General features: G+C 34.9%; 2 protein-coding genes across 3 annotated transcripts; one reads left to right on the top strand and one right to left on the bottom strand.

Annotated features, from left to right (window-relative positions):
• Positions 1–27251: 27251 nt before the first annotated feature.
• On the top strand, positions 27252–46519 carry LOC120090332 (dynamin-related protein 3A). Of its 2 annotated transcripts, none has more exons than XM_039047915.1 (20): positions 27252–27774; positions 28146–28428; positions 28527–28555; positions 28663–28764; positions 30935–31003; positions 31093–31152; positions 31271–31384; positions 31701–31749; positions 31887–31993; positions 32704–32796; positions 32910–33002; positions 33081–33218; positions 34837–34950; positions 35065–35163; positions 35354–35396; positions 44723–44874; positions 44958–45104; positions 45312–45364; positions 45476–45575; positions 45722–46519. In XM_039047915.1, the coding sequence occupies exons 1-20, from the start codon at positions 27418–27420 to the stop codon at positions 45983–45985; spliced, it is 2466 nt and encodes an 821-aa protein (XP_038903843.1). In that variant the 5' UTR covers positions 27252–27417; the 3' UTR covers positions 45986–46519. The 2 variants fall into 2 exon arrangements, with proteins under 2 accessions (XP_038903843.1, XP_038903842.1); XM_039047914.1 differs by having other exon boundaries at positions 27253–27774; positions 44711–44874.
• A 6709-nt stretch (positions 46520–53228) lies between these two features.
• LOC120091438 (costars family protein) lies at positions 53229–55923 on the bottom strand. The gene is made up of 2 exons (XM_039049464.1): positions 55732–55923; positions 53229–53566 (listed from the first exon to the last, which is right to left on the bottom strand). Exons 1-2 carry the CDS (start codon positions 55810–55812, stop codon positions 53360–53362), a joined length of 288 nt encoding a protein of 95 aa, XP_038905392.1. The 5' UTR covers positions 55813–55923; the 3' UTR covers positions 53229–53359.
• Between the last annotated feature and the right edge of the window lie 16166 nt (positions 55924–72089).

The following is a 72089-nucleotide window of genomic DNA, read 5'->3' as shown; positions in this document are numbered from 1 at the left end:
TTTTTAATTTTAAAAAAATAACATAGATTTTTTTTTTAAAAAAAAATCAAAACTGAATTTAAAATCAAACCTTTTGGTTCGGTTCCATATTAGAAAAATCAGTTCAGTTTTGTTTGGCCACCCAACCGAATCAAACCGAACTGTTTCCACCCATAGTCCGATTCGTCCCTTTTTGTTGTGCATATTTAAGGGTTTATATTATTGGTTTTAGGGTTACCACTTTTGAAGAAGATTTGTGCCTTTTTTTTTTTTGTCTTAAGTCGAAAAAGAGTAAGTGTGACAATCCGAACGATTGTGAAGTGAAAATTCTGTAGATCTTGAGTTGTTACTCTTGATCGTCTTGAAGCATTGTCTTATACATGATAAGAGATTCTCATACTTGGAGAGAGTTTAAGTTTTCTTGAGTGGAAAGGTCTTCGTTTGAAAACGAGATAAAGTGAAGCTATCATTAAGGGGGAGACACACACTTAAAGGGAGCCTAAATATTCTTTCACCAAGTAAGGTTGTTTGTGTATCGCTATAAAAGTCTTGTATGTACAAAGTAAAATATTGTAACTGCTTAACTATCTTTAGTAAAAATATATTTCCTTTGGCATATTGCCCCCAAACATAAGTGATATTGTACTGAACTAGATTACTAAACTTTGTGTTTCCTTCCTACTTTTTTCTATATGTGTTTTATTTTATGTTATTGAGATTATTATAAGACTATGTGTGACTTGTTGCATTATGTGTTAAGACTATGTGTGACTTGTTGCATTATGTGTTAGATAACCCTTCTTGTTGAGTTAAGTTACATTTTTTCCCTATTTTTATCGGGTTGCGATGAGTTTTAGGTTGAACAAAAAAATAAAAGTCGGGTTGACCCAACCCAAACCAAGTTACATATTTATTGATAATATATCTTATAAGTTTAAATTTTTAGGGTTTAACTTTAGGGTTTAACTTTAAGTTGAATTTTTAAGGGGTGTTTGGAGTGTAGGTTCAGAATCAAAAGTCGGGAATCAAATGCCCGTGGGCTTATTTGAGGCTCTGAAGTCTGAGAATCACAAATGTCTGGGTTTAGGGTACAAAGTCTGGAAGTTTCAATTCTTGAAGTCTATGTTTGAAGTGCGAGCATGAGTTTAGAGTAAATTTGTATGCCAATAATGTGGGAATGACAACAATTTAGCTATTTTTATTAAAAATAAATAAATAATAAAGTAACAAAGCTTCGAGATTAAGTTTTATAACAAACTCAGTTTGCCTTTAATTTTCTACTTTTCGTTTTAAATAACAAATTTACCGTTTGATAACAAAGTAGTAAACTTTAAAATTTAGTATACTAATACATTTATAACACAGATAGTATTGCTTTAAGTCCTTAAATTATCTCTTTTTCTTGTAGTTATGAAATGAATTTTACCTTTAAGGTTTACATTCTTAATCCATCAGTCAGTTTCTTTTTTCTTTTTTTTTTCCTTTTTTTTGTGGGAAAATGAATAATAAGAAGAATGGAATGAGAAATTGGAGGGAAAGATGAGAGAAAGAAGAAGGAGAGAAAAAATTGTTTATGATCGTCAGTGGGTGACCAAAGATGGTAGGTGTACAATGATCGATGAATAAAATTTGATTACTTTTAAGTGGGATCCTTGAAGGATCTCTTAATGAAGAGTTCTATGAGCACGTTCGGATTGCTCCAATTTCACAGTGACTGAAATACACCAGATACATTCAAATGCAAAGTTATGCAAACAAATAGTAATTAATGGCATGCTTTGAACAAGAAAAAACAAGGGAGAGAATTCTCATACCAGTTGAAAACAGTCTTCAAACTTTGGAACTCAACGCAGTGGATGACCTCTACCCAATCAACCAGCACCCAGAAGATGCGTCGACTAACGCGGTATGAATAACTACAAAAATACGAATGCAGTAGGGACGACACCACCAGAAAAGAGCCCCAGGTATTCTCGGAATGAGAACCCAAAGTGTGGTCTTTAGTGAGTTTGGTAAAGGTAGGATGAAGAAGTGATCGTGTAGGTGATAAGCAAGTGGGAGGGAATATAAAGCTATCGTATAGCAAGATGCTTATCGCTTAGAAGAAACTACACGATCATGTAGATTTTACCGAACGATCGTTTAGAAAACAGAAGGCGATCGTTTAGCAAACACGACACACTATACGATCATTTAGGAAAGTTAACCGATCGTTTAGAACTTAGTATGCGATTGTTTAAGCGCTGGGTAGGTGATCGTTTAGGCGCGAGGTATGTGATCGTTTACATGTTGAACGACTATTGTATAGGCTTTCGAGTTTAAGCGATCGATTACGTTTTCACACCAATGCCAACCTTTCGATCTTTTTTCGAACGATTCAAAATGAAAAAAAATTCATTTTTATTCATCAATTACAATAACCGACATTGTTCCCCACTAACGCACGTCCGAGAGAGATTTAAGGTTAATTATCATATAATTAACCAATTAATAAATATAATCATATTATATTTTTATCCTATAGTTTGATATCACATATCTGCTATAGTAATTTCTCTTCCATTTGATATAAATCATATTTATATCTAATTTCCTCCAAAATAATGTATCTCATACATTTAGTCAATTATATCATATATAATTAACTAGTCCAATTATATCATATATAATCAAACTTCCTCTTATCAATTTGAACATTTCAAATTAACCCAAACACTGATTCTCGACTTTATCCAAGCTACCCAGGGGACCTAATGGACCTGTGGCTCGAAGCTCCAACGGTTTATGAATAGCTGACTAAACTCTTTAGTCACAAGATCCACCATCCGTTAACTGTCGACATTCCACTAAAGACCAACAACTAAACTCTTCTTACCATAAATATATTTCAGTGTCCATCGGATATAACCAATTATGAGTAGGTGACCATTCACAGATGCTCGTAAGTATAGCTTGGCCAAATTACTGTTTTTTCCCTATAGTTACATCTCACTCCTTAAGTACCACTAGTTTCTCTAATGAACAATACAACATAGTCCAACTATGTGTGAACACCTCTCGGGCCAAGAGAAGGTGTGTGGCGCCACATCGTTTAAGCCCTAGAATCAACCTTCAGGAAACTATCTATCTACTTAGCCCTGCCTCAGGGAAAGAGTGAATTCCATCTTGTGTAGCTGAGTTCCCAGCTCCCAAATTAGACGAATCCCCAAAATGGTAGGTTTGAATCGGCGACCTAGCCACTCGCACCCATACAAATTAAAGGACCGCCCTCAATGGCAGGAGTTCCTGACTCACTCAGGATTGAGGTCATGTTACCTATGGTCATCCTAGTGAAGTGAAGTCTCTGTCATGAACGATGTTATATAAAGAGACGTTAACACTTCGTGGTCAGACCTTATACAAACTCTTTGTATAGGACACCCCCGCTCGCATGTTCCCAACACGAATGATCAGGATCATACCATATGTGATAAGTCACAACACTTATGATCATTCTACAAAGCGAGCCACATCCATAGTGTTACCAGGATAAGGTTTCCCTCATATATCCATATACTACAGACCATTTTGGTTATCACTCAAGACATGATCCACTTGTATGTCACCACATATATGCTTGAGTTACATACAAATAATCAGGGATTTTATGTTTATTGGTTTGTGGTAAAGCAAATAAAACATGCAATTGAGAAAAATACAAGATGTGAAGTAAAATATCATATATTATACAACATAAGCATTCGTACAAACTGTTTACAAACTACAGGACACGAGACTTTAGGGCATCAAATCCAACAATCCTAAAATAAGTGGGATTATTATTGTTGTTGTTGTTGTTGTTTATTTTTTTGAAAACAAGGAAAGGGGAAAGAATGAGATATCCAAGGGGAGAAGGAAGAATAAAGGGAAATGAACGGAAAAAAGAATGTTGACAATGGTCGATGATCACATAAAGCCTGTTGACAAGAATTACAGACTATTACCTGTCGGGTTTTATGCCCTAAAACTCGTAAATAGTAAGTGTTATTAATTTATCGTCATCAATAAAGAGTTATAGATGTTAATTCAATAAATGTTATTGTGTTGTTTTCTATAATGTCTTAATAACCCTAAATCCAATAAACTAACATCAAATGTTGTTTTATGAGTCTTGAACTGTATGTGGAGACATACAGGGATCAATGTTAAAAATACAACCTAAAGGGTCTATAGTATAGGGATAAGTCTAAGTAACTTATTCTGGTAACACTTTGGATACGACCCACTTTGTATTTGATACAAACGCAATGATCCAACGTGTTCGTGTAGGTGACATGCGAGTGATGAAGAAACTTTATTTACAGAGAACCTTTGAGCGAAAGTGGATCGTCCAAATCCCATTGTGAATGAACTCATACATTTACAGTCATACAGAGCAGATTATGCACAAAACTTAAATTACAACATGCTTCTGAAATAAAAACAAAGGATAAGAGATTATACCTTTGAAGAACCCTTCTTCAAGTAAATCCCTCGATCGTTCACGAACGCGTCGAACTACACGATCTCCCTCGAACAACAACAAGCAGTAACTCGATCCTCGAACTAACTGGACACTACCACTTGTATACCTTAGTATTCTCGGTGTGAGAATCCAGAAGTGGTGGGCTTTGGTTTATTTTGGTTAAAGGGAAGATTTGGTGTGGAGGAAGAAGACAATCGAGACGAGAACAACATTGTCGTGTAGACGATAAAGTCTATCGCATAGACAATACTACTCGATCGTTTAGTCTCTCAAGTGATCGTATAGTAAGACTTTCAAACTCGATTTCTAATCACGTTTGTATATCGAGATTTTGAAATCAAATTTCATTTTATCCCAAATTTTCCATAAAACTAAATAACTACCCACTAAGGGTGGTTATGGAGAAAAAAGTTAATTATCAAATAATTAATAAATATAAATAAATATGAAACTAACATATTATATTTATAATCTATAGTTTTAATATTGCATCATATACAATACATAAACCATAGTTCTTTTTCTTTATTTTATGGCATTTAATATAAATCATATTTATATTAAATTTAATAACTATGAATCTTATTCGTAGAAAATATATTTGAATCATATTCAATATTAGTTCCCCTAATCAAAGAATAATGTATCAAATACATTATATCAATTATATCATATATAATTGAATTAATTTAATTATATCATATATAATCAAATTCTCTCTTATTAATTTGAATATTTCAAATAAACCCAAAAGCTAATTCTCAACTTAAATCCATTAAACTACCAAGAGGACCTTATGGACCTATAGTTTGAAGCTCCAACGATACGTGAATAACTGATTAAACTCTTTAATCACAATATCCACCATCCGTTAACTGTCGGGCACTCCACTAAAGAACGACAGCTGCACTCTTCGCACTACAGATATATTTCCATATCCATTGGATATAACCAATCAACAATATGACGACCCTTCATAAATTATTTGTAAGTACAGCTAGGCCAAGTTATCATTTTGCCCCGTAGTTACATCTAACTTCTTAAGTACCACTAATCCCTGTAATGAACAATAGATTGTAGTCCCACTATGAATAAACCCCTCCCAGACCAAGAGAGGGTGTGGCGTCACATTGTTCAAGACTTGGAATTAGCCCTTAAGGGAGCAATTTGTCTACTTACCCCTGCTTCGAGAAGGGAGTGGATTCCATCTTGTGTAGATAAATTCCTAGCTCCCCAATCAGACGAATCCTCAAAATGGTAGGCTTGTTGAGTCAACAATCTGGCCACTCTCACCCATACAAATTAAAGGGTCAAGTTTACAATTCACTCAGGATTAAGGTCATATTACCTATGGTCATCCTGGTGAAATAAAAGTCTCAATTATGAACGGCATTATATAACGAGACTAAGCATTTCGTAGTCCGGTCTTATACAAACTTCTTTGTATAGAATATCCCCGCTTGCATGTCTAATACATGAATTGTAAGACCTGCATCTCATTTTACCCTTTTTCATGATGTCTATGGTTTAAGTAAGCAAAAGTTAGGTTAAAAGTTTTAAGTTAGATTGGATTTGAGTGTTTGAGGTAAAGGATAAGTTGAAAGGGGAAAAATGTTTAAGTATAGGAACTTAACTCCCGGTTACTTACTGATCTAGTCTTACAAAGATAAATTCTGGCTAAGTGTTGGTTGTGCTGAAGGGTGTTTGAGCATCGAGTTAACGCTAGGAAAGTATCGAGTAAATGCTACTGAGCGTCAAGTATAAGTAATCAAGAAGGGTCTAGCATTGCGTAAAGGTTGCCGAGCATCGATTAGAGGCTGTCGAGTGTTGAGTATTTGTGAGCGAGGAAGGAGGCAGGTGTCGAGGATGAGCGAAGAAGGCTCGCATGTCGAGTAAGAAGCGTGTGTCGAGCGAGCTCTTAGCATCGAGTTCCTTATCGAGTATCGAGTCTTCCCATTGAGTATTTAACATAGGGTCTTGGAAATGTCTGTCGAGTAAGGACCTCTCCCCAGCGAGTTTCCTCAGCGAGAAACAAGTTGCTGAAACACTTAGATTTAAATGCTCAGTTGCTCAGTTTCAAATTCCTCTTTTAGTTATCTAGACAGATGGCTTAATCTCGACCCTTGATCTCCACTGATGGGTGAAGTGGCTTAAGGAGATTTCAAGCAAAGAACTGGATGATAGTATAAAATGGAGGAGAACTTCTAGGGCCCGTTTGGGACGATTTGCTCAAGAAAATCAAACGAATTTGGTACCATTGGAAAGTCTATGAGTCTAGTTTCTGAAAACGAGCCTTTGGAAGGGAGATCTCACCATAATGAGGGCCGGAGAAAGGAGGAAGAGTTGAAGGTTCATTTTTCGGGCATTCCAGGCACTCGACGAAGAAACATAGATCTAGACCGAACCACATGAAATTTCAAGCTAAAAATTTAAGACAATCTTATACTTAGTAATGGTCATGAATGACACACCTCGACTAAGGTAATAATGGTAGTTGGGTTGAAGGGTCCCTCCCCCAACCAGGTTGAGGTTCAATAAGGTTATGTATAAGAGCAGACCATTGGAGTCGTTCTCTTGTAAAGATATTTAATGTGGAAGATGAGGCCTACGGGTCTCCCAAAGTTGAGGCTTTTGACACCTTGTTATGGTTAAACTCTAGTAGGAAGAGTGTTATGTAATTACTTGCTTGGCTAATTTCTCATTTTTAGCGACGCTTTTCATTTCATGATTTCCTTGTTAGACATGACTGATGTATATGCCTTTTATGTTCAATGGTTAGTCACTCACTGGGCTTCTAGCTCACCCTGTTTAAATGTTTTCTCCATAGGTAGCGGTCATTCCCTATAACACGACTCTGCTGTTGCTCTGCCACTCAAGACAAAAATGTTAGAAGTTTATGTGAGGGTTTTGTAATAAGTAATACACATGTATTATGTCTTGTAGGGACTAGTTGAGTTTGGTGGGCTTTCTGCTTATGTAAAGTGTATAAGTTGTATTATTGAAGAGTAGTGTATAATTCATTTAATGATTGTCATTTGTTCTCAAGTTTATGATTTAGCTTACATATATAGATGTGCATTTCAAGGTTCTAAGTCAGGTTAAGCAAGTCAGTAGGCAGTAAGTACCAGCAAGAGGGTTGGTAACTGCTGCGGTCACACCTCCTTGCAGGTTTAAAGGGTAATCTGGGAGGGGGTTGTCATGAATGATCAGGATCAGATCATTTGTAACACTTTACAACATTTGTAACACCTACAAAGTGGGTCATACTCGTAGTGTCATCAGGATAAGGTACTCAGCCTTATCCATATACTACAGACCATTTAAGTTATCATTTAAACATGATCCACTTGTATGTCTCCACATACATGTTTAAGTTACAACGACAACCATGGATCTTAGTTTATTGGTTTGTGGTTAATGCAACTAAAATATCATATATTTCATAGACAAAAGTGAATAAAATATCATATATTATAAATCACAAAATGTTTGTTCATTCAAGTGTTTACAAACTACAGGACCCTATGAGATTTAGGGCATCAACCCTAACAATCTCTCATTTGTCCTAAAGCTAGAGGGGTGTACAAGATAATCAAATTACAAGTACACAAAACAATAAACTAGGTGTTATATAAAACAATAAACTAGGTCATGTTTCTATTATCAACGGTGTTATGTAAGTCTATATTATCAACGGTAAGTCTATATTATCAACGGTGTTATATAAAGAGACTAATCATTTCGTGGTTCGGACCATTTAGGTTATTATTTAAACAAGATCCACCTATATGTCTCTACATACTTGTTTAAATTTACATAAAATAACCTCGGATCTTAGTTTATTGGATTGAGTAAATGCTTATAAAATAACACTTATTTTATTAATAACAATATGTTTATACAAGGTTTATAAACTACAAGATTACAATGGATGTAGGACACCATTCCCAACAATCTCTCACTCGTTCTAAAGCCTTGGGAGACTAATGTACAATACAAAGACAGTACAAAATACAATAAACTAGGGCATACACTATACCAGTAACATCTCCCACTTACCCTAGACAAGGTGCTGCATATCTCATAGACCCAGACTTGCTTTAGGAGAAACTCTTGGTCTTTTTACAGTTGTTGCTGTTTTGAACATTTTAGTATTAAGCATGACTTTTATGACTAACGGTCTTAGTACATACAAGTTATTTTCCATTGAACCAAAACTTATCTCCATACCATTCCTAAAAATAAACACTTTATTCTCAGAAAAGAAGATGGAACAATTTTGTTCAATCAGACAAGAAACTGAAACTAAGTTCCTCTTGATATGAGGAACTATATAAACATTATCCAATAACATATACCATTTCTTGTCCAAAAAATAACTTAAGCTTGCGTACAACAACAGCTGAAACGACCTCACTAGTACCAACTCTAAGAGTCAACTTTCCAGCTTCCAACTGTTTCCAGGAACTAAATCCTCGATGGGAAGAACACATGTGGTTAGTAGCCCCTAAATCAATTATCCAGGCATAATCATCATTCTCTACTAAGCACGTCTCCAAGACAAATAAATCACATTTATCGTCTTTGGAGTTCTTTCTTTTATAGAGAATAGTGGGATTAGTATCAGAACCTATATTATAAACTCCAAGTTCTATTTCAGATGATTTTCCTCGTCGATGAATTTTATCAGAGTCAGCAATAATTACTTTTCTTTTAGTCCCTTGACATTCAATAAGAACTGGAGATTATCTTTGGAACTGACACTACTGGTTTCATTATCATCAATCCCATTTTGCTTAAAAGGTGAGAACTTACATTCAAACAATTCTTGCAACGAGTCCATGATCTCATGTGCAATGACCATGTTCTCAAACCTTTTGGCCAATGCATTAGGTATGTTTGCCAAAATGTAAAGTCGGACCTTCAAATTAGCCCTCATCCATACCTCATATGTATTACGAACAATTCGTGGTGCATCAGGGGTTGGGAGTCGAGGACAGTCCTCAAACATGATAATTTCGAGGTCGTTTGCCACAAAAAATGTTTTAATAGACTCTTTTCACGTCATGTAATTAAAACCGGTAAAAGTAGAAAAGGAAACTTACGGAAAATCATACATTGACATTTTGCTGAAAAAAAACATATTGATCTACGTTAGATTTTAACATTACTCTTTTAAAATAATTCCAATCAGGTTTAGCAAAATCTAAATGAACCTCATATGACATCTAGTTTTGCAATGACACTTCAGTGATTTAGGATAAAAGTCACCGAAGGGTAGTCAATTTCTCCCTTCACTGAATTGAAACACTCTCAACTGAATATTACACCAGAATAACTCTTACTCCTATAATGATCAGCCATCATTGATTTGGTCAAGAAATCATTAACTTGCTTAAAAATTTCCCCTAAGTGTGACCCTTCATTTTAGATCATAGAGTTCCACCCCAAACAACCAATCGAAGGGAAAACCGATTGGAGTAAAAACTAAAGCGGCCCTATCCATTTATGGATTTTGCCTTGATATTGATCAACTGCACAAACCATCCGAAGGGGAACGCTCCTAGGGTGCCTCGAGGCCGTGCAATAATGTCTCATGGTGCAAACCAATGAAAGATACGCATGACATATTGACATACATCTTTCTCCCGCTTATTATAAATACTCTCTTCATTCACCTTGATATTGACCCATGCAAACACCATCCGAATGGGGACGCTCCTGGGGTGCCACTGGTTGGGGTTAATGCCCTAAATCTTGTTGGGTCCTGTAGTTTGTAAACATCTGTATGAACAAATAGTTTTGTGATATATAATATGAGATATTTTATTCACTTTAGTCTATGAAATATGAGATATTTTAGTTGCATTAACCACAGACTAATAAATTAAGATCCCTAGTTATCATTGTAACTTAAGCATGTATGTGGAGACATACAAGTGGATCGTACTTTAAGTGATAACCTAAATGGTCTGTAGTATATGGATAAGGTCGTGTACCTTATCCTGGTGACACTACAAGTATGACCTGCTTTATAGATGTTACAAATGTTGTAAAGTGCTACAAATGGTCTGATCTTGACCTTTCGTGTATTAGACATGCGAGCGAGGATGCTCTATACAACGGAGTTTGTATAAGACCATACCACGAAATATTTAGTCTCGTTATATAACGTCGTTCATGACAGAGACTTTAATTTCACTAGGATGGCCATAGGTAACATGACCTTAATCCTGAGTAAGTTCTGAACTCCTGTCTATGAGGGTGGTCCTTTAATTTGCATGGGTGCGAGTGGCCAGATCGCCAACTCAAACCTACCACTTTTGAGATTTGTCTGATTGGAGAGCTCGAAACTCAGCTACATAAGACGGAATTCACTCTTCCCTGAAGCAGGGGTAAGTAGATAAATTGTTCCCATAAGGGCTGATTCCGGGGCTTGAAAATTGTGGCACCACACCTTATTTTGGCTCGAAAAGGGTTTAGTCATAGTGGGACTATGATGTATTATTCATTAGAGGAATCAGTGGTACTTAAGAAGTTAGATGCAACCAAGGGCAAAACGGTACATTGGCACATCTATACTTACGAGCGATTTGTGAAGGGTCATTGTACTGTTGATTAGTTATATCCGATGGACACAGAAATATATCTGTAGTGTGAAGAGTGCAACTGTAAGTCTTTAGTGGAGTGTCTAGCAATTAACGAATGGTGGATATCGTGATTAAAAAGTTTAGTCAGTTATTCACCTACTGTTGAAGCTTCAAGCTACAAGTCCATAAGGTTCCCTTGATAGCTCAATGGATTCATGTTCAGAATCAGTTTTTGGGTTAGTTTGAAGTGTTCAAATTAACAAGAGGGTATTTGATTATATATGATATAATTCAATTAATTCAATTATAAATGACATAATTGATTTGATGTATTAGATATATTAATTGGATGGATTAATATAAATATGATTGATATTAAATACCATAAAGGAGAAAAAAGAACTATGATTTATATGTTGCATATGATGTGATATTAAAATTATAAGTTATAGATATAATATGATAAATTAGCTATTATATTTATTTTTAATAAATTAATTATAAGATAATTGATTTTGGTTTTCTCCAATAACCACCTTAGTTGGTGGTTTTAGTCAGTTTATGGCAACTGAATGGATAAAGAAGAAAAAGAGTTTTCAGTATTCATTCCACAACGCGCGAAGCAAGTTATAAGATAGTTTGTCGAGAGAGTAAACGATAAATCGAGTTTTCTATACGACAGAACTTGCTTACTACATGATCGAGGAATGAGTCTATGCGATAGACTGCTTTCTTCTACATGATTCCTCTGTTTGTTACTCGATTATCTGTTTGTTACTCGATTAGTCTTTCTCTTCCATTCCTCCTTCCCTTTACCCAATCCATACAGAGACCACACCTCCTGAATTCTCACACCGAGAATACCAAGGTAGTCTTGTGGTAATGTCGAGTTCCGTTCAAGGGTCAAGGATCGAGTTTTACTCGATTATGGTTGAGGTTCTACTAGTTCGTGCTGTTTGTTGATTTTCTCGTTGCATTCGTGTTGATCAACGCGTTCGAGTTTGATCGAGGAAAAACTAGAAGAAATGGTTCTTCAAGGGTATGTTTACTCGATCCCTTGTTTGTTCTTTCGAAGCATGTTGTAATTTACCTTTGTTGCATAACTATTGTTGTGTGATTGTAAATGTTCTTGTTCTTTCACAATGGGGTTTGGAACGATCTGCTTCCACTCATTTATTCTCTAAATTTAGAGATTCTTCACCACAAGGCCAAACATGAATCTCACGGTGTGAACATTAAGGGAGAAACATAAGTGGAATTGACATATCATATATATCTTTTCTTCCCACTGAGTATTTTAACAACCTAGGGTTTAATTTATTTAGAAAAATACGGCTAATTATTTTTACTAAGTGATTGTTTAAGTTTGCCCAAAAACAACACGTACTTTGGAAAGTTAAACAACTTTGATCAACATTCATTAAACATTTTAACAGATATTAATCAATAATTGCATGCTTGTAGCAAATCTATCTAATTTACCTTTCCAGATAGGTTTCCAAGTAAAGGTATTCCGTTTCCGTCAGCTTAAATACCTCAGCCTAGCCAGAACCTGCCTTATACAAAAGGTCCCTTATAGATAGATTTGTTACAAATTTAATCTTTTATTAAAATCAATTTAATCCTATTAAACGAATTTAAAAGATTAAACTTAGGTATCCAATCTCATTAGAATCGTGATCTTAGGTCTATCTCAATCAAATTTTAAAACTTTTTTTAAACATGAATAAAGCCTAAGTTTGCATGCAACTCTTTCTTATTGATTTTAATTATAATTTCATTAATTATAACTCTTATAAAGAATGAAACAATCAAAATCAACCACATTGCTAAGCTAGACATCCACAAGATATTTATAACTTTTATAAATAAACCTAAATGTCATGCTCCATGCAATGTTCATTCATTATTACTATATAACTTTTATATAACAAGTAATGAATCAAACATACATGCTAACATATACCCTTATACTATAACATTTATAATATAAAGATGATGCATGCATATATTATAACTCTTATATTATATGATGCATAACCATGCTTTAAGTAATTTAATCATGCAAACTACTACATTATAACACTTATAATATAAAGATGATGCATGAATAAAATGCATAACCTATTGTGGGTTTTAAATCTATATGTCATACATTATGGCATATAAACAAACATATATCTCATGACATTAAATAAAATTGATGGATCGAGATAATTAGCCTCAAAATTAGAAAGAAAAGCTAACTATTACAAAAAACATCGAGTCAACCAGTTCAAACAGATGAACCAGGTCTTGAACCGCCCGAGTGAAGCCTCGTCACTTGATCGTGCTCCTTCAGATCATCGAGTAACGTCTATCGAGTATAAACGATCGTGTAGCATGGATCGCGTGCCTTTGGATTATGCGATGAGCATGACGGCCCACGTGATCAAGAAGTGCCCATCGACCAACACATGCCAACGATCGAATAAACAACGACTATGCGATGAGCATGATTATCTAAATGATCGAGGAGCAAGCGTGAAGTATCGTATACCGAGTGATCGTGTAGCCAGTGACTATGCGATAAGCATGCTGGCCTACATGATCGTTTAGCGCACATGTCATGTGCGAGTATCATATACTTAATGATCGTTTACCCCAAACGTCTACGCGATCGAGTAGCCAACACAAAACGATCGATAAACTCTTTACTCGATCACGTAGCATTAGCTATGCAATCGTTTGGCAAATGCTACACGATCGAGTAGAACTTTTCTACACTATCGCATAGCCAAATCTAAACGATCGTTTAGCTTAAGCCACACGATGCAACCAATGATTGGTCTTCTTCCTCGAAGCAAACAACATCTTCATGCATCTGAAGGTTCATCAGAGTGACTCAGACAAAACAAAAAACTTAAAGACATACTCGATTGCTTGTTAACTATGCCAAAAAACGTAGGGGCCCTTACAAATTAACTTTGTAAAATGTAAAGAAAGCTTTAAACAGAGGCAATTATCCTGAAAACATCCATCAACTACATCCATAAGCACATTTAACACTTAAATGCATTGCAGAATACTTAAAACCCACAAAAACTGTAAATGAAATTCAATACAGCAATAGAATTTGGAATATTAGAACAACCTGTCTTTGATATCAATTGAAGGAACTCTAAAACTAGAGGACTAATGAACAGAAGTGGATCGATTCAAACTCCATTATGAAAGAACACATACATTTACAGTTAAACATAAACGATTATACATAAAAAATAAATTACAACATACTTCAAAGTAAATACAAGGGATCGAGTGACAATACCTTTGAATAATCCTTTCTTCATGTATTTTCCTCGATCGTTCTACAACACAACAAACAAGCACGAATACAACGAGCAACTGGAAAATCCTCGATCACCAGCGAGTAAAACTCGATCCTCGATCCTCGAACAGAACTCGACACCACCACAAGATTACCTTGGTATTCTCAGTGTGAGAATCCAGGAGTTGTGGGCTCTGTATGATTTTGGATAGAGGGATAAAGGAAGTAAATGATCGAGTAGACGATCGAGTATGCAATCAAACGATCGTGTAGAATAAGAAGTTTATCACATATACTTGATACTCGATCGTGTAGCAACGAATAATATCGTATAGTAAACTCAATAAGGATCGTTTCGTCTCTCAACAAGCAATCTGATTACTTCTTACGTGTAGCATGGAATGAATCTGAAAAACTAATTTTCTCCTTTATCCACTTTGCCATAATAATTGAGTAACCACCCACTAAATCAGTTATTGGAGAAAAAAATTATCAATTATCTCATAATTAATAAATTATAAATAAATACAATAACTAACTTATCATATTATATTTATAACCTATAGTTTTAATATTGCATCATATGCAACATATAAACCATAATTCTTTTTCTCTTTTTATGGCATTTAATATAAATCATATTTATATTAATTCCTCCAAACAAATAATGTATCAAATACATCATATCAATTATATCACATATAATTGAATTAATTGAATTAATTGAATTATATCATATATAATCAAATTCTCTCTTGTTAATTTGAACACTTCAAACTAACCCAAAATTTGATTCTCAACTTGAATCTATTGAGCTACTAAGGAAACCTTATGGACCTGTAGCTTGAAGCTCCAACGATACGTGAATAACTGGCTAAACTCTTTAATCACGATATCCACCATCCGTTAACGGTCGGACATTCCACTAAAGACCGACAGTTGCACTCTTCGCACTACATATATATCTATGTGTCCATTAGATATAACCAATCAACAGTGTGATGACCCTTCACAAATTGCTCGTAAGTACAGCTAGGCCAATTTACCATTTTGCCCATGTAGTTACATTTAACTCCTTAAGTACCACTGATTCCTCTAATGAACATTAAGTCATAGTCCCACTACAACTGAGTCTTCTCTTCCCAAGAAAGGGTGTGGCCACTATGTCCAATACTTAGAATCATCCCTTAAGAGAGCAATCTATCTACTTACCCGGGAAGGAGTGAATTCTGTTTTGTGAAGCTGAGTTCCCAGCTCCCCAATCAGACGAATCCCCAAAATGGTAGGCTTGTTGAGTTGGCAATCTGGCCACTTTCACCCATACAAATCAAAGGACCGTCTTCATGAGCAGGAGTCACAACTCACTCAGGATTCAGGTCATGTCACCTAAGGTCATCCTAGTAAAATGTAAGTCTCTATTATCGACAGTGTTATATAAAGAGACTGATCATTTCATGGTCCGGTCTTATACAAAATCTTTGTATAGGATTCTCCCCACTTGCATGTCTCCACATGAATGATCAGGATCAGATCATTTGTAGCACTTTACAACACTTGTAACACCTACAAAGTGGGTTGTATTCGTAGTGTCACCATGATAAGGTACCCAACCTTATTCATCTACTACATACCATTTAGGTTATTATTTATATAAGATCCACCTATATGTCTCTATACTTGTTTAAATTTACATACAATAATCTCGAATCTTATTTTATTGGATTGAGTAAATGCTTATAAAATAACACTTATTTTATTAATAACAATATGTTTATACGAAGTTTACAAACTACTAGATTACAAGGAGATTTAGGACACCATTCCCAACACCCACATTGTTCAAGACCCGAAATCAGCCTTTAAGGAAGCAATTTGTCTTCTTACCCCTGCTTCGAGAAAGAAATGAATTACATTTTGTGTAACTGAGTTCCCAGCTCCCCAGTCAGACGAATCCCCAAAATGGTAAGCTTGTTGAGTCAGTGATCTGGCCACTCTCGCCCATGCAANTCAGACGAATCCCCAAAATGGTAAGCTTGTTGAGTCAGTGATCTGGCCACTCTCGCCCATGCAAATCAAAAGACCACCCTCATAGACAGGAGTTCACAACTCACTCGGGATTAAGGTCATGTTACCTATGGTCATCTTGGTGAAGTGAAAGTCTTAATTATGAACGGCGTTATATAACGAGACTAAACATTTCGTGGTCCGGTCTTCTACAAACTCCTTTGTATAGAATATCCCCGCTCGTATGTCTAATGCATGAATGATTATGATCAAGTCATTTGTAGCACTTTACAACATTTGTAACATCTATAAAGTGGGTCATACTCGTTATGTCACCAGGATAAGGTACCCAACCTTATCCATATACTACAGACCATTTAGATTATCACTTAAACACGATCCACTTGTATATCTCCACATACATGTTTAAGTTACAACGGCAACCATGGATCTTAGTTTATTGATTTTTGATTAATGCAACTAAAATATCATATATTTCATAGACAAAAGTGAATAAAATATCATATATTATAAATCACAAAATGTTTGTTCATACAAGTGTTTACAAACTATAAGACTCTACGAGATTTAGGACATCAACCCCAACAAGTGGGAGTATCCTATGCAATGAGTTTGCATAAGACTGAACTGCGAAATAGTAACCATTAGATGTAATATCGTTGACTGGTTAGGTTTCTGTTTTACTAGGATGGCCTAGGCAAATTAGTCTAAATCCTGAGTATATTATGAACTCTTGTTCACAGGGATTGTCCTTTGATTTGTATGAGTGGGAGTGACTAGTCCGCTGACTTAATTGGCCTACCATTTTAAGGACAAGACCGAGTGGAGAGCTGGGAACATAATAACACAAGATGAAATTAACTCTTTCTCATCTTTGGGGTAAGTAAACAAGTGTTCTTTTAAGTGGTGTCTCCGGGACTTGAATAAAGGGCTCTATCTTCTCATGAGCGCGAGAGGGTTTCTGTTTATTGGTTGGACCATAAACAGGTTGTTCATTAAAGGAGCACTGGTACTTAAGAAGTTAGAGGTAACTTGAGGGTAAAATAGTAATTTGACCCAGTTGGAGTTACAAACACTCGTGAATGACTAACTTGTTGTTATTGATCTATATCCATGGACACATAAATATATTTGTAGTGATAAAAGTACTGTTGTGGGTTTTTAGTGGAGTGTATCCACAGTTAACAAGTATTGATTAGCTTTGTTGATGAGTTTAGCCAATTAATCTCATATCGTTAGAGCTTCTGATCTACAGGTCCACTAGATCTCCTTGTTAGCTCATTAACGGTTGTTAAAGAGGAATAATTTGAATTGTTCAAATCAATTTGAAGACATTGTGTCACACCCCCTCCCAAATTACCCTCTGAACCTGAAAGAAGATGTGACGACAACAGTTACCAACCCTCTTGTCGGCACCTACTGCCTATCTTACACTCATAACCCATGTAATATTGGGGTTGATGCCCTAAAGTCTCGTGTCCTATAGTTTGTAAACAGTTTGTACGAATGCTTGTGTTGTATAATATATGATATTTACTTCACATCTTGTATTTTGCTTAGTTGCTTGTTTTATTTGCTTTACCACAAAACAATAAACATAAAATCCCTAGTTATCTGTATGTGACTCAAGCATGTATGTGGTGACATACAAGTGGATCATGTCTTGAGTGATAACCAAAATGGTCTGTAGTAAATGGATAAAGGAGGGAAACCTTATCCTGGTAAAGCTACTGACGCGGCCCACTTTGTGGAATGGTCACAAGTGTTGTGACTTGTCAAAGATGGTCTGATCCTGATCATTCGTGTTGGGAACATACGAGTGGGGGCGTTCTATACAAAGAGTTTGTATAAGACCTGACCACGAAGTGTTAACGTCTCGTTATATAACACCATTCATGACAGAGACTTTACTTCACTAGGATAACCATAGGTAACATGACCTCAATCCTGAGTGGGTTATGAACTCCTGCCATGAGGGCAATTCTTTGATTTGTATGGTTGCGAGAGGCCAGGTCGTCGATTCAAACCTACCATTTTGTGGATTCGTCTGATTTGGGAGCTGGAAACTCAACTACACAAGATGGAATTCACTCTTTCCCCGAGGCAGAGGTAAGTAGATAGATAGCTTCTTTAAGGGCTGATTCCAGGGCTTGAATGATGTGGTGTCACACATCTTCTCTTGGCCCAAGAGGTGTTCACACATAGTTGGACTATGTTGTATTGTTAATTAGAAGAATCAGTGGTACTTAAGAAGTGAGATTTAACTACAAGGGGAAAATGGTAATTTGGCCCAGCTGTACTTATGAGCATCTGTGAAGGGTCATCGTACTCATGATTGGTTATATCCGATGGACACAGAAATATATCTGTGGTAAGAAGAGTTCAGCTGTTGGTCTTTAATGGAATGTCTAACAGTTAACGGATGGTGGATCTCGTGGCTAAAGAGTTTAGTCCGTTATTTCACGGACTGTTGGAGCTTCGAGCCACAGGTCCATTAGGTCCCCTGGGTAGCTTGGATAAAGTTGAGAATCAGTGTTTGGGTTAATCTGAAATGTTCAAATTGACAGAGGAAGTTCGATTATATATGATATAATTGGACTGGTTAATTATATATGATATAACTGACTAAATGTATGAGATACATTATTTTGATGGAAATTAGATATAAATATGATTTATGTCAAGTAGAAGAGAAAATACTATATTAGATATGTGATATCAAACTATAGGTTAAAAATATAATATGATTATATTTATTAATATTTTAATTGTTTAATTATATGATAATTAAGCCAAAAATCACGTCCGGACGTGCGTTAGTGGGAATGCGTCGGTTATTGTAACCGATGAATTAAAATGAAATTAGTTTTCATTTTGAATCGTTCGTCCGAAAAGAAATAGAATAAGCGTGTTGGCGAAAACGTAATGGATCGCTTAAAATCGAGAGCCTATACGATAGTCGCTCTGCACCTAAACGATCGTCCACCTTGCACCTAAACGATCGTACACTAAGTCCTAAACGATCGTATAGTGTGTCGTGTTAGCTAAACGATCGTATACCTTTTCCACGATCGTGTAGTTTCTCCTACACGATAAGCATCGTGCTATACGATGACGTCTTTTTCCTTCCCACCTGCTTATCACCTATACCATCTGTTCGTCCTCTTTCCTTTACCAAATTCACCAAAGACCATGTTTTGGGTTCTCACTCCGAGAATACCTGAGACTCCTTTCTGGTGGTGTTGTGCTCGCGACGTTCGTGTTCGTGCAGTTGTTCGAGTGTTGGTTGATCGGGTAGAGGTTTCTGCTGCATTGAGTTTCGAAGTTTGAAGAATGTCTTCAACTGGTATGGCAACTCTCTCCCTCGTTTATTTTTGTTCAAAGCATGCCTTTAATTGACTGTTCATTTGCATAACTGTGTGTTTGAATGTATATTGTGTATTTCAGTCACTGTGAAGTTGGAGCAATTCGAACGCGCTCATGGAACTCTTTCGTAAGAGATCCTTCATGTAAGACCCTGATAAACATTTATAACTCAACATCAACATTTATACGCAGAACCACCAAGTATAACATATTTACAACTTCAGGGTTTAAGCATACTAAACATATATCCAACATAACTAAACAAGATCAAATATGATGGGTCCCAAAATGCAATTACCAGTCCCTGAACGCCCTGTCTATTCATGTGTACATTATATACATAGATCACAACCTAGGTCTTATCCTTCAACTAGATCTTCAAGTGGCAGAGCAACAGTAGGATCAACCTCTGGGAATCTGACCGCTACCTGGGGGTGGAAAAACATTTTAAAACATGGAAAGCTGGTTGCCCAATGAGTGACTTAAAGAAAACATAAAATCTCATGCTTAAACATTCATATAAAACATGTATAGTTTAACTGTAAATTTATCAAGCAACTTTCTTAAAACATGAAGCATAAAACATAACATCATCTAAAACTATATGAACCTTAGTTGAGAACGAACATTCATTGCTCAAGTTCCCAACGTTATGCTATGGTCAAGAGAGACCCATATTTCGATCTCTTAATACTGAATTGTGGCCAGGAGACCCATAATTCGGCCTCTCATATCGAACGTGTACATGGAGTTTGTTAAGTACCGTCAACACCTTAGGTACATTACTCGGATACCTTCCCTACCTTCAGTATCCGGCCCACTAGGGCTATATAGTTCTTAGAAACTTTGATAAATAAAGTTTTTAAGCATAACATAGAACATTGTAAAACCTTTGCTTCGAACACAACACATGCTTCAACTATTGGAAAACATTTAGCTTTATTCAAGTAAACTATCTCATAATACATTGGCATGCATTAAAGCATAGATAACATATTTAGGAAATCATACTTAGGAAATGCTATGCATCATCATACTTCTTGAGCATAAACATTAGTTGCTTAAAAACATGTAAAACTTAACATGGGAAACATTTAAAATGCATGGACTTTTAAAGCATAAAACATTAAAACAATTCGTCACTCACGAGTCTTGGCTTATCCTTTCACGAGCTTTGTAGGCTTCACCAATTGGTGTTGCTCTTACACACAAGAACATTATTTTAGCTACTACATTGGTCTCCATTTTGAGACTAACTCTACAAACCAAGCTCACATTATTTCCATTGCATTAGGCTTTCCATAGTTACCTTAGGGCGTCAGATACTTAGTCAAATTTGGAGGGCTTAAACTTCAAGTGATCGCTCCCTTTCTAACACCCATATTCAACACTTGGTCAATTTTTGGGGTGCCAAACTCACGCCCGCAACACACTTTCTATCCCACGACCACACACCTTAGGCATTCCTTTACGCGATCAACCAACCTCATGCCTACCCTTGGCCTATTACTCCTTCTTCCCATGTGCAGCACTTCACGCATAGACTCATGCACAGCCAACCTGTCTGCACGCTAACCGATCAAGCTGCTTGCTTATTCTTGCCAAGCAGCTGCCTGCTTGTTCAACAGATTCCAAATTCAACTTCTAACGTAAATAACATAAATTCCATAACTCATCTTAAGAAAATTCCTTCTATAAACTTACTTGGAATCAAGTTAAAAACATTACCTTAAAATTCCTCGTGGTTTGATCTGGAGCTTCAAATCTTCATCATTGGCTCCAATTTAAGCAGCTGCCTGCTTGTTCAACAATTTTCAGTTTCAACTTTTAAAATATATAACTCGAATTCCAGACCTTATCTTACAAACATTCCTTCTACAAACTTTCTTATGATGATGTCAACAACATTACCTTAAAATTTCAGCTTAAAACTTCATGTGGTTCGACCTGGAGCTTCAATTCTTCATTGATGGCCCGGATTCATCTAAGAACTAAACCCTTTGTCACTTTCTTCCTTCTCCGGCCTTTTTTCAGCGAGATTTTCTTCCAGTAGCCTAGCCTTTGAAACTAACTCATATAACTTTCCAACGACACCAAGATCACTCAATTTTCATGGAGGAATTGTCCAAAATAGTCTCTTGAAGTTCATCCTCTCTTTTTTTACCGTCGACCACACACTTGCATGAAATCCTATCATGCCACCTCGTCCATTAATGGCTTATGGCCCAAGATTAAGCCAACTGTTCAGATTTATTAGTGCTCAAAGCACTAATCCCAACCTTTCCTCAACATTACCACCGAACCTTGATATGTTTCAACCACACCATTACTTGTGCCAACGCCTCTTGTCGAGGATGTCGCATGGTCTTCCTTCCCTTTGCTCACCATGTGTCCCTTTCTCCATCACCACCCAAAGCCATCGCTTATTTTCATCTACAACACACCACCTCTTAGCGAGCTAACCTCGAAAGGCTTCACATCTTGCGTTGCTGCTAGCTTATCGCGTGGTTGCTTCACGCCACGTTCGACCTTTACTCACCACACTCCCATCGCCAAACTTATCGTGTTAAGTTTTGTACTTAGCCAGCACTTAGCCAAAATTTTCCCATTTGCCAAGCTCTCTTCACAAGCTTGTCGTTTAGGCCTTCTCTCGCCAAGGCTTCCTCTTTGCTTCCCACACTTAGCCAAAATTGGCTACTTTCTTCTAAACATAAGCTACCCCAGACTTTATTTCATATCAACTTGCTTCCTTTTCTTCACGATTCCTACACCAAGCCATAACTTCATTATCACCTACTTGGATGGCATTCACATAACTTACATACTTAGATAAGAAAAGTAAGGTTCGGGTTTTACACATTGTACATTAGTATGATTAATATGTAATTGATTATGGATGTGATGTATAATTCTTTTTTTTTTTTTTTGTGTGTGTCAAATTGGATTTAATGATAAATAGTTATTTAATTAATGTGCTAATTAATTAAATAAGTGTTATTTAATTAATTTTGCAAGAGGAAAAATTGTAAAAAAAAACTTGGAGAAGGGAGTTGACCCTTCTTTATATAAAGTATTATTTATGGCCCTTTTGGAAAAAAAAAAAAAACACATTCATTGTGCAAATTTTTCCCTAATCCACAAAAAAAAAAAAAAAAAATCCTCTCTACTCTTCCGAAGGTTTTTTCTCCTTACTCTCTTCCAATAGTTGGATACCGCCCATACTTCTATTGAAATCCTTGAGAATAACAAGGTTATTCTCGCGTTTGTGTTCAAGATTGTTGGAATATTGAGAGGATCGTTCTAGGAGCTTGGGAATCTACAAATGTGAGAATGATTATTTTCTTTCTCTAAAGCATGTTATTTTACATGTTTATTCTACACATATTTTGTTTAAGTACACTTATTTTGTTTATGTAAAAATCGATTTGCGGGAAGCAAGGCGTTCACACGCTTCTGTTCATGATTTGAATCCCATTATCGCCGAAAACCATGCATCGATCAAAGACAATCACAACTGTCAATTGACAATGACATCACGATCAATCTATTACTGACGATTGGTTGATCGATTGCCAACGATTATGATGGTTGGTCGTCGATGGTCACGAAAATAAGTTACCGAGAGTCAAGACATTTGGTCACTGACCGTCACTACGATTAATTTTTAATGGTCACAACGATCGATCACTAACGATCAAGACAGTAATTCTCTGACAATGAAAATGGTTGATTGCTGCTGGTGAAGGTGATCGGTCCCCAACAGTCAAGATTATCGATCGCCGACGGTCGATCACGAATGTTGCTCGACGATTGTTATCGATGACCATCATCAACCATTGATAAGAGGTAGGATATGAAGGAAAATTTTTCTCAAACCTATAGCATTCGTTAAAATACGTATTCTAAACCCATGTGTTTGGTTTCTTAATCCCGAGAATTTTATTCCAATCGCCCAAACATGGATTTGGCTTCAAATGCCAAACCCACCCAATTCCAAACCCATGCGCCAAACATTCCCTTAATATTTTTCTTTTAAATTGCTACGATGTTTGTATTTGTTTAAAGTTTGTAATAGACACATTGGATATTTGGTATTTAATATGTGAGTTTTATGAAATTTTAGTTACTAGTAATGTGTTGAAGACAAATTTAAGTATTTTAAACTAATAAGAAAAAAAATCTGACAACCCAATCTAACTCAAAATTTAGGGGTGGGGTTAAGTGAGGTTGGAAACTTAGTCTTTGCTTCCTTGATGAAGAAAGAGACCTCATAGTTAGAGATATCAACCACAACTTCATTAAGCAAGTTGATCACCTCCAAATAATCAGATTAAACTGAAAGATTCAAATTAAGGATATGGGAGATGCTCTCTATCCCAAGACATTGGCATCAATTCAAGAATCTTAACTTCACAACATCTAGAAATGAACTTTGATCCAACAAAACTGATACCATCCAAATGATCTCAAAGGGGGCGTTTGACGTGCAGGTTTGGAATCTTAAACTTGGAAATGTTAAGCCTGAGGATTAGGCTGGGAGATTTAGATAGCCTTGGTTTAAGAAAACTGTGTTTGGAGTGTAGGTTTTAGAAGTCTGGGCTTAAGAAGCCTGTGTTTGGAGTGCAGTGGCCTGAGAATGAAGTGCAGATTTATAAATATTTAGTATGTGAAATATTTTCTTGTATTTAATCGCCGATTAAATTTTAGACTAGTTTAAATTTGTCATCTTAATTATTTTAATATAGTTAAGTATAAAATAAACTAAAAAATTGAGAAGAATATTTTTTTAAAAATATATTAAAATAGATATTTTGACTAAAATTATAATTTTATTTAATCTATTGTCTTAATAATTTGATATTTTAATCTTATTAGATTTTGAAATAAAATTTTATAGACTTTTGTCATTTTGACTAATTTGAAAATGATGATTTTTTTTTTTACTATAATACGCTGACTTAAAATTGAAATAAACTAGTATTTTAATATTAAATTCAATGATTGAAAGACTATGTTTTTTTTCTTATCAAATTACATTTGAGGAATAAAAAATCATAAATTTTGAGTTTTAGTTTTTACTTGATCACTAAGATGTTTTAAACATTTTAAATCTTTAGGTTTAGAAAATGATTCTAAGTCTTCGAGCTAGTTAAATTGACCAACAAAAAAAAATTAAAATGTTATTAAATTAAGTTAGAACATTCAAACATATATAGTTTTATATATATAACCTAAATAAATATAACTATACAATTGCAGTCTATTGACATGTTTGGAAAGACTTAGGAAAAATATATCTTTCAAAAATTCATTTTTAATTAAACACTTTTGATAAAACTTATTAAAATAAAAGAACACATATGTATTGCAATTCTTTCTTAAAAGTGTTTTCATATACAAATTTGTCTAGTTTGTTATATACTATGAGCATTTTTATTAATGTTTTTCAAGGTTGGTTGGTGGCAGTCGTCGGACGGTGGCCAACGGAGTTGTTGGCTAGAATTTTGCCAATGTGAGGGAAGGGGGTTGTCGGAGGTTGGTCGATGGTGGTCGGAGTTGGTCAGTGGCGACTGGAGGTTGGCCGACGACGGTCACCAAGATGGCGGCCAGAGTTGGCATGGTGGTCGTCGAAGGTGGTGGCGAAGTTGGCCGACGACGTTCAGTGGAATTGGCCGTGGTGGTCACCAAAGGTGGTGGTCCGGAGGTTGGTTGACGTACTTCCTAAATTAAATTAGACAAAAAAAAAAAAGAGAAGAAGAAGAAGAAGAGAGGGTAACCCATGGCTTTAGATAGTAAATACTATTCAAACCATGGAAAATGATGTAGAAATCCAAACTTCCTAAATCCATACTCCAAACAAGAGTTGGACTTAGGATGCCTAATCCATCTAATCCTAACCCTTGAAACAAACACCCCAAAGTGTACCCAACCAAAACCTTCCGTCTCAAAGAGAGAATTCTAAGTAGAGTGTTGCAAAAAAACCCATGGGGACCCGACCCCGTTCGAGTCGGGGATTCCTCGGTTTGACCGAGGGTGGGGTCAAACCGGAAAAATTAATCGGGGCCCTGTCTGGGAATGGGGCGGGGATGGGGATAGTATCCCCGCGTCGACCCGACCCCGACCCCGATTTTATATTTTTTTATTTTTATAAATATATATTTAGAATAATATAAAATAAATAATTTTATATATATGTTTATAATATTGATAGGTGAAGTTGGACTTTTGAGTTTGGAGCTAAGAAGTCTAAAAAAAATCCCAAAATTAAAAACTAAAAAGCCCAAAAGGAACCCTTATCAAAAGAAGCCCATTTCTTCTCTCATTCCTCCTCCTTCCCTTTCCCTTCTCTCCTGACCAGCCCAAAAAATCCTTCCATTTCCCTTCTCTTCCTGCCCGTGCCCTAGTACCTCCCTGAGTCAACCGCCGCCGAAAACGCGACCGCTAGTGCCCTAGAATTTATGGAGATAGTTTTTTTTTTTCTGTTCAGATTTAGAAACAGAATATCAGCTGAAGCATGAAGGTGAAGGTGATGATCATCATGCTAGAAATTTAGATGGAATCTCACAGAATATAGAATTTGATGATTTAATATATTTGGATTGCAACTTAAGTTTTGACAGGTTAGTTTGTTTATTTTGGTTTACCTATTTTTAGCATTTAATATATTAATATATATTTTCTTTTATTACAAATATTTGACAATACAAGGTACTAGCATAAAAAAGAAATGATTAAACATTTAGCAACGATTTTAAAAGATGCAGACGATTCGGATTAACATTATTTTGTGTCTAGTTTTTTTTGTGTGACATTATTTATTTATTACATTTTAAATGTAAGAATGAATAATACTCACAACTAAGGATGAGATGATGCCAAGAAAGGAGAAAGATTTGATTGTGAAGTCATCGTTGAAGAGGGAAAGACGAGTTTTATTGAATTTTAAGTTGTAAACTTATTTGAATGTATAAGATGTTTGCCTTTAATTGACTTATTTATTCAAACTTTATTGAATTTTAAGTTGTAAACTTATTCAATGGATTTGTTAGTTTTTAAATTGTGTTTATTTGAATGTATAAGATGTTGTGCACTAGTCAAATTTCAAATAAAATTACTTGAATTAAAAAAAATGAGGAATTCAATAAACTTATTTAATGGATTTTTTGTGGGCTAATCAAATTTTAATTAAAATCAAATTTTAAATAAAAAAATAGGGAATCCCATGGAGAATCCACAAGAAAATGGAGAATGAAGCCCGCGGAGACCCGTTTCCCTGACGGAGAATCCCCGTCTTACCCCACAAGACTGGAGACAGGGGATGCCCCTCGGCCCGGTTGCCAACCCTAACTTTTAAGCACGTGTAACTTCCAAAATGAACAAAATTTAAGGGGCATGAAACCGTGACATTGTGGTTCGAGGCTCACTTGTTGTAAGGGGCAAAAAGTGAATAAAATATCATTGAGCTCAAGTTTTCAGTGTCAATTATCAAATTATTGTAAACCAATCGGAGTAGTAAATCCAAAGCTTTCAAACGAACAAACCCTTGTCTCCTCTGTCCCTCTCTCTGTGAAATTCAAAACCCTTGCTCTCGTCTCCGATCCGCTTCCCGTAGTTTCCTTCTTCTTCCATTTTCTCCATCAATCATGGCGGACGACCCTGTTGCTCCATCTACGCCGTCGGTTTCTTCTTCTGCTGCTCCCCTAGGCAGTTCCGTCATACCTATAGTTAACAAGCTTCAGGACATCTTTGCTCAGCTCGGCAGCCAATCCACAATCGAGCTCCCGCAGGTCGCTGTTGTCGGCAGTCAGAGCAGTGGCAAATCCAGCGTACTCGAGGCTCTCGTTGGCCGCGACTTCTTGCCTAGGGGCTCTGGTATATGCACCAGGAGGCCTCTGGTGCTTCAGCTATTACAAACTAAGACCGACAAGGAATACGGTGAGTTCCTCCACTTGCCAGGGCAGAAGTTCTACGATTTTTCTGAGATTCGGAAGGAAATTCAGGTGAGGTTTATGCTTTTTCTTGTTGCTTAAGTTGATTTGGGTCTAATTCGATGGGAGAGCTTTTCATTTCTGTCGGAGTATGGAGCTCGCTTTAGGTTTTAATTTGCTTCTGGTCATTTCATTTACTTTTAAGTCTGTTGGTTTCTTATTATTGTCTAGCAGCTATGGCTGATTGTTTATCTTTTCCAAAGTCATCTTTTTATTGGGATGTTCATTAGAAGAGAGAATGAATTTAGATATTGTATATAAATTGATTTATTATTTTTTCTTCTAATGAAGTAGGAATTGTTTTGTGTTAACTATGCATATTCGAGAGATGACAGCAAAATGATTTTTGCAATGCCTAATACGTTTTTTACAATATTGTATAGTCTGAGACTGAGAGGGAAGTGGGTGGAAACAAAGGTGTCTCAGACAAGCAGATTCGGTTAAAGATTTTCTCCCCAAATGTTCTTGACATTACACTAGTTGATTTGCCTGGCATTACAAAAGTTCCAGTTGGAGATCAACCTTCTGACATTGAAGCACGAATTAGGACGATGATCATGTCTTACATCAAACGTCCAACCTGCTTAATTCTTGCTGTCACACCAGCAAATTCTGATTTAGCTAATTCAGACGCTCTTCAGATTGCAGGAAATGCTGATCCTGACGGTGAAGTTCTGCTATATAAAATCTTTAATGAGTTGACTTATCTTATCACATGTATGGGATCCTTTTTAACACTTTTGATGTTTTATTTCTGCTGACAGGTATAAGGACCATTGGTGTAATTACAAAGGTGATATACCATTTGCTCAATCTGATCCTTCTTTTTTTCTTTAATACTTTCAAGACACAATCCACATTCTGATTTTGTTTGTTCTATTCTACATATTGAAATTACAGCTGGATATAATGGATAGAGGTACAGATGCACGAAATCTTTTACTAGGAAAAGTGATTCCTCTACGACTTGGTTACGTTGGGGTTGTCAATCGCAGTCAGGAGGTGAGCATAAAGTTAATGAGGGGAGAAGTGGGTACTTAATTAACATGTGCATGATAGTTAATTCTTCTTCAAGCTTCATACTTGCATTAACGAATTCTTAACTTCAACTTGATGATAGGAAAATGCAATGCTTTATTCTTCTAGCTCATTTTATCCTACACAAGAGCTTTTGCTTATGCCTGTAGGTTTCAGGGTTTCAGCAATTACATATTTTAGAATATATTGAACACTGCCTCATGGTGGTTTTGCATCCAAGTTGTTCGTTGAAAATTGGTGCCTCTGGGCTTCAAAATGGTTATTGATGTAGCCTATATGATAAAAGGAGTAATCCTCCAAGAATCAAGATTGTGAATCTTTTATCAGAATGATAACGTGTTTCATACAAGAGGTGAATGTTCCTATTTATAGAGTTTTATTACAAGTAGGGGTAAAAAGGGAATTAACTTAGAATATTGCCTACTTACCCAATTAACCCCTATTCTTCTTATTTCATTCTACCCCTCCAAAAAGAAAACTCATCTTCTAGTGTTAAAAAGAAAAAAAATTATGAAGCGAACAAGGAATGAAATAAACTTGTTCAACAGAGTATGACCAAGCTGACCTCCTACATTTTGAACAAAAATATTATGATCAAAGGAATAAATTTGAGACAAAAAATCCAATATTGCCATCAAAAGATGAACTTCTCCAACGGCCATAAACTCAAAAAAGATGTTTCCTTCAAGCTCATTCAAAACTGTATTTAAAGAACCAATCACTAAAAAACCACATTCCAAAGAGAATCGTTCAAAAATCATGACATCTTTATCATTCGCTTCAAATTCTTCGACAGTTTGGTGATCCATTTATGCAAGCAATGTGTCGTTGTTCTTGCTCGATTTTTGCTCCGTGTTTGATACCTCTTTTCCATCTTCTTCGTTGGACTTTTCCCAATTTTATCTTCAAGATTTTTTATTTGAAAAGCTTCCAACCGTGATTCGTTTGTTTTTTTTCTTCCTTATATGAAATCAATGCGCTCTTGAACTCTTGCAAATGAATTGATAAATGATCAATATGTTGAGTCATTTTTTCCAATGAACGTTGGATTTCTTTTGTTGTTTTCTTTATTTCCTCAAATGCTATGGGATCAAAGTAGTCATTTTGTTGGATTCTTGAATATGTTTCAATCTCATAGTGGGTATAGAATTCATCCATTGATTTTCTTGAATCAACCTTTCTTGATTGTGTTTCATAATCAAAAGAATAATTTCAAGTCTTGAACGTTCTTTTTGGGCTGTAAAAATCTGTTCTTGATGATTCTTTAATTCATCTAACTTTCAATCTTTACATTAATTTTTTGAAAAATGGATTTGATTGGATCATTAAGCCCTTTTTCAATATTGTTGCCTTCTTATTCCATCCCAAATTGACTTAGAAACGTCTTCAGAGTCACTAGAATCACTAGAATCAAATTTCCAATGTAGATAATGATAGGTTCCTTGAGAAAATTGAGCATGGACAAAATTAGTATGTTGAAATTCTTCTGAATCACTTGAGTCAGAATCTCAACATTGGTTTTGGAAGTAAAATCGATTTTCTTGTCTATAGCAATTGTTGGTTTTTTTCTTGGACATCTTCTTTGATTGACAATAATCCATTATTGCAAAATCTTGGTTTCTTCTTTCTTTTCTCGGAATTTCAAGGGTCCTTTCTAATTAGATGTGGGCTGTTCGTCAACGAATATAACTCATAAAGCTCCCTTTTGTGATTGGCGTCACCAAGAGTTTCCCGGTCTTCCACTAGTGACAGTCAATGTTGGTCCAGATGGATGTTTTGATACCAAAATGATAAAAGGAGTAATCCTCCAAGAATCAAGTTGTGGATCTTTTATTAGAATCACAATGTGTTTCATACAAGATGGGAATGTTCCTATTTATAGAGTTTTATTACAAGTGCTGGTAAAAAGGGAATTAAACTAGAATGCCTAATTACCTGATTAACCCCTATTCTTCTTACATCAGTTACCGTTTGCTTAAAATTAAATATAGTTGTAACTTTTCTACAGGATAGTATTTCCAATTTTTTTGTTGTGAAAAAATTTCAGCCATGTGAGCAAGTATTGTTAATTTACAAATTTGTAGTAGTTGAATATATATATTGATCAGAGCTTTCTAATTGTTTCATTGAACAGGATATTTTACTGAATCGGAGCATTAAAGATGCCCTCGTGGATGAGGAGAAGTTTTTCCGCACCCATCCGGTATGATTTATTTATAATAGAGCTCAACATAAGTTTCTAGAAAAGCATTGGCCATCCATATGTTCTTTACATGTTATTGCATTGTACAGGTTTATAATGGTCTAGCTGATCGTTGTGGCATTGCTCAGTTGGCAAAAAAGTTGAACCAGGTATGTTTTGTCCGTATATGTATATTTGTGTCTGCAATTGTATGGAACTTTTGGCTCACAACGGCAAGTTGATGATTTTGAGCTATAATATATTATTTTTCTCTAATGTTGTTTATAGGTTCTAGTACAACATATTAAAGCTGTATTTCCTGGGCTGAAGTCGCGAATAAGTGCTGCTTTGGTTTCTGTTGCAAAGGAGCATGCCAGTTATGGAGAAATAACAGAATCAAAGGTTCTCAAAATTTCTTTTGTCCCTTCATAATCCTATTGATCTAGGTCAATTGTGTGGTATGGTGGCTTGCTCATTCACTGGTCATATATGCTCCTGTCGTAATTTATTATATGGAATGGATATCACACAATGACACAATGTTGTTACTTATGTAGAATGATGTAGAAAGCTATTTGCACTCGATCTATGTGTTCGTGTGCTTGAGATGAATGAATATGATGTAGTTAACTCATGACTTTCCTTTGTTTAATTATGAACTTTTCTTGGATAAGAGTCATATGATAACTTATTATATTCATCGTTTGATCGTGGATAGGCTGGTCAGGGTGCTCTTCTTCTGAATATTCTTTCAAAATATTGTGAAGGTAATAATTACTCTTCGTTTGTGTATGTATTTATTTTGAATAAGAAACAACTATTCATGGATAAAATGAGGAGGAACCATTGTTCAAGATCTTTCGTGTATGCATTTTATTTATTTATTTATTTTTTTGGGAAACAGCATTTTGTTCTATGGTTGAGGGAAAAAATGAAAAGTCAACAGACAAGCTCTTAGGTGGAGCTCGCATTCACTATATTTTCCAATCAATCTTTGTGAAGACTTTAGAGGTATGTATCTTTGTTATATAGACTGCAGTTCTAATTTGATTGCATACAGTACTTTTTTTTTCTCATTTTTTTAAAAAAATCTCCATGGGGCATTTTGTATGTGCATCTTTTTTGGACTTTTGCTTGCTATTCATTGTTAATAAAGCTGCGTAAGATTTGAATCATACCCTAGATGTGTATCTTCTGTCTGGCAAAATAAGGTATGGGTAAAGACTTTTGGGCGTTCAAGATTTTAGTTTGTAGACAAAGGATTGAATTGAAAGCGACACATTTGACAACTGAACTTAGTTTACCTAGAAAGGCTATTGGCAAAACACTTTGCCATTGTAGGCTTATATATCATGTTGGATTGTATTTATGATATGATTTTTATAATGGGAGTGGTGTGTTTTGACTCGAGTAATGTTTTAGTATGGATCGTGAAGTTCAACACTCTTCACATGCTTTAAAGTTTGCATGGTTCGGACAATAGGATTTAAGTAATAATACCGAACTACTTGCATGTAGGGGAACATTACCTTTAATGCCTCTTTGTAGGCTTCTGTTTCACTGTTTCACTGTTTCACTGTTTCACAGGCTTTTTGTAATTAGTAGTTAGGGATATTCTTTTTTGTATGTCTATGTATGATCTTTCATTTTTCTCAAATAAAAGCATGGCTTCCATAAAAAAAAAAAAAAAAAGACTTAAATAATAATATGTGCTTGTGCAGGAAGTTGATCCATGTGAGGACTTGACTGATGATGACATTCGTACTGCCATCCAAAATGCAACTGGCCCTAAATCTGCAGTATTTGTACCGGATGTAGGTCTTATTCTGTTTGCTACTTTTTGTGCTGTCTATCTTGTGAAGTCTTATCTACTAATTTGTCACATGGAGGTTGACATCAACTAATTTGGGTTTCTTCACACACGCAGGTGCCCTTTGAAGTACTTATTCGCAGGCAAATCATTCGCCTACTAGACCCCAGTTTGCAGTGTGCCAGGTTTATATATGATGAGTTGGTACAGGTGGGGATAGTTGCATTTTCTCTTTACTTTTGCTGTCCATTATATGTTTATTATTTTCAATATAATTTCTATTATCAGATCAGTCATCGATGTTTGGCAAGTGAATTACAAAGGTTTCCGGTTCTGAGAAAGCGGATCGATGAAGTTATTGGGAACTTTTTGCGAGAAGGTCTTGAACCCTCAGAAACCATTATAGGACATCTCATTAACATTGAGGTTGGTAATAAAATTGTGTACACTTTTTCAATGGCTATCATACCTTTCCTTTCGTTTTTCCCCTCTTAAAATTTATATTAGTGTACCATGATGGAAAATCAAACTCCTCAAGGGCCGTTTGGTTCAAGATTTTAAGGATGCCTAAGAGTTAAAGATAACAGTGTTTGGTTGTGCATGGGAATGCTATCCGAATTTTATGAAAAAAATCATGTTTGTATTTAATTTATGAAATTAAGCACGACAATCTTATATCATTATAATAGATTAATTAGTAAGAAAATATCATTCAATATATTGATAAAAGCTAATTAATTAAGAATCAATAATAATTTAAATTATAAAAATTTGAAAATTGAGTAATTTATAATTAAAATCAATCAATTAATATATTTATTGAACGTCATATTAATTATAATTTAACACTTAATCATTTTTATAATTAATTAAATTCAAAATTAGTAATCTTAATTTTAATTCAATAATATGAGAAAATATATTTTAGTAAAACAATATATTATATAAAAAATGAAAAATGGGACCAAAATATGATATGTTAATAAAAAATATTAATAAAGAATACTAAAAAAAGTTATATAAATATGATATGAAAACAATGAACGGAGTAATAAAAATTAATCACAATAAATAACTAAACCAATTATAAATAATCAACAATGTTTATATGTTTATAATGAAATATTAAATTGAAATTAATATCAATAAATAATCGATTGGTTATATAAAAAAAACAATAAGTAAACAATTATTATTATTGAAGATTAAATTTTTGTACTAACCAAATTTAACTAATTTTATTTTATCAATTGAATGTATTTAAGATATTGTTAGCTAATTAATTAATTAGCATTCATTTGATAAATTTTTATTGTAAAAATAAGTTAAGTAAATATTTTAATGATTATTATTGATTTATTAAAATAAATATTTATATTAATTTTGATAAACTAATATTAATTAATTAATTAACTATATACAAAATGAAATTATATATAAAATGAAAAAAACAAACGGAGAGGGGAAAGAGAAAACCCACAGTTTTGGAAGGGAATAGAAAACTGTGGAAAATGTTGGGAATAGCTTCTTGTCAGGTAAAATGTTGAAAACTGTGAAACAAATATGAATTTTGTATGCCTGTGTCAATTTCCATGTAGAAAATCTTCTAACCAAATGAACCCTAAATGTTTTAAGATTGTTGCTTTGAAAATATTAGCAGAAGAAATACTAACATTAGATGTCAATCATGCAACGAGCTGTAATATAGAGTCTTCTTTAATTGTTGGCAAATTAATATTTTATCATGTTTTATTTTGGATTTCCTAATACTTTTCATCAGGAAGATGCGTTGACTTCCTAAGTTTGGTCAAAAGCATCTGTCATTTTCATCTCTTACCTTGACTACTTAACTAGGAACCTAACCACGTGCAACTTTGGAGTGGACAAATGGATTACACTTCTAGAATGCATATATCATTACAATTTTTCTTTTAAATCTTAATCAAATTGGATTGTGGGTTGATGTTGTCTTCTGAAAGTGAAAATAATAAAGTTTCGAAGTAGCTGTTTTTATAAATCGACAAAAATGGTCTACAATGTGCAGATGGGCTACATAAACACCTCACACTCAAATTTTATTGGAGGAAGTAAGGCTGTGGAGATTGCCCTGCAGCAGGTCAAGTCTTCTAGGGTTCCTTCGACTGTTCCAAGGCTGAAGGTTTCTTTTTTGTTCTTTTCAATTTCCTTTTTAAAATTACAATAATAATGATTTAGAACGTGTTTATTAATCATATAAAGTCTTTGTTTATAACTGTTGACTGTTGTTGATTAGGATGGCGTGGTTGAACCTGATAAAGCACCACCATCTGAGAAAACTTCAAAATCTCGAGCTTTCCTTGCCAGACATTCAAATGGCTTTTTGACTGAGAAGGTAAAGACCACTTCAACTTCCTTTGCCTGAATAATTCACTCAGATAACATTGAATGATATTAAGTTTTTATTACTTATTTCATTGTTGTACGTTATGACCTCAATAGAATGAAGTTTAAAATTTAAAATTGGGACACTTGTTATATTGATGTTCTTGTGACTAAGTTTATACTATCTGGACCATTAACAGGGTGCTCGGCCTTCAGGTGATGGTGATAAAGTTGCGCCTTCTGGTATGTTTTTGTTTTGGGAAATCTTGGGGAAATAATCACTTAATATGTTTGTGACCTGTTTATATCCATTATATTTTGAATGACAGCCGAATTTTAGAGCGAATGTTTGAGCAGAAGACCTCACGTGTGATTTAATGCTCTTTGAGTATATGAAGAGTTGGACATACATGTGGAGGAGATTGAGATGTAAATCTCTCTAATGGCTAGGGTTTAGATAGCCTCCAAAACCCTAATGTAGGGAAGATGAACTGCTCCTAGGAGATGTAGGCAACATTGCTCCTTCATTAGTGCTTTAAATTCTTGCACAAAATCAAAATAAGTGGTACTAGATGATACACCAAGATTAAGCTCTCTTTATGTATAGGCTCAAGCATGAATCGTTTTGAGGAGATAATTCATCCTCACAAATGGTCAAAATTGGACTTGTTCCCTCCATCTCTACCAAAATCATTTTCATTACTTTGCACATTACTCTCAAATTTTTCCTTCACATTCTTGTCTTCTAGGATCTCTGCCTTCTCGTTTTCTATCTCTAATTTTGATTGAGAATTGTTTAGTTCTTTACTCTATGCGACTCTTCTTTCTTCATGGCTAGAAATCTCTCTATTTAATTCTTCTTCCTGTATTCTTGGAAAATTTGTTTTGGGTCAATCGTATTCTGGTTGACATGTTTGTTCTCTAAAAGTTGGCACAACAAACTCCATTCTAATTGGATTGATTTCTTAACATATTTTCTTATAGAACTGTATAGTTTTGCCTAATCTTCCTGTATAACTTCTTTAAGTCTCGCATCTCTACTTTGAAGTTCAACATGCCTTCTTCTTTGTTGGTACATGGCTGCAAAATAAAAATAAGTAGAAGAAAAGTGGACCTTACAAAATAGAAATAAATCAAGCAAGAATGATTATAAAGTGTCAAGCTCAAGCAAATGACCAATAGAATTCAACAAAAGAGAAGAACAGAAAAAAGAAAAGTAACAATCAATAGCCTAATGTTCAAGACTCAACAAACTAGATAAGGAAGCAACAAAAACAAGATATCTAAAATCAATAATTTAAGATTCAAGATTGAAAGAATTATGTGAGATGAATAAAGAAAAGCAGACAATTAAACTGAACAATAACGATAATAAAAGTAACAAAGAAGTATGATTCAAGAATAAAAACACCAAGTTTACCAGACTCCAAATTGAAAGGATAACTTTTTAGAACCCAAAGAATTGAAATCTCAATGATTTTGGCACTTGATTGAAATAAAAAAATCACTAAACATAAGCCGTTTGAAAAGCAAGTTGAATAGTCTAAAATTGGGGGATGAAAATATGGCATTCTTTCACAGATCTCTATCAGCAAAAGAACGAAGGAACTTAATGACAGAATTGTTTACAAGCGATGGAACTTCCATCCAGTCATTCCGAGCAATCGAAGAAGAAATATTGGGCCATTTCTCCTCTCTATAAAAAAAATTCCAGGGTCTAGAGTCATCCCCTCAAACTGCAATTGGAAACAAGTCCCAGCAGTCCAGAATTCCTTCCTAACAGCACCATCTCGCAGTGAGGAAATACAACAAGCTTTTAAAAGCACTTGGGAAGAACAAAGCCCCAGGACCCGATGGTTTTACAACTAATTTTTTCTTGGTGTTTTGGCCCAAATTCCAGCCCATATTCCAGTAAATGTTCGACAAATTCCATCTAAACGGTAAGCTAAATGCTCATGTCAAAGAAAATTTCATTTGCCTTATTCCTAAGAAAGAAGACTCCCAGTCTGTCAAAGACTTTAGACCAACAAGTCTCACTGCATCCTCCTACAAAATAATTACTAAAGTCCTAGCCGAGAGGTCGAAGTAGGTGATGCCATCTTTAATTTCCAATACTCAAAGCGCCTTCTTAGGTGGAAGACAAATCCTAGATCCGGTTCTAATCGCTAATGAAGCAATGGAAGATTATCGTGCAAAGAAGAAAAAGGTTGGATACTCAAATTGGATATGGGAAAGGCATTTGATCGGGTAGACTGGGAGGTCCTAGGGAGAGTCCTTGTGCTCATGGGATTTCACACAAAATGGATTGAGTGGATCAACGGATGAGTTTGTAACCTGTAATTCTCTCTTTACATCAATGGGAGGCCTAGAGGACGTATATTGTCAAGAAGAGGTATTTGCCAAGGTGACCCTTTTATCACCTTTCCTATTTCTCATAATTAGTGAAATCCTGTGCACTTTTATTTCTCAAATACATGAGAATGAATTCTGTTAGGACCCCAATCATTACACACTTACAAACAGAGGGGCAAGAAGGGAATTACACCTCGAGTTGTGGGTGAAGGAAGAATTAATCGAGAGAGTGAGGAAGCATGACGAGGGGGGTGTGACCACAAATTCGGTTATAAAACAGAAAGGAGGGAGAGGCAGGGTGAGGAATCATTTTGGGAAAAAGCTGGAGCAGCTTTTGGAGGAGAGAATTCTGGCCCTCTCGAATTGGCTGGTTCTTTGTTTTCATTCTTGTTGTTTCTTTTAGTCTCTTCTTGCTTTTAGTACTATTATTTCCATTGTAATTTTCCCTTAAAGTAGATAAATAAATCATACAAGAGCTTTGCTCTGTTTCTTGGGAATTGTCTTGTTAGGTATTTACCATTGGCAGATTTGGATACCTAACAAATTGGTATCAGAGTCATCAACCTGGGACGAACAAGGCAAATGGCTTAGGAACACATCGAGGAAAGAATGGAGGCGAACGAGAGAGAGATTCTGGGAATGAAGGAGTTGATCTTGGGACTCTGTAAAAGCGTTGAGAAACTCTGAAGATGTACGCGAAAATAGCTCTGTGAGGAAGAACGAAGAATCCAACGTGGTTGATAGGAAAGGGAAAGAAAAATCGGAGGAGGTTGATTCGGCCACTACTCAAGGAAGTACAAGGATGGATAAGAGCACATATAAGAGGCTGGAGATGCCAATCTTCGCGGGAGAGAATTCGGAATCATGGGTTTATCATGCTGAGCATTACTTCGAAATCCAGAACGATGCCGAGAAGGTAAAGGTGGCGGTAGTGAGCTTCACCCTTGATGAAGTAGACTGGTTCCGGTGGAGCCATAATCAGAAGGCGATCGACACTTGGGAGGAACTGAAGAGGCGGATGTTCAAACACTTCTGACTTACGGTTGAAGGGAGTCTCGGAGCGAGGTTGCTTCATTCAAACATGAAGGTAGCTACGGATTATGTGAAGAAATTTGTGACCTATTCAGCACTATTGCCGGAAATGTCGGAGAGTGTCCCCGTGGATGTGTTCCTAAACGGACTTGAACCGTCGATCCGGGCGGAACTTATTAGTCGGGATCCTGTGGGCTTGGATGATAGTATATGTGAGGCCCAAGTCATTAGCGATCGAAACTTGGCCTTTAAATTGGCCTTTAAGGAATTAGGTATTAATGGGCCGAGCAAAGGGGAGGCCCGAATGAGTACAAAAACAAATAGTGGGACGGCGAAGGGAAACCCTAAAGCAGTAGAGAACGGGGGAGTTCCACGGTGACAATTCCCATCAAGGGAAATGCCGTGAAGAAAGACATGCCAATGAAGAGATTATCAGACAACGAATATAGGGAACGGTTGGAGAAGGGTTTGTGTTTTCGTTGCAACGAGAGGTATACGCATGGCCACCGTTGTAAGATAAAAGAAAATTGTGAGTTAATGTTGTTCATTACGAATGAGAGTGACTAGGAGGCAGAAGTTGAAGAATTCTATTATTTCTTCTTAATTTTGTACAAAGATAGAACCCTAATTTAAAGAGAGAGACATAACTATACAAGGAAATGACCTAACGGTAATAGGAAATATAAGGGAAAAAATATACAAGGAAAAAAATGGTAAATACAAGGAAGAAATTCCTTTTTCTATATTCAACACTCCCCTTCAAGCTGGATTGTATATGTTGATTAAATCTAGCTTGGTCTTCAATGTATCAAATATATAAAGCTTTGGTAAGTATATCTGCAATTTGCATTTTGGTCAGTATGTAGTTGAGAGAGATGCTTTTGTTTTCAATTTTCTCTTTGATGAAGTATCGATCGATGTCGACATGTTTTATACAGTCATGATGGATGGGATCTTTTGCAATATTTATCGCTGCTTTGTTGTCACAATAGACCTCTATTGATTCTTCAGTGGTAAGTTTTAGTTTTGATAGGATGCCTTTTAGCCACATTCCTTCACATATTTCTTGAGCCAGGACCCTCAATTCTGCTTCAACACTGCTTCTAGACACAACTGATTGTTTTTTGCTTCTCCGTGACTAGATTTCTCCATACAAATGTGTAATATTCAGTAATTGATCTTTTGTCAATTTTTGAGCTTGCCCAATCTACATCTGTGAAGATTTCAACGTTTCTTTTCTTTGATTTTTTGAAGTACAATCATATTCTCCTGGGGTTCCTTTTAAGTATCTGAGGATCCTACACTTGCTTCAAATGGCTTTTGTGTAGACTTGGGTTGTCCAAATAGTTTTTGGAGGAGATCCAACTATTCTTTAGTAAAAATATTATTTTCAGAGGCAACATTACCTTCTGACGATGAACTTGCTTGATATGACTTCCCTCATTTATCACTAGTTCCTTTGTTCGGCTGCCAATCTGAGGGTTTGCCATGAATGTCCCAACAAGCGTCTTTAGTATACCCTGGCTTTTTACAATGCTCACACCATGGTCTTGTCTTTCGTGGTCGGTTCTCAGTTCCACTATAGTTTTGATATCGATTATGGCGGTTATCATGAGAATTTGTATTTTGAGTGCGTACCTCATGATTTCGAACAAGTAGAGCAAATCCTTTAGGTTCGGAGTTTCCCTAACATTAGCTTTGTTCTGCTTTCTTCTCTTCTCACTCCTGCAAAAACTTCTCTAATTTTAGGTGAAGGTTTTATAGCTAGGATCCGACCACGTACCTCATCCAGTTTTTTATTGAGACCAAGAAGGAACTTGAACACTTGTTTCTTTTCAACGATCTGTTTGTATGTAGTTGCATCTGTAGTGCACATCCACTTGTGATATTCGAACGTATCGAGCTGTTGCCACAAACGAGAGAGTTGAGTCAAGCAATGAGTCACTGGCATATCACCTTATCTTAGTTCATGCAATTTTCCTTCTAGTTCAAAGGCTTCTGATGTATTTTCTTGATCTGAGTAAGTTTCACGAGCTGCTTCTCAAATTTCACTTGTAGTTGAAAAGAGTAAAAGACCTTCACCAAATTTTGTTGTCATGGAATTGATTAACCATAGCATGACCATGTTGTTTTCAGCTTTTTATGTTTTGTATTTCTGATCATCTTTGTTTGGTACAACAGTTTTACTTGATAAGTAGTCTTCTTTTTCTTTTCCACATATGAACATCATGATTGTGACCAAGAGGCAATTCTTTCCATTTAGTTTGTGATTGGTGATCGGAAGCAAGGATCCTTCTGTATTGAAATTTGTTTTGTGATTGAAGCTGCCATTTGCTCTCTGTAACTCGTGTTAAGGAAAAAATGGTAAATATGCTTTTATTCCAATAGCCCAATGATCTGATACAAAGAATTTGTGATCAAGCACCCAGTACACTGCCTTTTGTTCCAATAGCCCAGTGATCGATACCAAAAATTTGTAATCAAGCACCGGCCCAATAGTCCAATGCATTTTTATGGACCTACGTGATTTAAAGCCAGAAACTTCCACTGGTCCAAACAAAGCCCAGTGAAAATAATTGAACCCTAAACATTGTAAAATAATTGAATCCAACTTAATTTAATAAAAAATGAACCTGATCCATGCTGAAAAATTGAACCACGCACTGATCACCGCTAAGATCTTCATGCTGATGGGTTTCAATTCTTCACCACTGAGATTCTGTCTTTGTTTCAAATTTTTCTGATCTGATTTTGATGTCCGTCTTTTTCACGTGCACGATCTATGCCGGAGCAGTCTCGCCGGTCTTCACGTTGAGATCCCTATTCACATTGAGATCTATGCTGGTGGGTTTAGTCTCGCCGATCTTCACCTTTTTTTTATTAAAAAAAACGTTGTTTGTGGGTTACGCCTCCAACAGACGGCTACTTTTGAATTGAAGTTCGAAAAAATTTATCATGGGAGGGCTTTTGACACAAAGTCGACACTTTTGACACGAAGGAGAAGAAAAAATGTGAGAATTGTTTCGGACTTGAAACCTAAGAGCTGAGATGGTTTCGGGCGTGAAACCTAAGAGATAGAAAGACTTTGATGCTATGAAGAATTCTATTATTTCTTAATTTTGTACAAAGATAGAACCCTAATTTAAAGAGAGAGACATAACTATACAAGGAAATAACCTAACGGTAATATGAAATATAAAGGAATAAATATACAAGGAAAAAATGGTAAATACAAGGAAGAAATTCCTTTTTCTATATTCAACAGAAGCAGTTGTCAAAGAGAACGAGGAGACTCTGGAATTAAACGATATGGAAGTAATCGAAGATGCTGAAATCTCTCTCTGTTCGATGATAGGTTTCTCCAAATGAGGTATTATGAAATTGAGAGGAGCCATTGGGGGTAAGGAGGTAATAATTCTGGTTGACTGTGGAACGACTCATAACTTCATCCATCGGAGATTGATTGATGAGCTAAAACTGCCAGTAACACGAACAGTAAGGTACGGAGTGATAATCTGGAATGGAGAAGCGATCCAGGGTGATGGAGTTTGTAAATTAGTGATGGTCAAGTTACATGAATTGGTGGTTGAGGCAGATTTTCTTTCGATGGACTTAGGAAATATGGATGTAGTGCTGGAAATGCAATGGCAGTTTACCACGAGGTTCATGGGCGTCCACTGGCCCTCACTGACAATGAGCTTCATGGAAGGAGACGGGATTGTGACATTGAAAGGTGACTCGACGCTTACACGATCAGAGATTTCCTTTGAGGCTTTAGCCAAGGTCGGGGAGGAAGAGGATCAAGGTTTTTCGATTAAATTTCAGAATGTCGAGATACCTGATCATTGAGACGTGATCTTTGAGGAGCCCAATCAGGAAGAAGAAGAATTACCTATCATGATACAAGCCTTATTAAGCGAAAGTGAGGGCATCTTTGAGATCCCATCTGAGCTCCCACCTAAATGTGGAATTGACCATCAGATCAATACGAAAGAGGGACCGCTACCTATCAACGTGAGACCATATAAGTATAGGCACCACAGAAAGAGGAGATCAGAAGGCTTGTGGGAGAGATGCTCCACGTAGGGATTATAAGACCAAGTCGTAGCCCATACTCGAGTCTGGTTCTGTTGGTTAAAAAAAAAAGAGGGATGGAGGTTCTGTGTGGATTATAGAAAGTTGAATTAGATCACCATTGCGGATAAATTTCCCATGCCTGTCATCGAAGAACTATTAGACGAGCTTCACGGGTTTGCCGTCTACTCAAAACTGGATCTATAGTCAGGCTATCATCAAATCTGAATGAATGAGAGAGATATTGAGAAGACAACATTCCGAACTCATGAGGGACACTACGAGTTCTTGTTGATGCCCTTTGGTCTAACCAACACTCCTGCAACATTTCAGTCACTGATGAATAAGATTTTTGGGCCATTCCTCCGAAGGTTTATCTTAGTGTTCTTTGACAACATCCTGATTTACAGCCCGGACATTGCTACTTATGAGATTCATTTTGGCCATGGTGTTTAATATCTTGAGGAATCATAAGCTATATGCTAACCGGAAGAAATGTACCTTTTACCAAATTCAAATACAGTAACTACATTGGGTATCGCAAGAAGGGGAGAAGCTGACGAAGAAAAGGTAAAAGCAATGGTTCATTGGCCACGGCCAAAGAATATAACTGAACTTAGAGGCTTCCTTGATCTCACGAGGTTTGTACAAAGGTATGGACAAATTGCAACTTCTTTAACTCAACTGGAATGCAGGCCAACCAATCATTCAAAGAACTCAAGCAAGCCATGGTGACCGTTCCAGTGTTGGCTCTACCTGACTTCTCAATCCCTTTTGTGATTGAAACGGATGCGTCCAGGTTCAGATTAGGGGCTGTATTATCTCAAAATTCCAGACCGATTGCTTATTTCAGTCAGAAACTATCCCCTTGAACATAGGAAAAATCCATTTATGAGAGAGAGTTGATGGCTGTGGTGTTAGCGGTACAGAAATGGTGGCATTACCTATCAAGAAATCGATTTACAGTGATTTCGGACCAAAAAGCCTTAAAGTTTCTGATAGAACAAAGAGAAGTGCAACCATAATTCCAAAGATGGCTTACTAAATTAATGGGTTACGATTTTGAGATATTGTACCAGCCTGGTCTTCAGAACAAGGCAGCCAATGCACTATCTTGATTACCACCAACAGAAGAGTTATTTGTGTTAACTACCCCGACACTACTTGATGTGGAACTAGTATTGAAGGAAGTGAGGGAGGATGAAGACTTACAAAATATCATTGTAATATTGAAGGAGGATCTGGAGGGAAAGCCAAAATATCAATGAAGGATTTGTTCAAAGCTTTATGGAAATCCAATAAGTCCAGAAAATTTCACTTATGGAAATCCACAAGTGAAACTTTGCCATCTCCGTTTAGTTTTGAAGGTTAATTTCTGCCTAGGCCTGAGGTTTTCAACCCAAGACTTTGCTTTCTTATGAAGCTGTTCTTTCTCCCACTGTCGGATCGGTCTTTCATGTGTTATGATGGATTAAGATTCCAAAGAAAATCAGGTTCTTTACCTGACAAGTTTTACTTGGCTGTGTAAATACGATGGATAAGGTTTTGAGAAAGTTGCTTTCGTTAATGGGTCCTTTTTCTTGCATTCTTCGTCGGAAGGTGGAGGAAAACCTGGATCACCTTCTCTTGAGAGTGTCAGTATGCGAGATCTGTTTGAGCTATTTCTTGTAGGAGTTCGATCATTTGCTAGCTTGCCAGAGGGACGTTCAGTTCATGATTGGGGAGTTCCTCCTCCATTTGCCTTCCAAATAGGAAATGACGCTTTCTTTGGTTTGTGGGGGTGTGTTTTACTATGGGATTTGTGGGGAGAGAGAAACAATAGAGTGTTTAGGGGCGTGGAGAGGGGCCCCAGTGAGTTTGGTCTTTGGTGATGTTTCATGTTTCTCTTTGGGCTTCGATTTTGAAGGTTTGTTGTAATTACATGTTAAGCAATATCTTACCTAGTTGGAAACCCTTTCTTTAGTGGGTTGTTGTGGGCTTGTTTTTTTTTTTGTATGCCCTTATATTCTTTCATTCTTTCTCAATGAAATTAGTCATTTCTATTAAAAAAGAAAAAAAAGGAAAAAAAAGAAGCTGTTACTAATCCCACTTACAATCAGTTGATTTTTCAGGGGCAACGGCAAATAGTTCAAGTTGGGGTATTTCGTCTATTTTTGGTGGGAGTGATAACCGTACATCTGCCAAAGAAAGTTCAACAAGCAAACCATATAACGAACACGTTCTCAACACAGAGCAGTCCTCCTCCATGATCCATTTGAGAGAGGTAATGTCCTGGTTTCATAGTTGAAGTTGCTCAAGTTGTTTCGCTGGTTTAAACTAAACAATGTGTTTGATGTTTTGTTAAAGCCACCAATTGTACTGAGACCTTCAGGAGGGTGTTCAGACCAGGAGATTATTGAAATTGCGGTCATAAAACTGCTCCTGAAATCATATTATGAAATCGTCAGAAACAATATAAAAGACTTGGTTCCAAAATCCATCATGCATTTCCTGGTAATGTATTAACTTTTTGCAGCTATTATCGATTATTATATGAATAAACGAACTTAAACTTAACCATATTTTAAGTTAAAAAAACAATTTAGGTATCGGTCAACATTCGATAAAGCTTGTGAACATATTTTCAAGTTTTTAAAGCTGTAAGCTTTTATAGTTTTGTAAGTTCTTGCAACTTCTTGTTTACGATTGATCTCAATCCAGGTTAACCATACCAAACAGGAGATGCACAATGTCTTCATAAAAAAACTTTACAGGTAACCAAGATTCGAAATTATTCTTTTGTAAAGTATATGAGATGTACACGATTCATATTATGGTTTTGATCTTATAATACTAATGCTTTCGATTTCAATGTTGGAAAATAGAGAAAACCTGTTTGAAGAGATGTTGCAGGAGCCTGACGAGGTGGCAATGAAGAGGAAGCACACACGAGAAACCCTCCGTGTTCTACAACAGGCTTTTCGGGTACGTCTGTTTTTGTTCCACTCTGCAACCATTCACAAATGGTGGTAGATTGGAGAAGTATGTATGAGTCTGACAGTCCCAAGTTAGCTCTTGTGTTGCAGCTCCAAAACTGAAGCAAATACTACTTTCTTACCTTCTTTTTGTAGACATTGGATGAATTACCTTTGGAAGCGGAGTCGGTCGAGAGAGGTGGTAATCCAACCGGAGTACCGAGGATGCATGGAATGCCAACATCATCCATGTATTCTACCAGCAGTTCGAATGATACATTCTCCCCTTCTCCCAAGAATCCAAAGCCGCGAAAGTCATCGTACTCGGGGGAGCTTCAGGTACCATTATACGGCAATTCAGATTCTAATGGGAACGGTCGATCATCTATGCCCAGCCTCTATCCAAAACTTGATCTATAATAACCCTCCATGTGCATAGCCCGTCCAAAATGAACATTGAGCCATCACATTCATTTGGTTTCGAGTCCAACAAGTGGAGCTAATGGAATTCCTTAGTCCCCAACAAAACGAAGGTGCTTTTTATTCTTCCAGCAGATTCTTTCAAAGTCAACCATTTTTTTGAAAAAGAAAAAAAAAAATTCATCTCCCTATCCCGTGTCGTTCCCCGGAAAAAAAAAGAAAAAGAAAAATAATGCGGAGCAGTTAGCAGCAGATGAACTCACTCTCCTCTCCCCTTAGTTTGTTTGATAAAAAGTTAGCCAGTTTTGGTTTAAAAAAACATGGCTAGTTTTTGAGATTATACCATGAATGAGACTTGAAAATTGAATTGGCAGGTGTATCTTGTTTAATGTTTAGTCCAGTAGTTTTTCTCTGTAGTCGTATTATCATTGGATCATATTATGTTGAGAGTTTTAAGATTTAATGTTTGTAGTCTGTTTATATCAATGTTGAAAGAGATTCTCTCACTCCTGGTTATAGAGGGAAAAAAAAAAAGCTTTCTTCTTTTCTTCTCTAACTGTTTAATTGATAAGGATTTGGTGAGAGGTAAAAATAAAGATCGAGTCTTCAGTATAATTTTGAAAATTTTGAAAATTATAATTTTGCCCTTGTTTTGTGGTTTTTATTTTTTTTGAAAATCAAGTCTATTTTCTCTATCATAGTTTTTATGCTTTAAGTAAAAGAGTTAAATTCTAAATTAAATTAAAAAGAAAACAAAAAATAAAATTTTTAAAATTATTTTGTTTAGATCTCAAAACTTGGTTTGGTTTTTGAAAACTATTGATAATAGAGCAAGAGATAGAATGAGTGTCTATAGATTTAATATTTAAAAACTAAATAAAAAATAAAAGGTTTGAAATTATTTTTGGTCTCTAAACCTTTTATAAAGTAATAATTTAATCTTTGAGCTTTTATTGGTAACAATTTAATTGTACTTTTAAATTTGTAACAATCTAGTCTTTAAACTTTAATAAGTAATAATTTAGTATTCTGAAAATTGTAACAATTTAGTCCCTATTATAAGAATTTCTTTAAAATTAAGTGTTGAATTTTATCATGTTACGATCTAATCTTTATAGTTTATAAAAAAAATTTGATGTTCGATCCATTTAAAGATATACATGCGTAAGAAATTTCATTAAATCTTAAGAATATTGGTTACAATAAGGTTTAATTCGTTGTAAAGTATAGGGATCACATTGTTACTAATTAAATTTAAGGACTAAATCGTTACCAACACAAGTTCAAGGATTAAATTGTTACTTTAATGAAAGTTGAGGGATCAAAAATGATTTTTAACCAAAATAGTATAATTACCACATGGTCCTTTTAACTTTTTAGGGGACGTTTGGGGCAATGAGTTAGTTATTATAGTTGAGTTATGATAGTTTGTGTTTGGGGTATATGTTATTTTAGTTTGGGTTATAATAGTATGTGTTTGAGGTGTAAACTATTTTAGTTTGAGAGGGAAATGGTAAACACTACAACAAATAATAAAAAAATGATGAATGTAAAATAGTGAAAACTGTAGTAAATAATGAGAGACTTGAAATAGTGTTGACTGTAGCTAATTGGAGGTTTTGAAATAGTTTTTACAGTAGAAAGAAGTGATAATTATATTTTAATGATAATTCTTGCCCCAAACGTCCCTTTAAGTTTTAGTTTCAAATTTTTTTCGTCTCATGTGGATGGCACATTGTTTAATGCTTTTGAATGAAGTTTCTTTGGTACCTTTAGTAGTTCGCAGTTCTTGAGAACTTGAATTTACCTTTTGTTAGATGTTCAAATATATTGACTTATTGAGCTGACATGTTTGCTAGAAACCTTATAAAGTCAATTTGAAAAATATATTTAATTATTTAAAATTAATTTATGTTTGGTTCTACTTTTTAAAATGTGATTTTCATATAATTTAAATGGATTTTTTAATGATTAAAAACATATTTTAAAGTGATTTTGAACCTAACAAAATTGATCTTAGGGACTTTTTTTTAAGAAAAATGTAGATAACTTAAATATTTAGATGCTCAAAATTATAGATGTCTGACATTTTTGGATAACTGTGTTTATTTTGTAGGAATGTTTTTGAAGATATTTAGAAATAATTTAATAATTGTATTTATTTTGTAGGATTTCTATTTGAGAATGTCTTAAATTTATCAATGTTCTAAGAATGCTCTTACGACTATTCATTAATTTATAATCAATTTAATATAAGTTGAACTTATATAATAACTGTGTGGCCTTTTCTCCGTTATTTCCATTTTCGAATTCAAGAGTTTTTTCCTTCGCTGATATAAAAAGAGATCCTTTTTTCTTTCCAATGAGTTTTTTAGTTTGACTAAAAATTTCATTTCCATTCAAATTTAAAAGAAGTGATTTTATTGGTATGATCCACGGATTAATCTTATATGCATTAGAAAGTATAAAAAATTTTGGAAAGAACCAAAGTTCAAGATTCGATATGGAACGACTTAGTATTTCTTCATTCATTCTCATCCAATCAAAAAAGATTGATTTTATTGTTGGATGGGTGCTTTTTGATCTTGATTAATTATGAGATAAAAAAAATCTTTCTTATCGATTTTTTCAATTAGTTGAAAATTATTAACCCCAGTTTAGTATTTTTATTACTGTTCGTGTCAGCCTCAATATTGATCCAGGCTCGACGAAAAAAGTAGTTATTTAGTTTATAGGAATCAAAGTGCAAATTCAAAGAATGGATTTTTCTTTGGTAACATAAGATTAAATTGTAGAAAGAATCATGCGGAGAATTTTTTTTACCGATATTCCTGATTAGTAATTAGAAAACCCCTATTAAACAAAATAAAAGAGTAAATTATTTCTTCCGCAAAATTTGGCAAGGGGAATAAAATGAATTTCATGCTCCATTCTTAACATTACTATATGTAAATTCGGGTGCATGATACACGTCGGTACTCCAATGCATTTCTCCCTCTGAGTCAGAATAAATATGTTTTCGAACCCTCTCTTTTAAATTAAGAGTGTATGTTCCCACGCGCATCTCGGCAATCACTTGTTCTGATTCTACATATTGATTTATTAATTTGATTTCTTGAAAAATTAATATAGTTTTATTATTTTTCTCAAGCAAATAATATACATTAATTTAAGATTTTTTTTAATAAAATAAATATTAGTTTAAATTTTAATTTGAATATTTTTCTAAAAAATAAATCAAACTACAATGTAACAAAAGAAAGTGAAATACATAGTTGACAATATTTATTTTAATTATAAAATGACTAAGTATATATATGAAACAAAAAAAAAAGGTTAAAAAGGTAGAAAAGAAGATAACCTAAACACGGGAATTTAGTTTCAAGGAGGGCTTCCAAAACTCTCAAGATACTCGAAAATTTCCAAATACATGAACATCTTACATTACCAAAAACAAATATGAAAATTTAGATGACCACTCTATTAGATTCTTGGATTCCTACGAAACAAACGACCCGTTAATCATTTCAAAATCACTCTCACATATGCTCTTAGACTTCAAACTTCTCAGGATTGTACATGATCAAGGCATGACAATTTGTATGGTTGTATGCATCTAGTAATGGTTTTAACTCTATGATAAGTTAATAGAATGCATGCACGTTTCAAGACCACTCTCTTTTTAGTCCGGCCAAATTAGGGGTAGATCTATTAAGGGGTTGGGAAGCACGTGCCCCTCTCAATCGGTGGCATTTTACGTATTTGTATATCTAATTAATTAATTTTGAACTATTTCATATTATAGATACGAGCACATAAATCAATTATACATCAAATATAATTACATTTTATTTAAATTTGTAATTTGTAATTATATTTATATGAAGTTTAAATTAAAAGTTTAGTTTCTCAAATTTGAAAATTCCTACTAATAAATTTTTAAACTTTCAATTTTGACTCTAATTCCTAAAAATGTCTAATAAATCTATAAACTTCAATTTTATATCTAAGAGATCTTATAAATATTAAAAATATTTAAATATGAACTATTTTATAAGATAAAGAAATTTGTGTTGGATTGAACCTTAAAATTTAAAATTTATAGTTAATAGATAAATTATGTTTTAAAAGATATTTAATTATATCTATCAAGCACAAAGTTAATTTTAATATCTAATATAAAATTTAATCTTTAACATTTTAAAATATGTAAGAAATTTATTGGATGCATAATGGATAATTTAAGAATCTATTAAATACAAAATTCAAGAACTTATGAACTTATTAAACAATTTTCAAAGCTTAATAACCATGTATGAATACGAATCTAGATGTTTATGAGTTATATATTTGTATGCTTGACATAAAATTCTGGATCCGGTACTGTGGCCAATAACTTTATTTGCATTGGAGAAGCGATTTTAAATGCACGTTCGAAAGTGGTTTGAGTTAAAATAGTTTTTCCTATAAATAATTTATTAAAATTGACTTCTATATAATATCACTCTCACCTACGAGAGAAAATCTAAGGTTGCCGGTTGAATAAATTAAAACTATAAATTAATAAGTAAATTAAAAAAAAAAAAAAGGAATAATTGAAGATGAAAACAATTCCATATTAGTAAAAGCTCTCACTACCTACATTTCCAACGATTCTTTATAACAATACAACCATTTTTATAAATTGCATTAATTCTTGGATGTAAGGAATTTTATACGTGAGAATGAGAGTTATATATAAGTGTAATTTTTTTTTAAGAGGTATTGTAATTAAAGTATGGGGTGGAAGAATCGAATCTCAAATCATGAAGTTGATAGTATGAATATTATGTCACTTGAGCTACGCTCTTGTTGGTAGTATAAGTGTAAATTAATTCATTCGCAAATACATTCATTTATTATTTTTCCTTAGTATTACCAACCAACAACCACCTCAAATAATTAAAAAAAATTATTTTAAAAGGTAAGCGATTGAAAATATTTTCAAGTATAACAAACTATCATTGTCTAAATGATATTAATGATAGACCGCGATAGACATCTATCTAATAGATTTCTATCGCGGTCTATATGTGATAGATAATGATATTTTGCTATATTTATAAATAGTTTAACCACTTTTCTAAATTTGAAAACAATCCAATAATTTAGGACATCAAGATACAAATATATCGGTTAGTTGCAAGCATGTCAAAATAAATTTTAAACATTAGACCCATATCCGCACAATATAAAATTTGCAAAAACAGCAAAACCGATCAGCTAAACCCAATTTAAGTGAGGCATTGAAACTGAAAAAGTCAAAAATGCCCTCATTGATTCATTGATCGCGTGGAATTTGATTGTTATCTGATTGTTGTGTGATTATTATCTTTTTTATTTTTATTTGATATTGATTGTTATACGATTGCTGATGATACATATTGCTATTTGATTGTTGTTTGTTACTATCACATTTCACTTTTGATTACTTTAGTTCCTCTTCTCTTTTACACATTTTGCCATTTCAACTCTACTTTTCACTTCCCATTTTTTCCATTTTTGCAGTGACTGATATATAACATCGAAAGATAATGATTGTGATTGATGCCCTCATTATTTTTGATATGGCCATTTAATTGACATCCGATTACTACTATCTTTTTGTCACATAGTTTGTATTTTCTAATTGTAGTATCTAATATTGTCATCTGATTGTCAATTGATTTCTATATGAACTTCTATTATATTATTTGATTGACATATGATTGCTATTAGTTTGTTATCCAATCGCTATATGATTACTATTTGATGATTATTATTATTATTAATGATATTGATTATTGTCTGATTATTATTTGATACTGATACTTAATGATATAGATTACTATTTGATTGATATGTGATATATTAAAAAACTGTTAAAACAATACATTGATATTCTAAAAAATACAAAAAACAATAGATTGTTGTAGTTACATCAAAACAAATAACAAGCATATCTTATCTACCTTTACAATTTGGGTAACCCAATAACAAAAATCTTAAAAAAAGGAAAAAAACTACCTCAATTCCATAATCAAAACAGGCTTCCCATCGAGTTGATGAATTGAATCCTAAGGTTTAAAAAATTTAGGAAGAATGTGGAAATTTGTTGATGAATTAGGATTGTGATTTGGCAGCTTCATTGTTGTTGTTATTGCTCTTGTTCTTGAGTAATGCCTGTGATACATTTCATCAAAAGTGAGGTTTGATTTTCCCCATCTGAAATTTGGAAATTGCTCTGTTCGACTATGGAGCTATTTGATTCTTGATCGACAGTTCACATTGATGAAGAGGATTCTCTAGATTTGAGGCTTAGGATTTCACTGTTAAGTTAGCAATTTCCATGGCGACCGAATTTAAGGTCCCAATTTATGGAATTTCTGATTGGTTATTGGAACCACTCAGAATCATCTATTCAAGAAATAACATGTACTTATTCAACGAAGCCTACGAAAAAGGGAAAAAAATACAATAAGAAAGAAAAATAAAAAACCTCTTGCTTCTTGGCCTTCAACTCCGAATTGATAGCTCTGTTATAATCAATAAATCATGTCAAAATTTGTAGGTTCCCACGAACAATTTCTCATAGAATCAGAATTCCAACAAAAATTGATTGTAGAGATGAAATAAAAGGAAGAGGAGTTGCGAATTAGTCTTTGCAACCAAATTTAATTTCGAAAAAGAACGTGAAGAACGTATTCCATCAATCGATCAAAACTTACCTCCTTTGAAATCGAAGATTGCAGACCGAAAGTCGCATAAAACACCTTCAGAGCAGTAGCTGTATCGATTTCACCGCTGATGGCGGACGAAACGAAGGTGAAGGCGGCGGGAGGCACTGAATCGGGAAGAAAAGTTTGAGGGAGAGAGAGAGCGAGAAACTTGTAGATGAAGGGGGTTTAGAGAGAGAGCGAGAGAGACGACTGAGAAGGGCTGAGAAGGGCTGAGAAGGGGGTTTAGGGTTAAGGGTTGCATGAGGAGGAAATATATTTGAGGGTAAAAAGGGAATACGAAAAAAAAAAAAAATGAAAACTTGAATTTTTGTTATTTTCAGCAAAATCTAAAACTTGATGACATGGATGCTAATATATAACTTTAATTTGCTACTTGATGCAATTTTCCAAAAGATATTAGTCCCTACTTATTAGAACAACTTCGCCATTTGATAAAATTTGGATAAAGGGAACAAGGGGTAAGCCTCACAAACGTCATTCAAATATAGAACACGAGAAATTTGAGAAACATGTTATTAAATGAAAATTGTGATACTCAATATTCATTATAGAACATAGAAATTCAAGATGCATACACTGTTTTTTCATATTACATAAGGATCATCACTTTCATTACTCAGGCTGCCTTCACAGCTGCAGTGGTTGCAACTTCTGTTGTTGGAATGGCTTTGAGAACGATCTCAACATTATCATGAACTCCTTGCAACAACAATTCACCATCATAAGTCACTATTTTTCTCTTCTTTGCTGCTCTTAGCGTCCCGACCAACGCTTCGAATATGTTAGCACATCTGTCATCGTTGAACAATACCCCAAATGTTACCTGCAAAATGAAATCCCAAATTCTTGAAGGCTTAGCTTCTAGAAATTGATAAAACAGTCGGAGTTCTTCATGTTTTGCCTGCTGTGTTTGTGCCAATTACTCCAGATCAATTTGCTACGTTAATCTTGTTTGGGTTATGCTTCTTTTAATGAAAAATCATCTCAAGTTTGTGCAGATCTTCTTCACAGATTTTTGAAGATTGGTTTTTTGAGGTTTATGTTTGGTTGGTTTAGAAGTTTATGCTTTTCTGTCTCAAATTCTAGTAAGGCTTTTGTTCAAGATTCAAGCCAGACATGTTGCGAATTCACTTTCAAGCCTCAACCACATTCAAAACTTTATATCCTTTGAGAAGTCTTGCCCTCTGCTGGATGTCTCTTTGGTTGGAAAGTCTTATTTAAAATAATGTTGTAGAGTTTTGCCTCTTAGTTTGGAAGGATTGATTTTTCTATTATATCAAAGTATTCGCCTTGTAATGTCTTTGTGCTCACATTTGTTCATCCTTTTATTTTCATTGTTGTTTTGTTTTTTGTACCTTGAGCATTAGACTCATTTCATTATATCAATGAAAAGGTCTTATTTCCTTTAAAAAAAAACAGGCAGGCAAGCAAATGAAGGGAGGCATTACGGGCTGACTACAAGAAGAAAAGCTTCATAGACTCAAGAACTGGCTTGAGATAATTGTAATAGATTCAATATTGAAACCCAAATTAGTTTTTACTTACTTAGAATTTTACCCTCTTGCTTACATCATCATCAACCAAAGTTACAAAATTACCCAAAATTTTCTCCCTCTTCCTTTTCTTCTTCCCAATTTCCATCCCCCATTTGCATCGGTCACTCGCCATTTTCCCTTTTTACATTTGTCGCCAGCCATCGAAATGTTACTGAGGTGTTGTCATTGGCCACCAAAACGTTGATTGGAATGTCAGATGCAGTGGTGTGAGAGAGTACAGAGCAAAAGAGAGGAAACCAAGAGTGAGTGGGAGAGAAGAGACGACGAGAGAGAGCAAAGAGAGGAGATAGTGAGAAAGATGAGATCGAGAGAGCGAGACAGTGAGACAACAAGAGACCGAAGGACGAGAGCAAGAGGTCAATCCACGTATTCGAGGTTCCGTTTTGATAATTTCACTCGAATATGTCAACAAAGGATAAAAAAGAACCTCAATTTCAAAAAGTAGGACAAATTTTACTCTCTCTCAGTTTTGGGTCATCCATCTGCTGTACCCCAAGTAGCTTGCAGAATGCCAACTACTAAGTGAAGACTTTCCACTTCATTGAAAAATGGAAGGGGGGGCTGGGGGCGAAAGCTGCTAAGAGCTAGTTACAACACTTCTAGCAGATACATCTAATTTTAAATATTTGATTAGAACAATGACATGAATGACTGAACAGGAACAAATTTGGAGAAGTTATTGACAGCTGCAAAGAATTAGTTTCAGCATTGCTAGAAGATAAATTGCAGTTCTAAATACTTGATCAGATTAGAACACCCTTCTCTTGAAGATCTCACGAGAAAGAAATAAAAATAAAGCTGCCCATCAACTATCTCTACCAAAGGAAAGTAATGTTCCTGAAAAGTCCATCTCTATGATCATCTTTCAGATTCTATAATTCTGACCCAATTTTATCAAGTGAGGAAAAGGAAAACATTGCAACTAAATGCTCAAAATATCCAATAAGCTAAGTTATCATACTCCAATTAAGCATGATCTAAATCCCATAAGATTGGTTTTCAATCTTGTTATCCAATGAAGAGAGGCTAGATTCACAAGTTAAATGCAAGCTGGCTTTCAAATGGGTTTGAATGTGCAATATTATACAAACAGGCGGGTTCTAAATGAATCTAGTAACTCAATACAGTTCAATCATTTCCATTTACTTCAGATATTTGGCCAAATTGATTCAGACCCCATAATGACAAAACATCAAACAGGTAATAGGCAGGCAGATCTCAATCTGAAACTATGAGAAAGATAATCGATACAATAAGGTAAAAGTGACCCAATTTCTAATTTTAGATCCAACTCAGAAACACATTATTTTGAAGCCTAATTGGTAAATTTCTGCATTCTGAAAAAGATTGAAATCGGGCAAGAAGAGTTGACCTGAAAATGGAAAAAGATCCAAAAAGAAAGAAGAGAGGAGATGTAAAATATTGTAAATACCTTGTAAGAACCATCACCTTGGAGCTTGCCGAGCCTTATAATTTCCTCCTTGAGTCGCTCAACTTCCTCCTCTACATTCATGGCTTCAGATTTTTCACTATCTTTCAATTCCTCTCCTTTACAATTCACGGCTTCAGAGAAAATAAACTAATAAACTAAAAATATATGAGAGAGAAGAGGGACCCTTTGAAAGGCTGGCAATTGGCATGGTTTATCTTTATAATAATATCATCTTAGATATTTTGGATACAAAATATATGAATGTATTTGTCATGTCAACCCGAACATAACTCAACTAGTTGAAATTATGAGGTATGTTTTCAACTAAAAAGTTTAGGGTCCTGTTGGAATATATTTATGATTTTTCAACTTTACTATTTAGTCCTTATATTTGTTTGTATTTCTGTTCATTACTGATTGTTATGATGTAGATCATATCTTTATCTTGTATTGACACCTATCATGTTCTTCCCTTATTTAATGGAACCTCCAGCCTCTGTTATTGTGCCGTGAGAATTATCATCAATATTTTGTTATTATTCACTGTTTTATGGTATCAGAGCACAAACTCTCTTTTATTTGCTATTTTAATAGCGTCAATGTTAACATCAATGTAAGATGAAGAACACATGACCATTGGCTTGTCTTCTCCGATCTCTTAGCATCCTGTATCTGTAACCATCCCATCCCATAAAAATACAAATATCTCATCTTTATTTCCCTCCTCTTTCACTAGTCCTAGTTCCACTAGTACCAACTTCAACACAAACCGTAACCCAAAATGGCATTCTACTCCTCGTCCTCGTCTTCAATGCCAGATATGTACCAGGTTTGGTCATACAATGTTGGCTTGTTACAATCGACATAACCCTGCTTTCCAAGCTCCTAACAATCATAACCGTCCTATCTTTCCTCCTCAGACATTTTACTCTTATTTCCCCGATTAACACCAACTTATTCCTGTTCCCTCCAACTTTCCACCTATAAAACTCTTAGGTTTGAGAGAGAATCAGAATACTCTATTCATTCACCAAAGATATGAATATATACATGTGTACAAAGCATATAAAAGGAAAAAGATATAACAAAATATTCACAATAATGGAAAACCCTGACAATAGAATATAACACTCCCCCTCAAGTTGGAGCATATATGTTAATCATGCCCAACTTGTTACATAGATAATCTATACATCTTCCATCCAATGCTTTCGTGAAGATATCTCCTAATTGTTCTTTAGTCTTCACATATCCTGTAGATACCAAACCTTGTTGAATTTTCTCACGTACAAAATGGCAATCAACTTCAATATGTTTAGTCCTTTCATGAAATACTGAATTAGACGCAATATGAAGTGCTGTTTGGTTATCATACTACAACTTTGTCGGTGTGGTGATTTCAAATCCCAACTCAACAAGAAGCTGATATATCCAAATCAATTCACACACAGACTGTGTCATTGCTCTATATTCTGATTCTGCACTTGAATATGACACCACATTTTGCTTCTTACTCTTCCAAGAAATAAAATTACCACCAACAAAACATAGTACCCTGAGGTTGATCTTCTTTCTTCTTTAGATCCTGCCCTATCGGCGTCTGAGAAACATTCAATATTAGTATGACCATAATCCTTATATAATAAATCACGCCAGGGAGCACCCTTCAGATAACACAGAATCTGTTCCAATGCAGCCCAATGATCAACTGTAGGGCATGACATGTACTGACTCACAATATTTACTGAATAGGCTATGTTAGGTCGAGTCACTGTAAGGTAATTAAGTTTTCCCACTAACCTCCTATATCTTTCAGGATCTTTTAGAAATTCTCCATCTTTTGTGAGCTGTAAGTTGGGCATCATAGGGGTACTACATGGCTTAGTCCCTAGCTTCTGTGTTTTAGACAACAAGTTAAGTATATATTTTCTCTATGATAATAGTATTCCTTTCTTGCTTCTTATTACCTCAATTCCTAAGAAGTATTTCAACATGCGTAAATCTTTTGTATGGAATTGACTATGAAGAAAAGTCTTTAGGGACTGGATACCTAAAGCATCATCACCAGTAATCACAATATCATCCACATACACGACTAACAAGATGACATCACCCTCAGATCTCTTAAAAAAGATCGAATGATTTGATGTGCTCTTCCGCATTCCAAAGCTTTCAATAACCTGATTAAATTTACCAAACCAAGCCTGTGGACTCTACTTTAATTCATACAAAGATTTACAAAGGCGACATACCGTTCCATTCTCCCCTTGAGCAACAAACCTTGGTGGTGCTCCATATACACCTCTTCTTAAAGATCACCATGAAGAAATGCATTTTTAATATCAAGCTCATGTAAAGGCCAATGAATGATTGAAGCTAATGAAATAAACGACCTCAAAAACGCCATTTTTGCTACAAGAGAAAAAGTATCAACATGGTCAACACCATAAGTTTGTGCATAACCTTTCGCTACAAGGTGCACTTTTAACCGAGCAACAGAACCATCGGGATGACTTTAATTGTAAACACCCATTTGCAACCGATAGCCTTTTTTCTTGTAGGTAGAAAAACTAAATTCCACGTACAATTGTCATCTAAGTGAAGAAACTCTAATTATAGAGGACCTTTAAGCGGAAGAGGATCGTTCCAAATTCCATTGTGGAAGAACTAAAACATTTACAATCATACTAAACAAATTATGCACATAAGATAAATTAAAACATGCCTTTTGAATCAAATACAAAAGATAAGAGAGACAATACCTTTGAAGAACTATTTCTTCATGTATTTCTCTCGATCAAACTCGAACCAACGATCAAGAACTCGAACTCGATCTCCCTCAAACACCAGCAACAAGTATAACTTGATCCTCGAACGGATGGACACTACCACAAGATTACCTTGGTATTCTCAGGTGAGAATCCAGAAGTTGTGGGCTCTGGCTGATTTTGGATAGAGAGATAGATTGGAGTAGACGATCGAGTATGTGATCACATGATCGTGTAGTAGATAAAGTCAATCGTATAGACCCGGCGCTCGATCGTTTAGTAAACGAGTACTATCGTATAATAAACTCGATGCTATCGTTTAGATACTAGATAGTGAATCTGATAAGTCGTGTTGTCGTTCACTTGTAAGATTTTGAAAACCAATTTTCTTTTATCTCACAGTTGCCACAAAACTGGGTATAACCTATAGTTTTAATATTGCATCATATGCAACATATAAACCATAGTTTTTTTTTTTTTTTTTCTATTTTTATGAAATTTAATATAAATCATATTTATAATAATTCCCTCAATCAAATGATAATGTATCAAATACATCATATGAATTATATCATATATAATTGAATTAATTGAATTATATCATATCTAATCAAATTCCTTCTTGTTAATTTGAACATTTCAAACTAATCCAAAATATGATTCTCAACTTGAATTCATTGAGCTACCAATGGGACCTTATGGACCTGTAGCTTGAAGCTTCAATAGTACGTAAATAACTGACTAAACTCTTTAATCATAGTATCCACCATCTGTTAACTGTCGGACACTCCACTAAAGACCGACAACTGCATTCTTTGCACTACAGATATATTTTTGTGTCCATTGGATATAACCAATCAACATGCAATGACTCTTCAGAAATTACTCGTAAGTATAGCTAGGCCAAATTACCGTTTTGCCCCTGTAGTTACATCTAACTTCTTAAGTACCACTGATTCCTCTAACGAACAATAAGTCTTAGTCTCACTATGATTGAGTCCTCTCTTACCAAGAGAGGGTGTGGCCACTATGTTCAAGACCCAGAATCAACCCTTAAAGGAGCAATTTATCTACTTACCCCGGCCTCGGGGAAGGAGTGAATTTCGTCTTATGAAGCTAAGTTTCTAACTCCTCAATCAGAAGAATCCCCAAAATGGTAGGCTTGTTGAGTTGGCAATTTGGCCACTCTCACCCATACAAATCAAAGGACAACCTTTATGAGCAGAAGTTTATAACTCACTCAAGATTCAGGTCATGTCACCTATGGTCATCCTAGTGAAATGTAAGTCTCTATTACCAACGGTGTTATATAAAGAGACTAATCATTTCGTGGTATGGTCTTATACAAACTCTTTGTATAGGATACCCTCGTTCACATGTCTTTACACGAATGATCAGGATCAGATCATTTGTAGCACTTTACAATATTTATAACATCTTTAAAGCGAGCCGTATCCGTAGTGTCACCAGGATAAGGTACCCAACCTTATCCATCTACTACAGACCATTTAGGTTTTAAACAAGATCTACCTGTATGTCTCTATATACTTATTTAAATTTACATAAAATAACATTAGATCTTAGTTTATTGGATTGAGTAAATGTTTATAAAATAACACTTATTTTATTAATAACAATATGTTTATATAGAGTTTACAAACTACGAGATTACGAGGAAATTTAGGACACCATTCCCAACAATCTCTCACCTGTCCTAAAGTCTAAGGAGACAAATGTACAATACAAAGACAGTACAAAATACAATAAACTAGGGCATACACTATACCCCAGTAACATCTCCCACTTTCCCTATAAAAGGTTTCACATATCCTGTAGATCCAGACTTTCTAGATGACTCCGAACACTTTAGCTGTGAGAGCCTTTGTAAACGGATCATCAACGTTGTGCTCTGACGCGATCTTCATGACAATCACATCACCGCGATGCACAATCTCACGGATCAAATGATATTTCTATTTTATGTGCTTGCCTCTTTGGTGATTCCGAGGTTCCTTAGAATTTGCCACAACACCACTGCTATCACAATAAAGTGTGATGGGCAAATACATATTTGGAACAACTTCCAAATCAGTAAGGAACTTCTTAAGCCAAACAACCTCTTTAGCAACTTCACAAGTAGAGCGTATTCGACTTCCATAGTAGAGTCCGCGATGCATCCTTGCTTGATGCTTTGCCATACTATAGCTCCTCCATTCAGAGTGAACACTGACCCTGATGTGGATTTCTGAGAATTTCTATCAGTCTGAAAGTCAGAGTCTGTGTATCCTGTAAGAATCAGATCCTTATCTTCATGCACGAGCATATAGTTCCTCGTTCTCCAAAGATACTTGAGGATCGTTTTGATCGCCTTCCAGTGATCTAATCCTGGATTGGACTAGTATCGACTGACAATCCCTACTGTATAGCAAATGTCAGGTCTAGTACATAACATTGGATACATAAGGCTACCAACAAATGATGCATAGGGAATTCGACTCATTTCCTCAACCTCTTGAGGTGTCTTAGGACACTATTCCTTAGACAAAATAATTTCATACCTGAAAGATAATAAACCCTTTTTGGAATTGTGCATCGAATATCTGACAAGCATCTTGTCAATATATGATGCCTAAGACAAGGCCAACCTTTTGTTCTCATGGCCCATTATGATTTGGATCCCAAGAACAAACTGCGCCTCTCCTTAATCCTTCATTTGGAATTGGGCGGCTAGCCATTTCTTAACGTCAGTCAGAAAACATATATCATTCCTAATGAGTAGGATATCATCTACATATAATACAAGGAAAGCTACTGGGCTGTTGATGATTTTCTTGTAAACACAAGGCTCATCAACATTCTGATCAAAGCCATAAGATTTGATCGCAGTATCAAATCTTATATTCCAAGATCTAGATGCTTGTTTCAATCTGTAAATGGACCGATTAAGCTTGCAAATCTTTTGCCCTTGATCTTGTTTAATGAATCCTTTTGGTTGAACCATGTAGATGGTCTCCTCAAGATTACCATTCAAAAAGGTAGTCTTGACGTCCATTTGCTATATCTCATAGTCATAAAATGTGGCTATGGGCAGGAGAATCCTGATAGACTTTAACATGACAACTAGTGAGAAAATTTCTTCATAGTCCACTTCATCAGCCTGGGTATAACCCTTTGCCACAAGTCTAGTCTTAAAGGTTTATACCTTTCCATCTACACCTCTTTTTCTCTCGTAGACTCAATTACAACCTATAGGTTTTACCCCATCAGGTTGATCTACAAGCTCTCAGACAGAATTGAATTACATAGACTCCATTTCTTGATTCATGGCTTTAATCCATTCATCTTTGTCAACATCTTCCATCGCTTGTTTATAAGACAATGGATCCTTAACTCCATCATCAGATATGATGCTTCTGTTAATCCCATGTAGCATACAGGTGGGTTCACAACCCTCCCACTACGTCGAGGAAATCTCAACTTTTGAGATGGTTGTCTAGATGAACTGACATCAACAACTCTTGTTGATCCATCAACTTGTTCAACAACTCTTGTTGAAGTATCAGTAGTGTTATTAGAAATCTCATTTAAAACAAGTTTACTTCGTGGCTTATGATCCCTTATGTGGTATTCTTCCAACAAGGTAGCATTTGTCGATACAAACACTTTATTTTCACTTGGATCATAGAAGTATCCACCTTTCGTTTCTTTGGGGTAACCTACAAATAAGCATACTTTCGAACGAGGTTCCAACTTTTTAGGGTTTGCCACAAGCATGTGGGTTGGACATTCCCAAATTTTGAAGTGACGTAAACTACCTTTACGACCTCTCTATAACTCAAAAATTGTTTCAGAAACACTCTTTGAAGGAACATTGTTCAAAATGTAAATTGCAGTCTCTACTCATATCCCCAAAACGAGTTTGGAAGATGAGCATAACTCATTATAGACCGAACCATGTTCAATAGGGTTTTGTTTCTCCTTTCTGATACACCATTCTGTTGAGGTGTACCTGGGGCTGAAAGTTGAGACGTGATTCCATGTTCTATCATATAGTTCTAGAATCCTAAGTCTATATACTCTCCACCACGATCAGATTGTAGTGTTTTTATCTTTTTACCTGACAAGTTTTCACCTTCAGTCTTATACTCCTTAAACTTTTCAAGAGCTTCAGACTTATGTTGCATTACGTATAAATACCCAAATCTACAATAATCATTTATGAAAGAGATGAAATATTCATACTCACCTCGTGCTCTTACATTCATCGATCATAGAGGTCTGAATGTGTAAGCTCCAAGGTTTCCTTGGCTCTATAACCTTTTCCAGTAAAAGGTCGTTTGGTCATTTTGCCTTCAAGGCAAGATTCACATACTGGCAAGCAGTTTTCTTCTAAACCATTTAGAAGTCCACTTTTCACCAACTTCTCAATCCTATTGAGATTGATGTGACCTAACCTTAGATGCCAAAGATGGATATTTTCTTTAGGAGAAACTCTTGGTCTTTTTACAGTTGTTGCTGTTTTGAACATTTCAGTATTAAGCATGACTTTTATGACTAACGACCTTAGTATATACAAGTTATTTTCTATTGAACCAAAACCTATCTCCATACCATTCTAAAAAATAAACACTTTATTCTCATAGAAGGAAATGGAATAATATTGTTCAGTCAGACAAGAAACTAAAATTAAGTTCCTCTTGATATGAGGAACTATATAAACATTATCTAATAACAGATACCATTTCTTGTCCAAAAATAACTTAAGCCTGCCTACGGCAACAGCTGAAACAGCCTCACCAGTACCAACTCTAAGGGCCAACCCTCTAGTTTCCAACTATTTCTAGGAACTAAATCCTTGATGGGAAGAACACGCGTGGTTAGTAGCCTTTGAATCAATTTATCTAGGCAAAATCATCATTCTCTACTAAGCATGTCTCCAAGATAAATAAATCACATTTATCGTCTTTGGAGTTCTTTCTTTTCTGGAGAGTAGTGGGATCGGTATCAGAACCTATATTATAAACTCCAAGTTTCATTTCAAAGGACAGTCCTCGTCGATGAACTTCATCAGAGTCAGCAACAATTGCTTTCTTTGTTAGTCCCTTGACATTCAATAAGGACTGGAGATTATCTTACTGATACCACTGGTTTCATTGTCATCAATCCCAGTTTTCTTAAAAGGTGAGAACTTACGTTCAAACAATTCTTGCAACGATTCCATGATCTCACATGCAATGACCATGTTTTCAAACCTATTGGCCAATTCATCAGGTATGCTTGTCAAAATGTGAAGTTGGACCTTCGAATTAGCCTTCATCCACACTTCATATGCATTACGAACATTTTGTGATGCATCAGAATTTGGGACTTGAGGACAATCCTCAAACATGACAAACTCGAGGTCATTTACCACGAAAAATGTTTTAATAGACTCTTTCAACGTCATGTAATTAAAACTAGTCAAAGTAGAAAAGGCAACAATGGAAAATGAAACATTGACATTTTGCTGGAAAAAAAACATATTGATCTACGTTAGATTTTAGCATAACTCTTTTAAAAAAATCCAATAAGGTTTAGCAAAATCTAAATGAACCCCATATTACATCTAGTTTTACAATGACACTTCAGTGATTTAGGACAAAAGTCACCGAAGGGTAGTCAATTTCTCTCTTCACTGAATTGAGACACTATCGACAAATCGTTACACCAAAATAACTCTTATTCTTATAATGATCAGTCATCATTTATTTGGTCAAAAATAATTAACTTGCTTAACAATTTCCCGTAAGTGTGACCCTTCATTTTAGATCCTAGAGTTTCGCCTCAAGTAGCCAACCGAAGGGAAAAACCGATTGGAGCAAAAACTAAAGTGATCCTATCCATTTCTGGAGTTCATCTTGATATTGACCAACTGCACAAACCATACGCAAAAGGGGGAGCTCCTATGGGTCGGCTTGAGACCGTGCAAAAAGGTCCCATGAATGCCAAACCAATGAAAGAGATCGCAGGACATGTTAACACACATTCTTCTTCCACTTACTATAAATACTCTTTCCATTCACCTTGATATTAACCCATGTAAATACCATCCAAAGGGGGACGCTCTCAGTGTGCCTTGAGGCTAAGCATGAATCTCACGGTGTGAACATTAAGGGAGAAACGTGAGTGGAAATGACATATCATATATATCTTTTCCTCCCACTAAGTATTTTAACAACTTAGGGTTTAATTTACTTAAAAAAATACGGCTAATTATTTTTATTAAGTGATTTTTTAAGTTTGCCCAAAAGTAACGCTTACTTTGGTAAGTTAAACATTTTTTTTTTATTAACATTCATTAAACACTTTAACAAATATTAATCAACAATTGCATGCTTGTAGCAAATCTATCTAATTCACCTTTCCAGGTAGGTTCCCAGGTAGGGGTGTTCCGTTTCCGTCAGCTAAAATATCCCAGCCTAACCAGAACCTGTCTTAGACAAAAGGTCTCTTATTTACAAATTTAATCTTTTATTTAAATCAATTTAATCTTATTCAACTGATTTAAAAGATTAATCTAATTTCTATCTCATTAAAAATTTGTGAGCTTAGGTCTATCTCAATCATACTCTTGGTTATTGATTTTAATTCTAATGTCATTAATTATATCTCTTATAAAGAATGAAACAATTAAAACCAACCAATTGCTAAGCTAGACATTCACAAGGTATTTATAACTTTTATAAATAAGCCTAAGTGTCATGCTTCATGCAATGTCCATTCATTACTAATATATAACTTTTATATAACAAATAATGAATTAAGCATACATGCTAACATATATCCTTATATGATAATATTTATAATAAAGATCATGCAACACATATCGAGTAACGCATGCCATGTGATCGTGCAGCCAATGACTATGCGATGAGCATGATTGTCTACATGATCGTGTAGCAAGCGTCGAGTATCGTATAGCAATTGATCGTGTAGCTAGTGACAATGCTATGAGTATGCTAGCCTACACGATCGTTTAGCACGCGTGCCATGTGTCGAGTATCATATACTTTGCGATCGTTTACCCCGAGCGTTTACACGATTGAGTAGCAAATGCAACACGATTGAGTAAACTCTTTACTCGATTGCGTAGCATTAACTATGCGATTGTTTAGCAAATACTACACGATCGAGTAGAACATCTTTACACGATCGCATAACCAAATCTAAACGATTGTTTAGCTTAAGCCACATGATGCGACCAACGATTTGTCTTCTCCCTTGAAGTGAACAACAACACTTTGCGTCTGAAGCTTCATCACGAACAACTCAAAAACAAAAACTTAAATACAGACTCGATTTCAAGATGATTATGCCGAAAAACGCAAGAGCTCTTACAAATTAACTTTTGTAAATGTAAAGAAAGCTTTAAATAGAGGCAATTATCCCGTAAGCATCCATCAACAACAACATCCACAATCACACTTAACACTTAAACGCATTGCAGAATACTTAAAACCCCACCAACATCGTAAATAACATTCAATACATCAATGGAATTTGGAAATCAGAACAACCTGGCTCTGATACCAATTGAAGGAACTCTAATTATAGAGGACCTTTGAGCAAAAGCGAATCGTTCCAAATTCCATTGTGAAAGAACTCAAACAGTTACAATCATACTAAACAGATTATGCATATAAGATAAATTACAACATGTATTTTGAATCAAATACAAAGGATAAGAGAGACAATACCTTTGAAGAACTCTTTCTTCACGTATTTCCCACGATCAAACTCGAATGCAACGATCAAGAACTCGAACTCGATCTCCCTCGAATACCAGCAACGAGTATAAATTGATCCTCGGACAGACAAGATTACCTTGGTATTCTCAGTATGAAAATTCAAGAGTTGTGGGCTCTGGCTGATTTTGAATAGAGGGATGGATTGAGTAGATGATCGAGTATGCGATCATACAATCGTGTAGTAGATGAAGTCAATCGTATAGACTTGATGCTCGATCATTTAGTAAACGAGTACTATCGTATAGTAAACTCGATACTATCGTTTAGAAACTAGATAGTGAATTTGATCAGTCGTGTTGTCCTTCACTTGTAAGATTTTGAAAACCAATTTTCTTTCATCTCACAATTGCCATAAAACCATGTATAATCACCCATTATGGTCGGTTATCGAGAAAAAGAAATATCAATTATCATATAATTAATAAATTATAAATAAATACAATAACTAACTTATCATATTATATTTATAACCTATAGTTTTAATATTGCATCATATGCAACGTATAAACCATAACTCTTTTCTATTTTTATGGCATTTAATATAAATCATATTTATATTAATTCTCCAAATCAAATGATAATGTATCAAATACGTCATATCAATTATGTCATATATAATTGAATTAATTGAATTATATCATATATAATCAAATTCCCTCTTGTTAATTTGAATATTTCAAACTAACCCAAAAACTGATTCTCAACTTGAATCCATTGAGCTACCAAGGGGACCTTATGGACCTATAGCTTGAAGCTCCAACGGTATGTGAATAACTGACTAAATTCTTTAATCACATTATCCAATATTTGTTAACTATCGGACACTCCACTAAAGATCGACAGTTGCACTCTTCGTACTACAAATATATTTTTGTGTCCATTGGATATAACCAATCAGCAATGCAATGATCCGTCACAAATTTTTCGTAAGTACAGCTAAGCCAAATTATAATTTTGTCCCTATAGTTACATCTAACTCTTTAAGTATCACTGATTCCTCTAACGAACAATAAGTCATAGTCCCACTATGACTGAGCAAAAGGGACGAAACCGTGCTTACATTTGTAGACTCCCGAGCTCCTTGAAATTCCTCTTGATCTTCGCACGAATGTGTCATCAATGAACACTGACACTACCACAAGAGTACCTTGTTATTCTTAAGGAATTCGAAGAGTTAGATGAGTAGTCTTCAACCCTTGGAAGAGATAGAGGTAGAGAGATGAAGAGAAGAATTGTAGAGAGGAAAAACTTTATGGAGGCTAGGGTTTTGATTTCACCAAATCCCTTCTTGCCCTAAATGGGCAAATAAGATGATTATATAAGGAGAATGGTTTACCTCTTCTCCAAGTAATTCTCTTTTTACCCTTGGCGTGAATTAATTAAATAACACCTTATTTAATTTATTGGCATATTAATTAAATAACCACACAAAATCTAATTTAACATATAGTTAACTAATTAATGTATAAACATCACATGTTTATATAGTTCCACCTCTCTATCATTTCTTAATCAATTAATTAACCATTAAGTAATCAAATAAGTAACTATATTAAATCATATTTAATATAAAGTTCATTAACATATAAATATCACATATGTATACATCTCTTTAGGAATCCAATTCATATAAATCTAATATTTGAATCTCAATCAAATATATCTCTTTTACATAATTAGAATTATAGGCCACATATATAATTAATTATATATTAATCATATTAATATACAATTTTCTCAATTGATTTGAACAATTCAAATCATTCCTCATTAGTATCCTTTAATGAGCTAACAAGGGGAACTTATGGATCTACAGATCAGAATCTCCAACGATATAAGATTAATTGGCTAAACTCATTAACCAAATTAATCAATATTTGTTAACTGTAGCTACACTCCACTAAAGACCCATAACTGCACTCTTTCCACTGTAGATATATTTCTGTGTCCACGTATATAGACCAATAACAGCAAGTTAGTCTTTCACGAGTGTTCGAAATACCAACTGGGTCAAATTATCGTTTTACCCTTGGATTACCTCTGCATGAAGGAACTTTTTGTGGAAGAAAAACCTTGAGCGAAAGTGGATCAACCAAATTTCATTTTCATTGAATATAAAATTTTATAATAAAAAAGCAATAAGATATGCATTTAATTATAAATACAGCACGCTTTAGGAAAGGTTTCAAGAAACCTCACCTTTGAAGACCTTTTTTTCATGTATTTTCCTCGAACGGCACCACGAACAACTTGAATACTTTCTTCACAATTAATCTCGAACAAGATTGAACACTACTACAAATGTTTCTTTGGTATTCTCAAGGTAAGAACCAAGGAGTGGTGGGCTCTAGCTATTTCAGTTATGAGGGAAAACTTAATGGAGATGAGGAAATATTGAGAACTCTCTCAAAAACTCAAACACATGGAACTCTTCTGTTGTTTCTTTTTTCTTTTCTGTCAAAATCATCCAACAAGCCTTAGCAAGAAGAAGAAGAAACTTTTTCTTTTCTACTTGCCAAAGATAACTACCACCCATTTATGTGGGTGGAGAGAAAAGAAGGGGAAGGGAGTTGTAACTCCCTTCCTTATCATTAAAATAATAATAATATAAATATAAATATGATAACTAATTTATCATAACATATATATTAAATTATATGTTATATCAAATATAACATATAACCTATAGTTTTATTATTGTATTACATACAATATAAATTGTAGTTTCTTTTCTCCTTTATATGACATTTCATATAAATCATATTTATATTAAATTTAACAACTATAAATCTAATTCATAGAAACTATATTTGAATCTCATTCAAATATTTATTTCCTCTCATTAAGCTATAATGTATCAAATACATTATGACAATTATATTACATATAATTGAAACAACTTAATTATATCATATATAATTAAATCCCTCTTTTAATTTGAACAATTCAAGTTAATCCAAAAACTAATTCTTAATTAATTCTATTGAGCTACCAAGGGGATCTCATGGATCTGTAGCTTGAAGCTCCAACGGTACATGAATAATTAATTAAACTATTTAATTACATTATTCACCATCCGTTAACTGTCAAGTGACCGATAGCTGCACTTTTTGCACTACAAATATATTTCTGTGTCCATTGAATATAACCAATCAACAGTACGATGACCCTTCACAAATTACTCGTAAGTACAACTAGGACAAATTACTGTTTTACCCCTATAGTTATATCTAACTCCTTAAGTACCACTGATTCATCTAATGAACAATAGACCATAGTCCGACTATGACTAAACCCCTCTCGGGCCAGGAGAGGGTATGGTGCCACATTGTTTAAGACTAAAATTTAGCCCTTAAGGGAGCAATTTATCTACTTACCCCTGCCTCGGGGAAGGAATGAATTCCATCTTGTGTAGCTATGTTTCAGTTCCTTAATAAGACGAATCCCCAAAATGGAAGGCTTGTTGAGTCGGTGATCTGGCCACTTTCACCCATACAAATCAAAGGACCGCCCTCATAAGCAGGAGTTCACAACTCACTTAGGATTTAGTCATGTTACCTATGGTCATCCTGGTGAAATGTAAGTCTCTATTATGAACGGTGTTATATAATGAGACTAAACATTTTGTGGTCCGGTCTTATACAAACTCCTTTGCGTAAATTATCCCCGCTCACATGTCTATACATGAATGATCAAGATCAGATCATTTGTAGAATTTTACAACAATTGTAACACCTACAAAGTGGGCCATATTTGTAATATCACCAGGATAAGGTACCCAACCTTATCCATCTACTACAAACCATTTAGATTATCACTTAAACATGATCCACCCGTATGTCTCTACATACATGTTTAAGTTACAAAGATAACTTTGGATGTTAGTTTGTTGGTTTGTGGTTAATGCAAATAAAATATCATATATTTTATAGACAATGAATTTGAATAAAATATCATATATTTCATTAAATACACAACGAGTTTGCTCAATAATGTTTACAAACTATAGGACCCTACAAAATTTAGGAGATCAACACCAACATCTTAAGTACCAGTGCGCCTCTAATAAATAACCTATTTATGGTCCAACCAATAAACAGAAATTCTTTTTAGGCCAATGAGAGGGTAGGGTCCTTTGTTCAAGTGCCGAAAACACCACTTAAGGGAACACTCATCTACTTATCCTAAAGTCAAGAAGGAGTGAATTCCATCTTGTAATATTACATTCCCAGCTCTGTACTTGGTCTTGTCTCTAAAATGGTAGGCTTATTGAGTTGGTGAACTGGCCACTCTCACCCATACAAATCAAAGGATAATCTATCGTGAATAAGAGTTCATCATGCACTCAGGATTAAGATTAAGTTACCTAGGTCATCCTATTGAAATAGAAACCAATTAGTCAATGGTGTTACATCTAGTGGTTGCTATTTCGCGGCTTGATCTTATGCAAACTAATTGTATAGAATACCCTCACTCGCATGTCACCTACACGAACACGTTGGATCATTGTGTTTTTGTATCAAATATAAAGTGAGTCGTATCCATAGTATCACTAGAATAAGGTACCCAACCTTATCCCTATACTATAGACTCTTTAGACTGTATCTTGAATATTGATCCCTGTATGTCTCCACATATTGTTCATGACTCATAAGACAATCTTGGATGTTAGTTTATTGGATTTAGGGTTATCAAGACAACATAAAATATAACAAAATCAATAATATTTATTGAAATGAAATCAATAACTCTTTATTGATGACATAACATAATCAATAACATTTATTGAAATAACATCGATAACTCTTTATTGATGGCGATCAATTAATTACATCTACTACCTATGAGTTTTAGGGCATAAAACCCAACAAAATGACCCTTGATCTCTCTAATCTTCAACAATCTAAACCTTGTGGGGAAATGAGCAGGTGATTGTAGGAAATGGGAAGTCCAATTCTATGCTTAACACTGGTTCTCTCTCTGTTTCTTTCCCTTTTTCTTCTACTAATATTCATCTCAAGCCTGCTATTCATGCCTCTGCTCTATCTCATAATTTAATTAGTATTGATAGACTTTCTTTTGATAATCGTGCTTTTATTGAATTCTATCGTTCTTTTTTTCTTATGAAGGACCAAATTATCAAGAGGTTTTTTCTTCTAGGAAAACTTGGTTCCGGTCTCTACAAGCTGTCTCTTCATAATATTTCTCCTCCTATTACCTCCAACAATTCGGTTCTTTTTATCTCAACGCTACAAGACCCTTTCTTATGGCTTTTTCATCTTAGTCATCCTTCTGAGTCTGTTGTTAAACTTGTGTTAGATCAATGTAATTTGAAATTTCAATCTTGTTTAGTTCCTTTTTGTAATGCCTGTCAAATGACTAAGAGTCATAGGTTACCATTTTCTTTGTCTCAGTCCTAGTCTAGTAAACCTTTTGAACTTGTGTATTTAGACATTTGGGGTCCATCACTAGTCATTTCTACCGATGGAGCTTGATATTTTCTTCTCTTTGTGGATGATTATACTAAATTTACATGGTTATTTCTTCTTAAATCAAAAGCTCTCTTACTAATTTTCTTCTTTTCAAAGCTATGATTGAAACCCAATTTAATTATAAAATTGTTACTCTTGAAACCAATGGAGGGACTGCATATAAACCATTGATCTCTGTTCTGTTATCCAATGGGATACATAAAAAACCTTCTTGTCTTTAAACACCCTAACAAAATGGTATTGATGAAAGAAAGAATCACAATTTTGTTGAAGTGAAGCTGTCTCTCTCAGCTCACTCATCTCTTCTCTGA

This window comes from Benincasa hispida, chromosome 11, assembly GCF_009727055.1.
Source record: "Benincasa hispida cultivar B227 chromosome 11, ASM972705v1, whole genome shotgun sequence".
Lineage (NCBI taxonomy): Eukaryota > Viridiplantae > Streptophyta > Magnoliopsida > Cucurbitales > Cucurbitaceae > Benincasa > Benincasa hispida.
This window is presented reverse-complemented; position numbering and strand designations above follow the sequence as displayed.

What these genes read in the sequence shown, in the direction of transcription:
- LOC120090332 (XM_039047914.1), top strand. Translation starts at nt 27,418, where the DNA reads ATGGCGGACGACCCTGTTGCTCCATCTACGCCGTCGGTTTCTTCTTCT. An exon ending in AGTTTTTCCGCACCCATCCG is followed by an intron (nt 31,004 to 31,092) that starts GTATGATTTATT and finishes TGCATTGTACAG; the next exon opens with GTTTATAATGGTCTAGCTGA. An exon ending in TCTTTGTGAAGACTTTAGAG is followed by an intron (nt 31,994 to 32,703) that starts GTATGTATCTTT and finishes GTGCTTGTGCAG; the next exon opens with GAAGTTGATCCATGTGAGGA.
- LOC120091438 (XM_039049464.1), bottom strand. Translation starts at nt 55,812, where the DNA reads ATGAATGTAGAGGAGGAAGTTGAGCGACTCAAGGAGGAAATTATAAGG. An exon ending in AAGGTGATGGTTCTTACAAG is followed by an intron (nt 53,567 to 55,731) that starts GTATTTACAATA and finishes TTCATTTTGCAG; the next exon opens with GTAACATTTGGGGTATTGTT.